The sequence below is a fragment of the Lactuca sativa genome, chromosome 6, assembly GCF_002870075.4.
Source record: "Lactuca sativa cultivar Salinas chromosome 6, Lsat_Salinas_v11, whole genome shotgun sequence".
Lineage (NCBI taxonomy): Eukaryota > Viridiplantae > Streptophyta > Magnoliopsida > Asterales > Asteraceae > Lactuca > Lactuca sativa.
Genome location: NC_056628.2, coordinates 179541786 through 179613874, shown reverse-complemented (window position 1 = coordinate 179613874; position 72089 = coordinate 179541786). Strand labels below are relative to the sequence as shown.

Below are 72089 nucleotides of genomic sequence, written 5' to 3'. Positions count from 1 at the left end.
AGAGCATACCACATGTCTATCTATTAGGTCAACATTAGCAAATTTTCAAGATTGTCTGAAATAGTCCTTTAGTTTTTATATTGTAGTCATATTTGACCAACAAATTGATTTGACCAAGAAACTAAGTCCAACATTTATTTTCAATACAAAATGTACCCATGAAAGTACAATCCTTATTATTAAACTTGAAACTAAGACCTAAGATAACTAACTTGTATCTATTCAAATATTTCGAGTATATCAAGACGTTCTCGCCAAACCAAAACACCTAGAAATATACCTAATTTATCCTTGATTTATACCAAAACTTTTCACCATTCACAACACACATATCAAGCTTCGTACGTACCCATGTTTACCCAAATGCTTAAAACCGTACGCTAACCAACAATGTTGAGACTCTTTCCCTTACCTACAAGTCTCTTTCCACTAAGTGAAAAATACATTACTCATTGCACATCCCAACATTTCATATAAAACTCAACAATTTTTCCTACAGATGCATGCATGTCGTGTGTGATGAAGAATAGTCTCTATAGTCATAACAAACCGATAATATTATTATAAATAGCAATGTCCTTTTGGCTTAAACGCAAGAACAAACTAAAGCATAACTGAAAAAATAGGTATATGAATGACTTATTTTGTTAATTAATTAATAGTAAAAAAATTGGAATATTCCATGATGATTTGCAATACCTAGATAATTATTATTATATTTCGTAATTATCTTCAAGGTTTCAAATCACCTCTATATATAAAGAGGGCTCCAAACCCAGTTTGGTGTGTGAGAAAATACCTTTCTACTACAAATTTTCGAAACCCTTGAGTAAACCCTAGAAAAACCCGAAGTCTCGATACGAAGTCATGGCACCTCTTTTCTCACGTCGTGGCAATGAACAGATTAATCGATTTGATTTAGTTTCGTGTTGGTTCATGGTGGTGCTTTCAAATCTGTTGTTTATTTGTGTCTAGGGTGAGGTTACAAGAGATGAACTCTATGTTGGGTTCTCTAGTCCAAACCACTAGCTCGCCAGAAGAAGAAACCTATGAAGAAATCAAATATATGTTTTTCGATCTATTGAGTTCTAATAAGTTGTATATCTTATTTGAGTTTAGATCCGTATATTTCGAGTTTAGACTAAATTGTTTGTTATTTCCGTTGCCTTGTGTTTGATCTAATAAGGCTCGAAACTCATCAATGGTATCGGAGTGTGGTTAACTCAAGTATATTGCACTTAGACTTTGTCCTTTGAGTATGCTAGGGTCTGTATGTGTAGGGTTTCTATTTTAAATGGTTTTAATAGTCTAGAAATTTACCTCGATTAAAACTGATTTTATTTACACTTAAAAAAATGATGTTTTCGATTGTTTTGCCTCTTTGCCACGACATGACTGGTCCTCCACCACGTCGTAGTATCTAGTGGATGCCAAACTTGGATCGTGATTGTCTTCGTCGCCATGTCATGGTTCGCTACTGAGAACTTAAAATCATAATCTAATAAATTGCGTGCTTTATATGTGCCAAGATGTGGTTGCTCTTTCCCTACGTCGTGGAAACCTGAAGTTCCAGAATTTTCTAAATTCGTCTTTGCTTTTGGTTACTCATCTCTTTCGACTTTAATAACATAAAAACAAGTCTTTATACTAACAGATAAATTCATTTTGATTTAATTATAAGATTAATTAAAAGATTAAAGATTTGGACTCTTAAAAAATTAATTGTTGACTTTTAGTCAATAAAATTAAAAGACATATAATCCAGAATGTGTGTGTGTATATATATATATATATATATGTGTGTGTGTGTGTGTGTGTCTATATATATATATATATATATATATATATATATATATATATATATATATATATATTAAAATAGTATTTATGTGTATAACACTAAAAACATTGTGTTCTCGCATGTTTCTTAAATGTGCATTGTTAGTCTCACCACGACTAGGCTCATCTGCTTTATTTGCTATAAGGGAGGTTTAAGGTGGATCCCTTTGATTCTTAACGAGGTTGACTTTTAAGTGACATTTATTGATTGCCACCCTTGTCGCCTTCTTGCATTATGAAGTAGAGTTAGCGAAAGGGTTTGATAGGACAATTAGGTAAAGTTAAAAGTATTAAATTAAAAACTAATAAAAAAAAATCCCATCTTACAATAATGTGAATCTTATGCTTCCCATGGAAACTACGCCTTGCCGTATATCCTTCTTGGTGTTATGCGTGGGTGGCTTACCTACACGTCAAACAAGAATACTATCGAAGTAAGGTATATGGTAATCGTGATTCTCAAGCGTTACTTGATCCGAATATCATGTAGCTTTGCGTGGTCGATTCACCATTTGGATTCATGATCCTCGACTAATCCAGTGATGAATGCTAAATGAGCATAATAAGAGATTAACATGTTATTGACATAGTGTCAATGAATCTCGAAACATCTAGGAATCTCATAAATATTGAGATTGACAATTGTTTGTCTACCTGAATAGCTTTTTGGTGTGATTTTTAGCTAATCCACTTCACATCATGGAGTGAAATATGGATCCTAGCTGAGATTGCTCTATTTATTCATATAATTCATGCAGTATCTTGATATTTTTAGCTACACTTGGTCTTAATTATTGATAAAGGTGCTTATAATGTTTAAAATATGTTTTGTAGCAATGAAGACATGCTTGGGAGAAAAAGGAATGAAAATGCGGAGCTGGAGCGGGATTACAAGATTCAGTCAACAAAAGTCAAAGGATGAGGATTCTGAAGATCCCACAACGTGGACATATATGTCCCACGGTGTTGTGGATGGAATTTTCCCGTCTAAAACTTTTTATAGGGATCACGATTAAAGAATTGGAAGGCACGTGTATAAGGCTTTTCCATGGCATGGACATTTATTTTCCACGACATAGAAGTTGTTTTGGAAACTATATAAATATTGTTTTTGCCTCTTAGCCTAACTTATGCAACAAGTCTCTCTCGACCATAGACGACCAAAGAACCCTTTTTGGAGCTTTGGAGATCAAAATTCTTTTGAGAAGCTAGTTTTAAGAGATCGAAGGCACAATCACGTTTAATTACTTGGTTTTCTTTGTTTCAATCATGAAGTTCAAAGTTCACTTTGTTTTATTTGTTTTTCTGCAATAATTATGGGCTAAAAACCTTAACTCTCGTTTAGGTTAAAGAAGCTTTGAACCTATGTGTTGATTCTATGATTTTGGATTTTAATCTAGTTGATTATTTGTTATGTTAACTTGTTAGAAGATCCTTATGTCCTGAAGTTTCAATCACTTATATTTATTGTTGAGTGTTATTAGGATTAGATGATCATTCTATCTTGATGTGCTTGAATTATATGAACCTACGATCATTAGGTTTGTATGACTGACACTTTGATCATAAGACTAAGGTTAAATATAAAAGTTGGTAGCTTTAATATGTAAACTTATATGTGATGACCATTCATGTATATAATTGGTGTTATGATCATTATTGTGAGTTTATAATTAAAGTCTTGCATAATTCGAACTTAATACTGATTTATATGATTATTCGTTCAACTGATCACTGAGTTAATGGTTCTGTTAAATCAAAGGATTTGTAATATGAACATTATTACTTGTCATAATAGGAATCAGTAATCAAAAAATTAGATCCATTGCACTATCATTAGAATCAACCATATGGAATTAGCTAATCGAACCTAAATGTAAGTTCTCTTTAACACTTGTCTTTGAAATTGTTTTTCTGCTTGTCTTTAGTTTGAGCTACTTTTTGTCTTAAGAAAGTTGAATGTAATTAAGTTTTCTGAACTTGAAAAATAAGAACCAACCCCCAATTTGCTTATTTAATTAGTTTACTTTTAGCATATATTTTAATCTATAATCATTCTTGTTCCCCAAGTGTTCGACAAACCGTAATTACCATATCTATATTGTTAAACAAATAGGCACACTTGCCTAATTGTGTAACAATTTTAGTGGATAATAAGTGCAATTTATAAATATAAAACAAGTATCTTTCTACACATCATTAGCCTTGTTTGAAATAATTTAGTAATTGGGTAGTTATTCATTAAGTATCAATAAAACAAACTAGGTCTAATCATTAATTGAATGATGTCTTAAAACTATCTAATAAAAATTAACTGCTCTAATGTGACAACCCAAAGTTATTCTGTTACATTACCCCATTACCCTTAACGAAATATTCCACTGTATAAAAGTTCCGTTAATAAGAGGTCGTCAAATAAATAAATGTTTTATTTATTTATGTTTCATGTCAGTATAGTCGTAATAAAGTAAATGAAAACACTTAAATTACATTTCCATAATAATTTAGAAAAAGTTAGTTTTTATTATTACGACCACTAAATCGGGTGCGACCAAAAGCCCCGTATAACGGCAGTATCGGGTAGAATCCCACTGAGCCCCAACTCCAACCCCTATATAAGGGTGAGTGGTGTCCATTGGAGACTTTTTACACTCTCCCCACTCTCTCTCTCTCTCTCTACAACTTAAATTCGAGCCAAAAATCGTCCGTTTCGAGCCCCAAACGAGTAGGTAAACTATCCTAACTTGTTTTATAACTTATCTAGCCTGCAAATTCGAGTTTAAAACATAAAATAGGGACAAAATCATGAGTTTACGGCCCAAGAACACTCTTGGGCCATGAACATCATTTAATGGGGTTTTTAAGCCCCAAAACCTCTCTAAATTGTCCCTAAGGCTTAGATATGACTTGTAGGCTTATTGAATCGGACTTAGGACACCTTGAACTAGCATTTTGAGGAGTAAACATGAGTTTACTGCCCAAGAACATGCTTGGGCCGTAAAATCCTCTTCATGGGGAGTAAACTCATATTTGTGTGTTAAAAATACCCTTAAACACACCAATGGCCTTGGATTAAGTTCTAGAAACGACCAACAACAAGCTAGGGACCTTAAATGCAATTAAAACAACTCCATAAGGAGTTCACGGCCGTAAACCCCTCATGGAAGGGTACATGGGCCGTAAACTCCTACAAAGGGGTTAATTGGTGCCCTAAAACCCCCATTTGACTTGGAAAAAATGCTTAGGAATTTACCCTCTACCACTTAAGCCCTTAAAACACCAAAAGAAAGAGTGTATAGAAACAAGGTATTATAGTACAAACCGAATAGATACCTCGGATACAGATAAACTTATCAACATATTCTCTAGCCTCTCTTTTTCCATTTCAATTTCAATATTTATGTTCGTTTTCATTATAGGATAACAAGATGATTAGAAATCCTTTACTTTTTTTTCAACCCAATCGCTCTTTTGATTTTGGAAATTTTTTATCAATATACTGTTTCTTATACACACACATCTCCATTATGGAATGGAGAATGGTAATATTTAGGATTCATTAAAAAATCAAGAATACATTCCTGGGAGAAAGCCTTCCCGTATTGGGCACTAATATTTTTTTTAACGTCTAATTAGATCGGGTAATCATTCAAATTAAGAACGGAAGTTCGTTGCTTTTTCTTTCCCTATAATCAAAATGAAATTAATTGAAGCCGCGGGGCCCTATCCATTTATTAATTCGACCCAACTTGAAATTGACTTCGGTTTGCTCTCTTTCACTAATTTAAAGAAGGTTTTGTACCGAGCCGGAATAAATTAGTCTCAGAACTCTTAATTGATACGACATGCTATTTTTTCCGCTCCCTTGCTTAGGGCCGTAAACTCCTCAAAGGGTCCATTTGATGCTTTAAACCCATTCACACCTTTGATATTTGAGTCTAGCAAAATTCCACAATTGATATGAGACATCTTAGCACCCTAGAACACCCTCACCATGAGTTTACGGCCGTAAACTCATGGGGAGTTGTCCCTGGGCCGTAAACATCATATTAAGGGTTTACTCTTGGAGAGTAAACTCCATTCCTAAGCCATACACACCCTTAGACGCTACCCGGGACACCCCAAACACTTAACCAAAGTGTTTTCCGCTCCTTTGAGTGCGTATACTTGTTTAATTAGTATTAAATATACTAATTGTATGTGAACATATGTTATAATATGTTAAATAGGTCATTGAGTGTGTTCGAGTCCTTACGTGACACCGAACGCCCAAACGGCACCTTCGTCGGACCTACTTACACCACCAGGTTAGTTCATACCCCTGAATGAACCTTTTAAATGTTTTTACATGTTTTATAGGGGGGGGGAATACAAGTTAAACATGCCAGTTATCATATCAATCACATGTGATTGATAACCCGCATGCACAAGATTTTACCACATTGTATACTGTTTTACCAAGTAGGACACTATAATGGTTTTCAAAAAGGTTTTTCGTTTGTTTCTAGACTCTTATTTATACTGCTTTACTTAAAATTCACTTTAAACTGGTTTATAAAGGTTTTACAAGATTTTAATCAAAGTTCTCTTTCACAACGTATACTTTTACTTGTTAGTTACTGCTGTTTCGCTTATACTTATTTTATACTCCTACTTGGTAACGCTTTCACTTCTTGAAGCACTTATACCTGTTATTGTCTCTATTTCACTTATACTTGTAGTCGCTTATACCTGATAGACGCTCTTACTTCACTTATTGGCGTCTCTACTTCGTGATACGCTTATACTTGTTCGACACTCCTACTTCACTTGCGACCGCTCTTACTTCACTTGTTCGACACTCCTACTTCACTTGCGACCGCTCCTACTTCACTTGTTAGACACTCCTACTTCACAAGAATCACTTCTACTTGATACACACTTAGTCGTAGTTAGATGTATGTCTGTGCTTATATAGGTACATATAAGTAATGATTGAAAGACTTAGGAAGGCTCGTCCGCCCTATTTCCTTTTCTTCGTTGAGATGTGGTCTGGTGGGATCGGATGGCCGTCCGAAGGTCGTTTGATTCATTAGTTATATATTATGTATATGATTATGGGCATACAGGAATTCTCTAGTCAGTTCAGTTAAGAGTCTCTACCTCTAGTCTACACTTACATTAGAAACAAACTACCCACTATTTGGAAGTCTCTACCCACTATTTGGGATGCATCTTCAGGACACGGCCTTCTCCGTCGTCTAGATGGTAACCGGAATCTCCTGTAGAGAGAGCGGACATTGTGTGTATAGATCTATATGAGATTGACAACCCCGCACCCAGATTGCTAGCTACAGTCCCGACCTACCAAGCCAACGGGTGACAAATGTCATATTTTAGACGCTTGTAGGGCGTCTGGTACTCTAGTCAGTATGGTTACGAGTATCCCGGGTTACCTTATAATTCTTGGCCTTAAGGTAACGGTATTTCACCGGCAATTTACACTGTATGCTGGTAATTCATTTTCAGAGTCACACTGTTTTGACCTTACAAGGCGTATCTTTCATTTGATACTGTCTGGGGTCTATTTTCACTGTTTTGACCTTACAAGACGTATCTTTCATTTGATACTGTCTGGGGTCTGTTTTCTCTGTTTTGACCTTACAAGACGTATCTTTCATTTGATACTGTCTGGGGTCTGTTTTCTCTGTTTTGACCTTACAAGACATATCTTTCATTTGATAATGTCTGGGGTCTGTTTTCTCTGTTTTGACCTTGCAAGACGCATCTTTCATTTGATATTGTCTGCGGTCTGTATTCACTGTTTTAGACCTTACCAGCTGTGCCTTTCATTTGGTACCTTCTGGGGTCTGAGTCTCTAGTTGTTAGACTAAACCAGGCGTGTCGTTCGTTCGATACTCTCCTGGAGTCTATGATTCCTTTGCCTTAGTCAGCAGTCCTCACTGCTGAGGCATATGTTATTTCCCTGTTGTCTCTTGCTTTCTTTAATAATCAAATTCAGTATTTTGACAATGATAGCGATTAAGGGAAAACTACTTTTTACCACATAACACTGACCAGTCTTGGTAGAAGACCGCTTTGATAAAAGAAAATATAGGATTTTCTGGAAAGAACTCTAATACACAGTAAACACTTAAACTACTACTTTATAAAGTTATTTGAATAAATGCCACTAAATACTTATGAACTCACCAACATTTTGTAAAAATGTTGATACTCTCTTTTCAAATAACTTGTATTCTCAAGTTAGCATTAGACAGGTACATCCCTGGAGCTGTTGATGAAGATAGCTTAGTACCATGCTGTATTTATTGCTATTACTTGTATTACCTTGATGTACTGTAATGTAACCATGTAAAATTATTACTATTAATGCAATGTTTTGTTTTACTTTGATTACTATAATGCATGTGTTGTGATACTTGACATGACGTCATCCACCCCAGAACGTTTCCACCGTTACGGTTTTGGGGTGTGACATCTAAAAGGATAAGCTAGAAGGAATGGTCGATCTTGTTCGTGGGTTGAGAATATCCTAGTTGTTGTAATTCTTTTGGGTGGTTGTGATGATCCTTGAGAAAAATACGGGTAAGTGTGGAAGGTAGTATGAGTTCGTACTATTGAAAGCACAGGACCCGTACACGTAGCAAGGAAGACACAAACCCTAAGGGTTTCATATCGTCTTGTGATTGTAACAATATGTATTGTGGTTTTTCTAATGTGTCTTGGTTTAATTTCAGAATGGTTGAGACGAGAGGATCAGGATATGGAACGGGTGGCCATGATAGGCCATGATTGACCGATGATCAGATTCAGGAGATCATCGCCAATGAGGTGGCTGTTGATGTTCGAAGGTCTATGCAGAGATGTTTGGGTCTATCAAGACCGTTATGATTGAGCTCTTGATGATCAATATGCTGCTCTTTCTGAGGCTTTTGTTGCTACAGCTACCACAACCGTTTCTGCGACGGATATTCGAGGGGAGAGATCCTTCCAGTACTGGGACTTCGACAATACGAATCCCCCGTAGTTTGATGGGGGTCAGGGACCTAATTAGGGCGATGAGGTGGCTGTCTAATGTGGAGGGTTGTTTCTTCACATGTTCTTGGCCTGCTGACCAGAGGGTCAAGTATGCCTTGAACCTTCTGTGGTTGGGGGCGAAGGATTGGTGGAGATTAGCGACTGTTACTTACACTTTTGAGTAGAGAGCTGATGTTACTTAGGAGCAGTTCTCGGAGATGTTCCGTACGAGATACGTGCCCCTGGTAGAGAGGGAGAGGTTGGATCAGGAGTACTTGGATCTGAGATAGACGACTGAGACGGTGACGAAGATCACACATATGTTTACTGGGATGGCTATTTTTTGCCCTAGGTTTGTTGCTTCGGAGCAGGCTCATATGACTCGGTGATTGAGCATGCTCAATATGGATATTCGGCAATTCGTGTCCATCCAACGTTATGCTACCCTCGCTAAGCTTTAGGATGTCGTGAGGAGGCGGGAGATTGATATATAGATTCAGAGAAAGGAGTTGAGGTAGGCTCATGTTTAGTCACAACCTGTAGGGAAGCGGTTAAAGTCCGCTGATTCGAGATCTGGGGGACAGAGGGGTCGCACTTGTGGCAAGTACAACAAGGTTCATTATGGGGCTTGCCGATCTTCATTTAGATGCCACAAATGTGCCAAGGAAAGGCATTATGCCAAGGATTGTCGTTAGCAGGCCCCAATACCGAGTGCAAGGATTTGTTATCACTGTGATCAGGTGGGCCATGTGAAGGCCCAATGTCCATTGCTCGCAGCCAAGCCGACGCAGGCTCCAGTGCCAGATACTCTGAGGATCACATATGTACGCCAGGGTAGGGTGGAGCCCCCAAGGGCTTGAGGTTGTGCTTTCCAGCTCACAATAGAGGAAGTCAGGGCGGCGTTGGATGTCGTTACTGGTATGTTTCTATTTATTATTTTGTCAGTTATTTTATGGTATGCTTATGTTATGGTTATGCTAGGTACCTTCTTAGTGATTTTTTCGTCTTCTCTTGTGATTTTTGACTCGAGTGCGAGTTGGTCCTTTGTATCTCAGTCTTTTAGTAGATATTTTGATATGACTCTTGGAGAGGTGGAGTGTATCTTGTAGGTTTCTATCACTAACAAACACATGGTTTCTGCATCAAGCGTTTATCAGGGTTGCGTCTTGGAGATTTTTGGGGCGCCTTATCCGATTGATCTGATTCCCATCCTTATGGGGGATGTGTGCACGAGATTGTTGTTCGTAATGGTATTCCGGTATCCATTGTATGTGATCGATATTTTTAGTTCACATATTGTTTTTGGCAGAAGTTCCATCAGGAACTGGGTACGAGGTCGCATCTTAACACTACTTATCATCTTCAGACTGACGGTTAGAGTGAGCATACCATTCAGAAACTTGAGGACATGTTGAGAGCCTGTGTCATAGTCTTTGGTAGGCATTGGGACTACTACCTTCCCTTAACTGAGTTTTCTTACAACAACAATTATCACTTTAGTATCGGTGCGCAACCTTTCGAGCTCCTCTATGGGAGGAAGTGTCGTATCCCAATTTGTTGCGGAAAGATTAGTCATAGAGTCATGGGAAGGACTGAGGTAGTCCTTTAAATGATAGAGCTTATTCAACATATTAAGAAGATGCTACAAACAACTTAGAGCCGACATAAGAGTTGTGCCGACAAGCGTTGATCTAAGTTGGAATTCCAGGTTGGCGACATGGTTTCGCTGAACGTATCACCATGGAAAAGTGTAATACACTTCAGGAAGAGGGGCAAGTTGGGGCCCCGATATATTGGTCCATTTTGGGTGATTACTAGGGTTGGCAAGGTAGCTTACAAGTTGGATTTACGTGAGGAGCTCAGTCAAATTCACAACACCTTCCATGTTTTTAGCTCTAGAAGTGTGTGGCTGATGACTCAATGATTGTTCCCTTGGAGGATATCCAGGTTGATGATCGACTGAATTATGTGGAGAGACCAATGATGATTTTGGATCAGAAGACGAAGGCCTTGTGTAACAAGGTGGTGTCTTTGGTCAAGGTCTAGTGGCAACATCAGAAGGGTTCCGAATGGACGTGGAAACCCGAGTCAGAGACGCGGGAGCATTACCCTGAGGTGTTCACAATAGCAGACTTCGAGGATGAAGTCTAGTTCAAGTGGAGGAGAACTGTAATATCTTAATATTAAGGTATTTCCATTTTTAACCCTAATTATGAGAATTAATTTCATTTTATCCTTGGATATGAGAATTGTGGAAAATTGGACCAAAATAACATAATTGTAATTTTTGGGGCATCCCCACGTATGTTGGACGTAATACCAGGTACGTTGGGCATACATGATGAAATCCTAAACCCTAATATTTAGGGTTTGGACCCTATTTAAGCAACCTTAAGTCCCAAGTCCTATTTCTTTCATTAGCCTCCAGCCCCAACTTTGACCCTTGCAAAGCCTAATTCATTTTGTAGCATTCTTGAGCTATTTGTGGTTGTTTTGGTGTTCATAGAGGAAGAAGAAGAAAGAGAGAACAACTTGGAAGCTTGGAGCAACCTCAATGTTGTTCTTTAGTATGTCGTGCTCTAGATCCATACAAGTTATCCTTTCAGACGCTTTGGAGTGTCTAAGGTCATAAAAATGTAATATTGATTGTTAGTTCCCTTCCATGCACGAGTTAGAGTGTCTTAATGAGTAAAGAAGTTAGGGTTTTTATTATTGGGCACTTATTAGCCATGCAAGGCCATAAAGTTGGAAACTTTATGGTTAAGGAAGTTAGTTTAGGATTGGATATGGAATTTGGACAAAAGAGCTAAAAGAATAAGCTCTTAATAGAAGGAAATGGACTTCGTTGTGTACTCTAGTTGTACTAGGTTAACCCAACACGTTTTTGGTCAAGTCTCGTGTACACCGAGCATACAAGCTGAGTACGTTGGACGTATTAAGTCGTGTTAACAAAGTTTGGTTTTTTGACTTTGACCTGTTTTGACCAAGTTTGACCTAAGGGTATTTTAGGTATTTTGAGTTGTATTTGATATTGGTCACTATTTGATGAATAAGTGATGGGTAGAGCTGAGATTCGGAGCAAAGACCTGTTAAGCTATTTGTTCAGACTGAGAGGTGAGTTTCCTCACTGTTCTTGTGGGTCGAAGACACCAATGCCAACCCATTAGTTTATGTATCCTGGTATAGAGGGTGTTACTATACTGTAGTGATCTGTTAGATCTGTGTCCTGGTTTATAGGATGTTGATATGCGGTAGTGATCTGTAGATATGCATGTTTGTCTATTGACTGGTTATATGATTATGGTGTTGGATATATGTTATTTTTTTATCTGTATGTCGACATGATATGGTGGGGTTGAGATTGTACTGCTTTGTGCTGTCAGTCAACAAACTAAGGCATTCCAACCAGGAGGTTGTGGGCCAGGGGTAATCCAACTAGGAGATTGTGGACCCGTTATCTTTTTGATTATATGTTTGTATGGTGGTACTTTGGGGGAAATCATAAAGATTTGGCTTACAATTTAATTTTATTGTTTCAGGTACTTCAAATGACCGTGACAAGGTGAATGGATGATCGTGCACATCCTTCAGATTTATATTATTTAGATTTTGGGATACTATGATTATTCAAACACTTTTGAAATAATGGTTTTGTAAACAATTATGGTTATTAGGTTGTTTTTGAAAAGTTCAAATTTACTGTGATTTTTGGGATGTTTCACTTTTTGGTCATTTTACATTGATAAGCCAAGCCAAACACTTAAAAAATAACTTGTTGACTTTTGCCACTAATCCAAACACTTTTTAAAAACTCATTTTTCGATCTTCATAAGTCAATAAGTTCTTTTGCATAAAAGTCATTTTGGCGTTCAAAATGAAATCTCAAACACCTTCTTAATGTGGGTCATAGATTTCATATGTAAGCCCGACATTAACAACATTTGCTACCCTAAAATGACAAAAACATACACAGTGATCAGTGACATGCCCCTTCATGACATGTTAGTCCACACATAGAAACGAATATTCACATCATTAAAATTTGGCAATAATTTAAAAATAAAAAAACAAAAAGTAAATGCATGATGAACAAAAATATATACCAATACGCTCTTATATATACGTTAAACATGATTGTAATAATATTCATAGGCAAAACGTATTTATGTTTATAAATACATATTTTTGCATCTTAAACCGTATAAATAGGCAAAAAAACCCATATATAAATGAAAAGACATTTAAAAAAATGTTTTTCCTGCATTAAGATGTATAATAAATATAAAAAACATACTTAAAGTAAAAACATAAAAGATTTATAAACATAAGGGTTTTCTGTGAATTTTATTTTATGGGAACTGCAAACCTCTATAAAAACAAGTAACAAAGACAAATGTAAAAAAATAACTTACAAAATTATAAGAATGGTTCCTATGTTATGTCACAACTCGTAATTTTGGTCCAAAAAGGTTTGGACTAGCACAGGATGTCAAAATTTTTCATTTTGTTGCAAGTTTGGTCCAAAATTTTAGAAACTTTTTATAATGACGGATTTGCCCATTATTATTATATTTTCCAATTTTCTTTTATTATAACAATTAAAAATAAAACAAACATAAAATCTCTCTCACTCTCTCTCACACACACTCTCTCTCTCTCTCTCTCCGATCATCTTCAAGAAAACGACACACACAAACACTCATCTTGCACCTTTTTATCACCTAAGATGAAAATTCCAACTGAAGTTGCACCTATCAAGTACAACCAAATACCCACATTCCTATCAATCTTTGTTAGATGCAGTCAATCATGGAAATCTCACTGGTACTCTTTCCTCCGAAGTTGCACCTTCCAGTCTGTTCTTGAATCACCAGTTGACGAGGACGCCATGTTATCAATCTCGACATCTCCAACTGCAATCTCACCGGCACTCTCTCCTTCGACATTGGTCCCCTTCACAAGCGGAGATCGAACCACAAACTATCTCAAGCTGCAAACGAAGATGTTGATGATGTTGTTCCATATTTGAAACGAGGGTTTGCAAGCTTAAAGAAGAAGGACGACTGCAGAAAGAGGATGACGGATCTGGTGGTCGTTCGACGACAGCTCAAGCCGAAGAAGGACGACCATCGCTTTTTCATATTCGTCTTTCAGATCAACCACAAACGTCGTTGTCTTCGATAGTTTTCAGATTTGGAGAGTTGTAGCCTTGAGGCGAAGGATAACTACAAAAACTTGTACTAAATTTTAAATGAATCTACAAAAACTATGTTTGGGAGAAGACAATTGATTGAAACTTCAGATCTTGGTTATGGATTTTGAGGGAATGGAACGTTAACTCGTCGTGAGAGAGAGAGAGAGAGAGAGAGAGAGAGATTGCATTTTTTTCTGTTATAAAAGATAATAAAAGTAAAATAGAAAAGACAAATTTTCTTTTTTTATTTTTCTTTTAATTAGAAAAGTATTTAAATAAATAAAAGAAACTGAAAAACAAAAAAGTAAGGGCAAAATCGTTATTATGAAAATTTTAATAACAAATTAGACCAAACTTACAACAAAATGAAAAGTTTAGATGTCTGGTTCTAGTCCAAACTTTTTTGGACCAAACTTACGAGTTGCAATTTTGTCTTTAATATACCAAAATTCGAAATTTAAGCCATGGCTTTTAAAAAAGAATTTTATATAAATATCCCATCGTTATACATTTTTTTTTGTAACTTAAACAAACATTCAAAATGTTTAATATTTAAAGTACAAGTAATGATATTATCCATATCGTCAGATATTTAAATATTAGATCATCATCATCAAGAAAATAGGATTTTCATCATAAAAAATGTATCATCTTTTTATTTAATAAGTTTCCAATAAAAATTTATCTATTTTCTGGTTAACAACTTAACATAACATTAATTGCATGATATTATAAGAATGATATTAGTTCATAACTTTATAATTGCAAGATATTTGTTGGTTAACAACTTAATATTAATTTCATTCGCTTTATAACATGTTTAAACATTAGTCAAATATGGGCATTAAAAGAATATTTATTGGTGATTGGTGAAATTATATATGTTCGGGTCGGATCCTCTTATCAAAACCCCCCCAAAATCTACCCGTTCCAACGTCTTTGCCCTATAAAACCTAATTCAGGGCTCTCCCCAATTCATCAGATTCACAGACAGAATTTCAGTCTGGATTCCCAAATACACATTTCTTTCTCCCTCACTAGTATTATTGATCTACGGACTTTGAATCAGCAATTTCGTACGTACAACAGGTGCGTATATCTTTCCATAATCATATATAGAATTTGTGTATTACTTAGTTGATTAATCAGCTTGACATTCACAAGAATTGTGCTTTAATCACTTAATCCTTCTTCGATTACGCCTCCCCCTCGCTAAGATGATTAGGATTTTAGAACTCAGATCTAAATATTTTTAATTGTTTCTGTCTCTGTTCCAATTTTAGGTTTTTCCTTTATGGCGGGGGTACAACTGAAATGAATTTACCCTATTTATTAGAAGTAGGTGCTATCATTATTGTCTTTATGCATCTAATTCAATTGTTCAATAATGTGATAATTTAGTGTGCTAGGGTTGTTTACGCTGTGATATGCATATACTGTGTACTCCAATTGAATGTGATAGGGGCATAGGGCTTAGGAGTTCAAACTTGTTTTGATTTGGGGTTTTATAAATCAAGCTAGGCATTGATTTCACTTATATAAATTTGTTCATATGGTCATCCGTCTAGGGTTATGGCATTTACAATGCTCTATTGCTAATAAAATTCTATGGTACTTTTATTACTGTCATGCTGTTGTATGCGTCTGTATTACTTTTTGAGGGTGTAAAGTTTTATAGTACTCTGCTTGCAGAGTTTTTGGTTTGCGTGCTAACCTGTTTATGAGTACATCTGTACATGCCTCGTATTCTTGCATAAATTTATGTTTTCCTTACCTTAATCTCATTGAAGGTTCTTTTTTTTTCCCCTTTAATTTGCTTGCAGAACCTATTTTGTTTGCGTTTATTTGAAAGATTCAAAGGTTTGAGGTGTTTTTCCATTAGTGAAAGGTGGATCTGTTTGTGTATATGAGAAATGGGTTCTAGAGAAAAGCCATTGTTTGATCTTAATGAACCTGCTGTTGAGGATGAGAGTGACACAGTCCCCTCTACTATCAACACTTGTAAATTATCAACATCAGCATCAAGTAGTTCTCATAAAACAGTAAATACCCGTGCTTTTTCTCATGTTTCCTCTGTTTCGAGCTTTCAGCCTTTCATTCAGTCAAAAAGAGAACAACCATCTGAAGTAGGTGAAGACCTTAAAAAGGAAGCTGCTAAAAACATTTTAGAAAAGGAAGAAGGTGAATGGTCTGATGTAGAAGACCCCTCCATTAAAACCAACAGAACAAGTAGTAGTATCCCTGAAATGTCAACTTCTGGCTATGATGAGAAATCACAAACAAAAGCAACCACTGAATCTGAATCCACAGATCAAAATGATTGTAATCTAACTACAGTATCATCAAGCACATCTTCCAAGAATGAAAATAACAACCATACTTCAAAGCTTCCAATTCCAACTAACCCTGGAAAACGCCCTAAACTTGATCAACAAAAGGAAGCAATGCTAGGTAAAAAGCGTAGTAGGCAAACCATGTTTCTAAACATGGAAGATGTTAAACAAGCGGGACCCATTAAAATCTTGACCCCTAAAAAACACAACTTTCAACCACCCATTGTAACACGTATTGTGAAAGAGTCACGTCCTGTTCTTGACTCAATTAAAGAAGCAAAACCGATTGATCAATCATGCAATGAGGGTAATAACAATCATGTGGAGTCTAGTGATACAAAATCTGATTGTAATGAAAGTGATTTGAGTTCAGGACCTGTAACTCGTTCTAGAAGGACAAATAGTGGGACAGATCTTGCTGGAGAAGATAAAGATAAATTATTTTCAGATCATATTCATAGGCAGAGTTCATTCAAGCAACCTAATGATTCAAGACAGATGAAGAATCCACATATTCCTATAAAAAAACCTCCTTTAAATTTAATCACTCAAAACGATTCCAAATCACTAGTTAAAAAGCTTCCTTCAAGAAAACCAACAACTGTCACTACACTTTATCAGGATACATCAGTGGAGCGTCTTCTAAGGGAGGTGACTAATGACAAGTTCTGGCAGCATCCAGGTGTGTTTGTGTGTGTGTGTGTGTGTGTGTTTTTTTTTCTCTTCACTTTTTACCTTATGTAAAAGTTACGGATTTGGTCCTTGACTTTAATTTTTTTTCTTTGCAGTCCCTTAAAGAATTATTTGTACCCTTTTTTTGTCCCTTAAAGAATATTCTGTAGTGAATCTTACAATACGATTTGCCATTCAGGATTTGATAAAATACAATTCACAATATAAAAAAAAGTGGTTGTATTAGTTATTGAATGAATGGTAATGTTTGTATTGCCCAGGCCCACGCATAGCAAAAGGGGATCCCTGCAGCTTCATGTGATTGGGCGTTCACTTTTCACCAGAGCCTCTTCAATCGAAGAAATAAAAAAAAAAATTCGTACTTTTTATAATTAGTAGTAATGTATAACATTTTGTCACCATTATAACAATTAGATTCCCATTTTGTTTGTGGACATATTGTTTATTCGTTTTACATGAAAATAAAAATCTCAAAATCTTTTTGGACATTCAGAGGATGCGGATCTACAACGGGTCCCAGGAAGCTTTGAATCAGTAGAAGAATATATTCGAGTTTTTGAGCCTTTACTCTTTGAAGAATGTCGTGCACAACTCTACAGCACTTGGGAAGAATCAACCGAAACTTCATCTAGAGATTCACATACAATGGTTCGCATCAAAAATGTCGAAAGGCGAGAAAGAGGTAATTATTAATTATTTTCATTTCATTATATATAAATAATTAAATACACATCATATATTTAACAAATTATAAGTTTTATCAACTTTATATGATGTTACAGGATGGTATGATGTTATTCTCCTACCAACAAACGAATGCAGATGGAATTTCAAAGAGGGCGATGTTGCAGTTCTTTCAACTCCAAAACCCGGAACAGGTTTGCTTAATTTCATTAATCTATAAAAATAAAAATTATTTCACAAACCTACTAAATAAAAAAAAACCCATTTTTTTAAGCAGTTAGATTGAAGAGAAACAACGCTCCAACAAACGTGGAAGAGTCCGAGGTTATCGGACGTGTAGCCGGCACTGTCAGGCGTCATATACCAATCGATACTCGCGACCCCACTGGGGCCACCCTTCATTTTTATGTCGGCGATTCTTTCGATTCCAACAGGTTTGGTTTTCCTTTTTTTAATTCATATTTTTAAAAAGTACTTTACTCATATTTTTTTTTTTTTTTAAATTACAGTGACGATGACCATATATTAAAGAAACTACACCCTAAAGGAGTCTGGTTTTTAACCATTCTTGGTGCTCTTGCTACAACCCAAAGAGAATATATCGCGTTACATGCTTTTCGTAGACTAAATTCACAGGTTGGTTTTAGACTTTTAGTTACAATTTTTAATTTTTCCTTATACAAACTTATGATTAATTATTTTAATACAGATGCAAACTGCGATTCTTCAACCAAGCCCAGAGCAATTCCCAAAATATGAAGAACAAGCACCATCAATGCCCGAGTGTTTCACAACAAACTTTGTTGACTATCTTCATCACACATTCAACCAGCCTCAATTATCAGCAATCCATTGGGCAGCAATGCACACAGCAGCAGGAACAACAAACACTTCAACAAAAAGACAAGACCCATGGCCCTTCACCCTAGTCCAGGGCCCACCAGGAACCGGTAAAACCCACACTGTATGGGGCATGCTAAACGTCATCCACCTCGTCCAATACCAACACTACTACACCGCTCTCCTAAAAAAACTCGCCCCCGAAAGCTACAAACAAGCCACCGAATCTTTATCTTCCGAAAACGCCCCTACCGGATCCATCGACCAAGTCCTTCAAAACATGGACCAAAACCTATTTCGGACACTTCACAAAATCTGCCCTAAACCACGCATGTTAGTCTGCGCCCCTTCCAATGCCGCAACCGATGAGCTCCTCACACGTGTCCTCGAACGCGGCTTCATCGACGGCGAAATGAAAATGTATCGCCCCGACGTCGCCCGCGTCGGGGTAGATTCAAATACACGCGCGGCGCAGGCGGTTTCCGTGGAACGTCGGACCGAACAACTTTTAATGAAAAGTAGAGACGAAGTCTACGGTTGGATCAACCAACTGCGGGCCCGCGAAGCGCAGTTGTCGCAACAAATCGCGTCGTTGCAACGCCAGTTGAATCTCCAAGCGTACACGGGCCGCGCCGAAGGATCCGTGGGCGTCGACCCGGATATCCTCACCGCCCGTGACCAAACCCGCGATTCGTTTTTACAAAACCTCGCTGCGGTTGTCGAAAACCGCGATAAAGTTTTGGTTGAAATGTCGCGGTTGTTGATTCTCGAACCGCGGTTTCATTCCGGGAACTTTAACCTCGAAGAAGCGCGTGCAAGCTTGGAAGCAAGTTTCGCCAACGAGGCGGAGATTGTGTTCACAACGGTTTCAAGTAGCGGGAGGAAACTGTTCTCTAGGTTGACGCACGGGTTTGATATGGTGGTGATTGACGAGGCGGCTCAGGCGAGTGAAGTCGGGGTGTTGCCGCCGCTTTCGCTCGGTGCCGCTAGGTGTGTTCTCGTCGGAGACCCGCAGCAGCTTCCGGCGACGGTGATAAGTAAGGCGGCGGGGACGTTGTTGTATTCGCGGAGTCTTTTCGAGCGGTTTCAACAAGCAGGGTGTCCGACGATTCTCTTGTCGGTTCAATACCGTATGCATCCGCAAATACGCGATTTCCCATCGCGGTATTTTTACCAAGGGCGGTTGACCGATAGCGAGAGTGTAAAAAGTCAACCGGATGAAAATTACTATAACGACCCTTTGTTGAGGCCGTATGTGTTTTACGATGTTACCCATGGGCGGGAATCGCATAGGGGAGGGTCGGTTTCGTATCAGAATGTTCATGAGGCGAAGTTTTGCGTGAGGTTGTATGAGCGGTTGATGAAGGTGGTTGGTGGTGGTGGTGGGGGTGGGGGTGTAGGGAAGGTTACGGTGGGGGTGATTACGCCGTATAAGTTGCAGTTGAAGTGTATACAAAGGGAGTTTGAGGAGGTGTTGAGGAGTGATGAAGGGAAGGATATTTATATAAATACGGTGGACGCGTTTCAAGGGCAAGAACGCGATGTTATTATTATGTCATGTGTGAGAGCTTCGAGTTATGGTGTTGGATTTGTTGCGGATATTAGAAGGATGAATGTGGCACTTACTCGCGCCAAAAGGGCACTTTGGGTATAAATTTTGTTTCTTACCCTTTTGGAATTAAACATTTTTTTTCTTCGAATAAATAAATAATCTAGTTTTTTTTTTTTTTTTTTTAGGTGATGGGGAATGCGAGTGCTCTTGTTCAATCAGAAGATTGGGCGGCTTTAATTGCAGATGCCAAGGCGAGAAAGTGTTACATGGACATGGACTCGCTTCCGAAAGACTTCCTGGCGGCACCACCACTACCACCACCGCCACCGGCCTATGGTCCACCGCCACCTAAGTTTTCTAATTCGAGAGGCTTCATGAGGCCTAATTTTAGAAACAGACCATATGAGCATATGGGAACACCATCAGGAGATGAAAGTAAAACAAACTCAAACTCAAATTCATCAAGAAATGGTAATAGTTATCGGCCTTTTAATAAACCACCATTGGAGGACAACCATGATTGGTCTCGAGATTCATGGCAGCAATATGGGGCCCACAAGAGACCGAATCAAGCTGGGGTATTGGGAAAAAGAGACCAATGATATGATGATGTTTGTCCAAGGTTTTTTTTCAGATACTTACTGTGGGACCCAACCCAAAACCCTAAACCCAAAATTGTCATTGTACAAAGATATTGTTTAGCGGGAGGTACTTTGGTTAACAAGGAAAGGTAAAAAAAAATATACCTTGAAATTGGTTAAAAGGGCAAAAACGTCAATTTGACATAGGTGTATCTGATTTGGCGCCACTTGATCCACCAAGGGGAGTCATGGTTGGAAAAATTGTGTTAGTTGAAAGATTTTGAAAGGGGACACGTTTTTATGTTTTGTTGGGGTATTTGATGGTAGTTTTTTTGTTTATTTATTTTTTTCTTTTGGGGTTTTATAGAAAATACAAAAGATGTAGTTGAATTAGCATCTTGGGGAATTGTGGTATAAAGATTTTGTATAGAAATGGTGGTGTTGATCTTGATCAAGTGAAAGTTATTTACAAACTTGTTTTTATTTCATTGGTTTAGTTACATAGATGAATTATATGCTTTAAAAGACACTCATTTAAGGTGTTTTAATGAGTGAATGTATTTTTTGGAATAAGAGGAATGAAAGTTTAAAAGAGCTGAACAAACAAGTTCATGAAATGAGGTATTTTATATTTGTTTGTGTAATATTTGGTCGGTTTGGAAGAATTGAAAATTATTATGAATTGTTTAATATATCTCATATAAACATATTTTATCTCGTTATAAAAATGTTTATTTCTAATAGTCAAAAATATTTATTTATCATTTGGACGGTTGTTTATAAATATAAAAATTAATATACCGTTAAATTTTAAAATATGAATGCATTTAAAATATATTTAGTTATATTTAGAAAATAGAATAATAATTTAATTTTAAGTTTTAAAAAAACATTAATGTTTATGAATATTATGTAGATAGAAGTATTTCATTTCATCTAAAAAAAACATATCTTTCCCGTGTAATGAAAATTAATTTTGGAGAAGGAATCACATTTCACGATGTTTAAAAAATAAAAAATCCCCTCCTGTTTAGTTTAATCTTTTTTCGATTATGGGTTTTGATTAAATGTTATTTCAATTTCAACTATGGAACTGGTTTCCATCAAGTAAATTGAGTTTATTCTATAAAAACCTTATATTTTATATATATATATTTTTCTATTTAGACCTAATATTTGTTTTTCAAAATAATCCCAACTTTAATCTATTCTTTGTTATTTCACTAATGGATTCAGTTACTGACAGGTTATCTTATACCCTATAACTCACGAGTATCCTAAGCATCAATCACCTAAAAGAATAACTGATTTCAAAACCTTAAGTCATATTTTTGTTTTTTTTTTCTTCTTCTACACCAGATTGGATCCCTTAAAATGACTTTTTCTTCGAGCCTTAGAAACATAAACTTAGTTTAGAATAATGGAACTTTGCTATAGTGAGCAAGATTCCTCTATTTATCTGCCTTCCAAGGTTTTTTTTTCTTCACAAGATTAAGTCTATTTTCAAAGGTTATCTCGAGGCTATTTTTACAAGGTTTAATTGTATGTTTGTTTTAACATTGTACTAAGATAATTTTGCAAATAAATTACTATTTTTACCTCAAAGCTCATTTTGTCTTAAGTATTTATCAACGTTTCATAAAGTGGCTAGATAAATTTGTTTTCATGTTTTTTTCATTCCATATCAATGTTTACAGTGAGTACTAAATTTAACCACAATTACCACGAGGCCTAAGAGACCACCAAAGACACTGTTAGCACCGTAAGACAATCATGGACATTGGTTGTTCCCTATGCTTGAATGAATATGTTTATGAGAATTTTTTAATTAGACATTCCAATCACTATCAGAGATCTCCTCGTAGTTTATGTGAAGCTAATGTGACAACCCAAAAATTTCCGTTAGTTTTAACGTCGAAGTTAACGTCAAAAAGTAACGTCGAAATTAGTTACGTCAAAAATTAGTCAAATTCATCCCGAAAATATTTTTGACCGGAATTAAACCCGTTGGAATATTTTAAATAATATTCGTCAAGCGAACAAAAATTAAGGCGGTATAATTTTAAAATTTGTCGTGATTAAGGAAGTGGTGAAAAACCCGTTCGCGGTTGGTGTCAGGAGAACCTCAGCCAGGCCATAAGCTCCATCCTTTATAAGGGAGGAGTGGGATTCACTCCCACCTTTTTGCCACCTTAGACTCTCTCTCTACTTTCTCTCTCTACAAACGGGTTTTGGTCAAAAATCAACCATTCAAGCCTCAAATCGGTAAGTAAACCTCCCTAGCTTGTTGTTTAACCCTTCTATCTTGCAAATTCAGGACTTAATCTTCCGGAAACCTCAAGAACATGAGTTTACGGCCCATGAACACCTTCATGGACCGTAAACACTCATAATGGGGTTTTAATGCTCAAAAACCCTTCCAAACCACTTCCCATGCTTAGCAATGGCTTAGATGCTTACCCGAAAGGACTTAGAGCACCAAAATTGGACCAAATGGGGAGTAAACTTGAGTTTATGGTCTAAGAATGTTCTTAGACCGTAAACCCATGTGCATGGACCATAAACACTTGTTTAAGTGTCAAACTACCCCTCAAACACTTCCAAGGGCTTCCATGAACTTCCTAGGGTGCATAGAACCTTATTTTCCTTCATTTTATGCACAAAGCATACAATAATCATACCACACTTGAGTTTATGGTCCAAGAAGGTTCTTGGACCGTAAACACCCATTCATAGACCATAAACACCCCCAAAGGGTGTTAAAGTGCCCCTAGCACTTTGTATGGCTTGGATTTGGACCTAGAACTTCACATGCTTAGCTTACAACCACAAAAACGCATGATTTGGGGACTAACATGAGTTTACTGCCGTAAACTCATGAGTTTAAGGTAGTAAAATCCCCATGTGTATCTCCTTAGACCGTAAACACCTTTCCAAGGTGTTTAAGTGCCCTAAACACCTTCCTATGCCTCTAAAAGCCACTAGAACCTTACCTACATGAGTTAGAGCCACCAAACAACCAAAGGAATGGGCCAACATGAGTTTACGACTGTAAACTCATGTGTGTACGGCCGTAAACTTCTCAAGGAGTAAACCATGGACCGTAAACTCCATTTAGTGCCCATTTTGAGGAGTAAACTCCAATGTGAGTCCATACACACCTCCTATGCAACTCGGGACACTTTTAGCACTTGTAGCAAAGTGTTTTTATGTCGTAAGACATCCTTACTTGCTTAAATTAGTTATTGAATGACTAATTAGATACTTAAATGTATCATTACATGTTAAATAGGATTCGCGTGAGCGGTCAAGTCCTCACTTGACACTTAACATCCTATACCGGCACCTCCGTCGGATCCTCTTACACCAAGTGAGTTCATACCCCTGAATGAACCTTTTAAATGTTTTTACATGTTTTATAGGGGGGGAATACAAGTTAAACATGCCAGTTATCATATCAATCACATGTGATTGATAACCCGCATGCACAAAGATTTACCACACTGTAAACTGTTTTACCAAGTAGGATACTATAAATGGCTTTCTAAAAGGTTTTCACTTGTTCAAACTCTTACTTATACTGCTCTATCAAAGTTCATTTTAAACTGGTTTATGAAAAGTTTTCAAGGGATTTCTAAAGGTTTTCGAACTCATTTTACCAAAGAACACCAAGTTGTGATTTTCTCAAGAATAAAGGTTTTTCTTCCATGTTTTGATACTCTTCCTTAGTTAAAATCCTACTTGATAACGTTTTCACTTCATGATGCGTTTATACTCGTATTTTGCCTCTATTTCGCTTATACTTGTAGTCGCTCATACTTGTTAGACACTCTTACTTCACTTGTTGTCGCTTCAACTCCGTGATACACTTATATTTGATACACTTATACTTCACATTTCGGTTATTCCACGCTGTACGTTTATACATACGATTCGGTTATTCCACAATGTACGTTTATACATACGATTCAGTTATTCCACACTGTACGTTTATACATACGATTTGATTATTCCACACTGTACGTTTCCACTTGTTACACACTCAGTCGTAGTTAGATGTATGTCTGTGCTTGTATAGGTGCATATAAACAATGATTGAAGGATTTAGGAAGGCTTGTCCGCCCTATTTCCTTTTCTTCGTTTAGATGTGGTCTGGTGGGATCGGATGTTCGTCCGAAGGTCGTTTGATTCATTAGTTGTATGTTATGTATACGAGCATAGACATATAAGTTTACTCTAGTCAGTTCAGTTATGAGTCTCTATCTCTAGTTCAGTACTTACATATGAAACCCACTACCCACTATTTGGGATGCATCTTCGGGACGCGGCCTTCTCTGTCGTCTAGTTGGTAACCAGAGTCTCCTGTAGGGAGAGCGGACATTGTGTGTATAGATCTATACGGGATTGACACCCCCGCACCCTGACTGCTAGCTACAGTCCACGGCCCACCAAGCCAAGGGGTGACAAATGTCATATTTTATAGACGCTTGTAGGGCGTCTGGTACTCTAGTGTCGATTAGTATGGTTACGAGTATCCCAGGTTACCTTATAATTCATGGCTTTAAGGTAACGGTATGTTACCAGCAATTTACACTGTATGCTGGGAACCCACTCACAGAGTCACACTGTTTTTATGACCTCTCTAGCTGTATCTTTCATTTGATACGGTCTGGGGTCTGTATTCTCTGTTTTAGACCTTACTAGTTGTACCTTTCATTTGGTACCGTTTGGGGTCTGTGTCTCTCTTTGTTAGACTGAGCCAGGCGTGTCGTTTGTTTGATACTCTCCTGGAGTCTATGATTCCTTTGCCTTAGTCGACAGTCCTCACTGCTGAGGCATATGTTATTTCCCTGATTTCTCTTGCTTTCTTTAATAATCAAATTTTGTATTTTGATAATGATAGCGATGAAGGGAAAACTACTTTTTACCACCTAACTCCGTCCAATCTTGGTAGAAGACTGCTTTTATTAAAGAAAATATAGGATTTTCTGGAAAATACACTAATGTAATGGATACTCTAAAATTACCACTTTTATTAAAGTTATTTGAATTAAAATGACACTAAATACTTATGAACTCACCAGCATTTGTAAAAATGCTGATACTCGCTTTTCAAATAAGTTGAATTCTCAGGTCAGCATTAGACATGTACATCCCCGGAGCTGTTGATGAAGATAGCTTAGTACCATGCTGTACTTATTATATTTACTTGTATTACTTTGATGTATTGTAATGTAAACCATGTAAAACAATTACTATTAATGCAATGGTTGTTGTACTTTGATTACTATAATGCATGTGTTGTGATACTTGACATGACGTCATCCACCCCAGAACATTTCCGTCGTTCCGGTTTTGGGGTGTGACAGCTAATATATGAGACCCTCAATCCATATAGTGCCAAAGAGATGTTATTTCATGTTGGATGTTACAAAGGTAAAAAAAATAGCTTATGTATGAGACACTTCATCAATAGAGTGCCAAACAAATCTAGTACTCTTGTAAAACATTGATAAGTACTTGAGACAAAATGGGCTTAAAGGTAAATAAAGGGGATTCATCCTCACAATATCATAATTCCATTTTAACATTCCAAACTATGTTTATGTTCTTAATGCTTGAAGAAGAAAACCATTTTAGGGGCAGTATGACGTACTAGAAGAATAAGCAAAAACATGACCTAGAGTTTTAAAATCACTTATTCTTTTAGGTGATCTATACTTAGGAAACTTGTGAGTTAGGGGTATAGGGTTATTTGTTGGTAACCAACACTATTAATAAAATAACAAGGAATATGTTAAAGCTGAGTTTATTTTGAAAAAAAAATATGAGTTTTAAGTCTAAAATGAAAAAAAAAATACAAAATGTAAGATATTTTATGGAATAAACCCAATTTACCTGGTAACCGATTCCATGGCTGAAATAACAAGTAATAGATAAAAATTGATGTTTTTTTAGAAAAATAAAAGTTTGGGTTTAAAACGGATTAACAATCAAAATATAAGGTCTTCTAGGGTATGAAATCCTAAAGTAAAAACTAGAAGCCGTATAAATTTTTTTATTTAATTCCATCTTTTTCTTAAAGGTTAGAAACTAAAAACACCTAAAAGTTTTCAAAAGGAAGCACCTAAAAATTTTCAAACTCTTGTTTTGCTATTCAAAAAAACTAACAAAATATATTTAATAGGACCCTTAATAAATTAATAAATTAATAGATAGTGGGTAATAGAGATGGTTTATTTAAACAGAATAAAATCTTTCAATTTAATTTTTATAAACATAGTCAAAGATTTCCTCCCTATTTATTGCAACTTACTCTATTTGTTAAGCTGACTACTAATCCTTATCTCCTCATTTGTCATTCCTCAAGGACCTCCACTCATGAATCACCGATTCCCTTTCCCATAAGTAGTTGGGATGGACCGATCACTAACCTGCTCCCATCTTTTTGTTTTTGTTCTTTCTTTTTTTCAAATTTAATATATAAATATAATGTAGCCATATTTCAATTCATCCAACAAAATGGGATAAACAGAACCCGCTTTTTTAACAATGTTATACATGTATGCAATAAAATGTCAGTTTTATCAATTTAAATGACAAACTAGTTGAGTCACCCCACTTCGTGGAGTCAGATATGTTTGTTTTAATATTTGAAGCGCGTGTAATGTTAGTAGAACGTAACTGAAACATATGAAATATTAAACATTAATTTACTGTTGTACATATGTTTAACGTATGAAACATTAAACATTACATTAAACACTAATTTACCGTTGAACATATGTTTAGTAACATATGAAAATTGAACATTACATATTATTTTGGTTTTCGTCTCACGGATCTTGGTTCGCGCTTTATGGCAAGAAGATTTTCCGGGTGAACAATGAGATGACATGTGAATTCCGAACCTGTCTTTCTCATCCCATTCAATGGAGGACTTTTCAATTCTTGCGATTCCCAGCCCCCTTAGCTTATTTTATATATATATATATATATATATATATATATATATATATATATATATATATATATATATATATATATATATATATATATATATAGGAGTAGGATCAAATGAGAACACCTAAAAGGTTGAGAACGCGAGAATAGATCTTGACCATCTAAATATTCAAATCTAAGACTATTATCAGACGGACCATTGATGTAAATTCTAAAATTTATTGGTATTAAAGTGTAACTTTAAATGGTGAAAAGGGTATAATAGTAATTGAATGTTTATTTAATTTCTATAACTTCTCACACATTGATATCTTTCCTTTTAATTTGCCGTCTCTCTCTCTCTATACCTAGGGCATGCTTCGTCGCCTCCCTCATCTATACACCACTAGAGACGACTTTCGTTCTTCATCGTCTCGATGCAGGTATGTGAGCAAGAAATGGTTAAGGGCTTTTTAATTCCCCGTCTCTTGTTTTGATCGGGCAAATAAAGGAATGAACGAAAGATTCCAGTACATGGAACGAAGGCGACAAAGCAGATGAATGAAGGGAGTCGAATCAAGAACGGCGAGAAGGAAACGGGAAGTCTCGCAGGCAAGAGTTCGTCAGTTGATTCGCAAAGAGGAGAAGTGCCAGAGGTTCAACCGGTAGGAAAGAGGGGTTCCGATGGGACAAAGAAATCAGCGAAGTGAGCAGCAACAGTGGAGATAGCGAGCCCTTGGCGGTGTTTTGCTCCGGTTGGTGGTAGGTAAGTGGATGGGTTAAGAGGATGGTGGGGCTGCTTCAGCAGTTCCTTTACTCCTTTTTTTTTGCAGAGTTCCAACGATAGGCTTAAGTGGGTGCTTGGGTTTGATCTTTGATTGCAGGAAACGAAGATAGATTAGCACAATGATCTCAGGGGTGTTTGTTTGCTATTGATTGACATTCACATGACTTTCGTTCTTCATCTATACACCACCAAGCCCTTTTTCTTCATAATCAAGTTTTTGTTTTTCATTCCCGTCTCTCACCTCGTCTGTTATTTATTTTATTTTATGCACCAAAGCTTAGCAATTCTTTTTCTTGAATATGTTTCTTAGGTATGGTACTTTACTCATTTAAATTGGCTAATAGGGGAATAAAATAAGTTATGCACATAAGGTGCTCGATGAAATGCCCGAACTCAGAAAAATAAAACTTGAATGCTTGCAGTTGTAATCTTATATGAATATAATATTAGATGTCTCATTTTGCAGTTAATCATCAAAGAATACTCCATGAGGCTGGTCCGAGAGGAGCAAGGCAAGCAACCACAACCAGTATATTTATGTGTGAATTTATGTTTGAATGACTATATTTATTTATGAATAACTGGGTATTCATTTGTAAATATAAGTGTATTTATGTGTGAATGACTATATAATTATACATAATTGTTTCATTAAAAATTTTGCAGATACAATGAATAAACATGCATATATTGGGAGGTGAGAGATTTACCAGAGGAAACACCGACACCAATACCTCTTTTGGAAGGATAAAAAATGTGTTTTATTCATCTATGATTGTAATTGTAGCACTAGTTTCAGTGTCAAAAAAAATATATATTGTAACTTATTCATTTACTATTATAATTATATTCTTATATGAATAGAAATGTGTTTTATTTATTTATATATGAGTACCATTTTAGTTGATTTTATAATCTTTTTTTTTTCGGGTTTTATTCATTTATGATTTTACAAGTGTATTCATAAATACAACCGAGTTAAGTCATTTATAATTTACAATTTTATTCATTTTTAAATGTAATGTATAAATCATTATTTATGAAGATATTTTTTTTAAAAAATAAATGAGGTAAACCGATAAATTATTCATTATCAAATGTTGTTAGTAAAAATAACAATATAAAACAAATAAACGTTTTCTTAATTCATGTTAAATGATATTTTTATTAATTTATTAATTAAAAGGAAGATTTTAAGTATTCTTAGTAATTAGGAAAAAAATTCCCATGATTTTCGGAATTGATTAATTACTTTCCATTTATCCATATTTAATTAAATTGTAAAATGCCTCTAATGCCCTTATAAAATAATTGGTCCACAACTGTTCTCGCGTTTTCAACCTCATTTGATCATTTCCCTATATATATATATATATATATATATATATATATATATATATATATATATATATATATATATATATATATATATATATATATATATATATATATATATTATTTGAAAAGGGTTCCGCTCGGCTAAATAGGCTCAATGGGGACAACCCAAATTAGAGTGAACAACAATATCATACCACACAGAATTTGTATCATCATCGGTAACAATACAACCCAAAGACCCAGGTAAAGGCAAAGCATACCTACGGTCAGAGACATCATTAAACAAACGAACAGAATACGATGGTATATTCATTTGATCAGCTAAGTCTTTAGCACTCTTAAATGTGCGCACATATTCGTTATTGTCCTTCAAAACGTGATCAGAAACGTAACTATATTGACATCCAAATGATTTCTTATACGATCCAGAAAAGCAGTTAACCTGTTGGTCACTTCATTATCGACATCAAAGAGATACAACTGAAGAAATCTAGGCCCCTTAGTAGGATCGGGACAGAACGAACCAATTTTATGACTACTAATCTGTCCTGAAACCTTAAACACATACGGACCACGACCATCATTTGTTTCCTCATCAACATTAGCCCCAAAAGACGTCATAGCAAACATACTATTATAAGCCTTAATATCCCTCAAAAAACGATCGCTATGAAAAAGTGCAACATATTCAACCGGAAAAGAAGAAGGATAAGGGAGAATAACATCACCAGACTTGCAACAATGACCATATCTAGGATGATGAGCTGTTGACAGCTTTAGACTCCTTTCGACAAACCAAAAATACGCTCCACAATATTCATAGACGCTATCACAATCACCAAAATCAACATAATTTGGAAGAACACCGGTTGAACGCATCCGTGAAGAGAATCTAGGCCGCCGAAAAACCGGTGCAACAGCAAGAGCTGAAGAAGCAAGTGCAGCTCCAGAAGAGGACGACCCAACAACACCATACCCCAATTTACGTTTACCATACATAAAGAAAAAATATATACAATACAAAAGAAAGACACAAAAAAAGGGTAAATCCAAAAGAACGAAACGTAGAAGAGAAACATGAAATCTTACCTCGACCTCACAGAAAGAAACAGAAGAGAAGAAAGAGTAGGTAAAAAACGGAGAACAAAAACAGGGATAAGAAACAATAAAGGGAAAAAAATCAATTAAAACAAAAACAGAGATAAGAAACAATAAAGGGAAAAAAATCAATTAAAAAAACCACCGGTAAAAGCGTAATTGGATAGCGAAACAGCAAAGCAACCCAAAATGAAAGACGTGGGACAAACGGAAAAAAAAGTTTAAATAAACTGTCAAACAGCACCCAAAATATATTCCACCCAAAATATATTCAATACAAAAAGCCCAAAATACATTCAATACAAAAAACGAAGGACCATTTGTGAAAAATAAAACTTACGCAAAGCAACCCAAAATGAAACACTTATATTGAATACAATACAAAAAACCAAGGACCATTTGTGAAAAAAAAACCTGCCCAAATTAGCATCACCACACTATTTCTAAAGATTGTTGCCCTACTTATTTGATTATTGGTTCCAGTAGATGTTGCCCTACTTATTTGTTTTCCATAGAACTCATTCCCTCGTTCATATATATATATATATATATATATATATATATATATATATATATATATATATATATATATATATATATATATATATATATATATAATGTTACAACCATATTTCATAAATTAAGTATTTACCGTTAGTTATATTGTTTTTTTATGAAAAATAATTTCACATAGTATTGCAACTTTATATTTTGAAAAAAAATTACTTTATTAATGTTAATTTTCACTCATTTATCTAAAAAATAGGTTGTTTGCCTATATCTTGTTCTTGTCGAAAGTGGTCAAAGGACTAATAAAAAATTTTGAAAAAATAAAATGAAAATGGGTTTATGCAGTTGTTTCACACTTTTAGAAATATATACAATATAGTAAAAAAATAAAAAAAAGAATTATACAATCATATTATAATCGCGTGAACATGTAAACAACACTTACATGTTTTGGTCATAGACTAAAACATGGTTGTGTATTTGGTTTATAAAGACGTTCGTTAACAACATAAACAATCATATATATCTCAATATAATTAGAAAAACTATTACTAAAGTAATGATCCACTTCTTCCAACATCTTTAATATAAGAATCTACAATACACTAGAATGCTATTGTTCACAATCTTTTATTCTAACAACATCATGTCAAAACAAAATCCACTTCTTATTTTTTTTTCTTATTTTTTTATCGGGTCTTTAACCAGACTAATGTAATCCCTACACATAATACTTAACGTGTTAGCTACAACACCACATAGATTGATACACTAAACATGTTAATTAACTACAACATTGCATATTTTGGTTATAGAATGAAACTTTATGTAACAAATTCCAATTCTTGCAAAAATGTCATTGAGATAATGATTTGTTGTGGATACAAAGTTCCAATTGTTTAATTTTTTTGATAATATCTCTTTTAAAAAGAATGATGCTTTGTGCAAAAACAAATAATTCATTACATATGTATGATATTAAAACAATTTGAAAAACCAGATAAAAATTTCTTGTAATGAAAATTGATTATCAAGAATTTGCTATACAATATAACCATTACACACACAAAAGGCCAAGTTTGTCCATTTGCATTTTATGAAATTGATTCGAATCATTAAAAAAAAACAACAAATTTATATGCAATTTTAGTTAATTAAAAAAAATTGCAGCACATTTGAAAATCGATTACTATAATAAGAAAACTTTGCTACTAAAAAATACCATAAATAAAAAGAAATTATTGATCAATAGGGCCCAAAGATTTCTCATTTCTGACATTTCACAATAGACTATTTGGATGTATTGTTTATCTTTGTCGGATTCAACACCATTACGTGTTTCCAAATGTGTGGAAGTTTTCTACTTCTAAACTCATCAAATCATGATCATCACCCAATTGTTCTTCTTCAACCACTCCCACCACATTGGATCCTCCAATAATCCCCAAGAAGAAACATATAATAACACTATAACACATCGATTTCTCCCTTTAATTGTTTTTAATTTGTTGGGTCTCCAGATCCCTGCAAACTTCCTGTTCATATCGTCTTCACAACCCCAGATTCCAGATCAACAAGGTAAACGCTTTTACCTTCGATTCAATTGTAATCGAGTCTGTATTTGATCGACTTTACTGAAGTGGGTGTTTGAATTTGTGTAAAAATCTGTTGAATTGGCTAATTTGGTGTTTGAAATTTTAACTGTAAACGACATGAATGAAGTTGACTTTTTGTATTTAATCTTATCTTGATTTCTGATCACCCCAAATTTCTTCAATTTGAATTATCGGTAAACGTTTGATCGTTGATTGAAGTTTTGATAAAAAAAAATGCAGGATCTCCAATCGAGCTATGAATCTGCAACCAAAGAAATCAAACTCAAATGTCGCGTTGACGCCAGAAGATGAACAGAAAATGGTTCGTATTAAAAACTTTCAAATTTGTTTAACATAATCAAAATTAACACAAATCGCATTTATTTTAATTTCCAGATCATTGAGGTCCGTGACACGATCAAGAAACAGAAATCACTCGAGAAGATCAAACAGCATCGTCCAGATGAGTTTTCTCGTTTTTGTTCTGATGAATCAATATCAAGATATCTAAGAGCACGAAATTGGAACGTTAAAAAGGCTGTAAAAATGCTCGAAAGTTCCTTGATTTGGCGAATGAATTATAAACCCGAAGAGATTCGTTGGGTAAGTTTTCACAAAAAATAAATAAATAAATTAAATTAAAAAATTCCACCTTTTTATACACCATATACTCAAATGACACATGATGCCACATTAGGGTCACGTTTAATAGGTCACAAGTCACAATAAAAATTACAATAGTCACATGTCAAGTTAACATCATAGTCACATGTCACGTTAACAAAATACTAGGTTCATAAAATACAATAACAGTAACAGCAACAGTCAGAAGTCACATGTTATGGTAACAGTTACAGTAACAACAACAGTTACCGAAGTCACATGTTACTGTAACTTATACAGTTAGAGTAACAACAACAGGTACAGTAACAACAACAGTCGGAAGTCACATGTTACGGTAACATTCACACTTACAGACATTTTTACATTTGATTCGATTCAGGAACATGTTGCTGCCGAGGCTGAAACCGGGAAAATTTACAGGTCGAGTTTTACAGACAAAAAAGGGAGGGTAGTTCTTGTTATGAGGCCTAAATTCCAGGTAAAAAAAGATATATTTTAACTTTAGAGGTCAAATCAATACTTTTTAGAAACCTTGAGGTAATATAGTAAAAGTGTTTTTTCTTTTGAAGTCGAGTTTTATTTTATTCTAAAGTGTTTATACACGAACTTGTTTTGTTGACTTTTTAACCACAGAATTCCAAGTCAACAAAATCGCAAATAAAGTATTTGGTGTATTGCATGGAGAACGCGATACAAAATTTGCCTTCCGATCAAGAACAAATGATTTGGTTGATTGATTTTCATGGATTTAATTTGTCAAACATATCAATAAATTCAACAAAGGAAACCGCAAATATCTTACAAAATCAATATCCAGAAAGACTCGGGTTAGCAATTCTATATAATCCACCCAAATTCTTTGAACCTTTTTATAAGGTATGCATGAATATAATTTATCATCTATTCTATTTCTACTACACCTTTTTTTGAATAAAAGAAATGAAAAAGATACATAATTAATAATACTTTCAAAATGTGGAATTGCAGATGGTAAAACCTTTCCTAGAGCCGAAGACAGCAAACAAAGTGAAATTCGTTTATGCAGATGATCCAAATACGAAGGGCATTATGGACAATTTGTTTTGCATGGATGAACTTGAGTCAGCATTTGGTGGAAAAGATGAAGAATATTTTGATATTAAGAAATATGCGGAGAAGATGATAGAAGATGATGCAAAAAGGATTGCCTTTCATAGTGGAGAAAAATGCTCAGAGCCCAATGTCGATTCGAATTCCAATAGCAAGAAAGGAACGTCTTGAATGGAATTGGATTTGGTTTGACTTTCTGACTTGAATGGAATTGGATTTGGTTTGACTTTTTAATGGGTTAAGTATTTTAGAGATTTTAGTTTTTTAGGTTTTTGACCTTTTCAAGAAAGAAGAAGAAAGTCTTGAAGAATCATGTTAAATCTATGCAATGCTTTTTATATGTGTTTAGAGCAACTTGTTCTTATTTACAAATGATCAACGGAATTTGAATTTTAGAATAATGAAAATGATAAGAAAATAACGAGTTTTGAACTTTGTGATGTATTTTGATGATATATATAACCAAGTCAAAAGCTTTATTCAATATATATCAAAAAAGTTCGAACTTTTATTCGATATATATCAAAAGTTTCAATCTTTTATTTTATTTGATATACATAAATAACAATAACAATAACAATTACTCATATCATCTTAAGAATGGGAAAAAGGGGAGATAGGAAATAAACTCTCTCTATCTAAGGGTAGGAAGACTGCTTCCAAAAAGTTCAAAGCTTTATTGGATACACATAATAAACATAAAAACTTTATTCAATATACATCACAACAAATATAAAAGTTGTATTCAATATACATCACAAAGCTAAATGTTTTATTCGATATGCATCATAAAGTTCAAAACTTCATTAAAATATACAAAGTTCAAAGCATTTTCCGATATCCTTTTTGTGTGTATTTAATGCAACTTGTTTATCGATACAAAAACTATCAACAAAATACATTTTGTATATAATTAGTGCAATTTGTTTAACGTCGACATTTGATTTTCAAAATATTGAAAATTAAATAAATGAGTCTTTGCTTAATCAAATTTTGATTTAAGAGGATAATGAAGGTATTATTTTATGATCTTGTTTGCATTCATGTAGCACAAACAAAGAAACTATCTTGAAAATCTTGTCCAATCATCTTGCTTTATAAAACGTTGGCAAATGTGGATTTACCCTCATTATATATATATAAAAAAAACAATTAGCTTAGAGACAATAAACCTCCGTTTAAGTTCATTGGTTTAAAGGGATACATTTCCTTTTTAAAGTAGAAAAAAGAAAGTCTTAGACAAGATACAAAGACACAAAAAAGCAAAATAGAAGCATAGATATTGGAGCCCATACATTATTTTCCACTTTCTACCACATACTATACAATCTTGCATCCTAAAAAAGACAAAAAAAAAGTACACTGAAAATCTAGAACACTGAACATATAACTATGATGGGTCCCACAAAATGAAGATGAGAAATAGATATAAAAATGGAGATAGTTTCATGAACATGACTGTATAACATGCTGAATCATCAATGAACCATCTCATCTAACTTCTGTCTGTATCGAGCCAAATTCTACAATAAAGACCCAAACCCATGTTAAATAAATGCCCAAAATATTAATCGATTTAGCAACTTAAATGTTTTCTGAAGTAAATAATCAATTATTCTTTTTTTGAACGTTTAAAAAAATCATTATTTTGTATTACTTGGTTTTGTATCAAGGAACAATACATAAAACCATAAAACCATATCTTACTTATATCATTTTACCTTTTTGCGTTAATTATCAAATGCTTTTCTTGCGTAACAAGTTATATTATAAAAATTCATTATTAAAATAAGTTGTTTGACAAAAAAGTCAAAGTAATATAATTCATTAATTCACCTTGGTATAAGCATAAACGCTTGCCTCACTTGGTGCAGCTGGACTTCCTCTTCTAATATATTTTTCCTCTTTAACAATATAAAGCATTGGTATACCCGTAGAAAGTTCTAAACTTATAACCTACAAACAATATGCGATTATTATTTAATTATTCAATCTTTTTATAGATCAAGAAACCAGATATTAAACTTAATAACAAGAACGACACAAAACCATGTAACAAAAAAAAAAAAAAATCAAAAACTCACCTCTTGAGAAGTTAATTTGTCAAGATACATTATGATGGATCTCAAAGAATTCCCATGTGCAGCAATCATTACATTCTTTCCAGCTTGTAGTTGTGGTTCAATCTAAAAAATTCCCCATTTGGAATTAATTTTTTTACAATATTATGTGTGTATGATTATCGATCAATGACTAATTTATAATAAATGTTTGAGCTTTTATGGTTTGATTGGAAAAGATTAGAGTATTAGTGGTTAAACGACAAAACTTGTAAAAGTATAATGTTTTTTCTTTTTGTAACTTGTTACAATAAAAGATTTTATTTTAAAGAATACAAAGTATGAAATAAAATTATATAATCTTTTTACGTGTTCTTTGAAGTATGCAACGGCTCTTTCTGCACACATTTCTAAACTTTCACCATTTGGTGGAGGGATGTCAAAACTTCTTCTCCATTCATGAACTTGTTCTTTTCCATATTTATCAGCAGTTTCTTGCTTATTTAGTCCTTGTAATTCCCCATACCTAAACACCAAGAAAATAAAAAGCCGCTTAAAAAATTTAAAATTTTGAAATCCGGGTATTCTTGCAACATAACACATGTAAATTATTCAAAAAAAAAAAAAGTAAAATAATTCTTACATTCGTTCGTTAAGTTGCCAAGCGGTAACAACCGGGATACATTGCTTTTTGGTTTCTTCACTAAAAATTTGACTCCAAGATTTTGCTTGTTCGCTTTCGTTATGCAAGACAATAGGTACCTACAAAGCGGTCAAGAAAGTAGATCTTTTATTAAATCAGATGACACAAATAGAGACAATGACAGTGACAACGACAATATATGTTTTATGAAATCAGATGACAGTAATAGTGACAGACTGACAGTGATAGTGACAGGACTGATAGTGGCTACCTTTTTGCGGCGATGTTGAGTCATGGCAAGCATGGCGGTCATTTGTGCACGAATAAGTGCGGATGTATAAATCATGTCGACGGGTATATTGCTTATTCTTTTACCGGCTTCAACCGCTTCTTCCACTCCTTTTTTTGTCAATGGCACATCAACACAACCCGTGAATAAATTCTTTTCGTTCCATAGAGACTCGCCATGTCTAATCAATATCAATGCCGCTTCACCTAAAAAAATCTTTCATCCTTCAATTAATTGTTTTTTTGGTATTTTCACAAAAATATATATAATCTTTTTGCAACGAATAGTGTTGTCGAATGACGGATGTTATGTGGGTAAATAATGTTTAAAAATATCTAGAAAATGATGCAAACTTTGGGAAAATGGAAGGATAAAACAAAAAAAAAAAAAAGGGAAAACTACAATAAAGTCCCTACATATTGGCCCCATAATCGATTTAGTCCCTATATATTTTTTTTATTCAATTTAGTTCCAAAAACCGGTAATCGTATTCAATTTAACCCCTTGACCCGGTCAACAGGTCATCAAACTTTCGAAAATTACATTTTTGGCCCATATTTCAAAATTTATTACAAATTTGGTCCAAAATTTACACTTTTGGCCTAGATTTTTTTTTTCACAAATTTGGTCCACAATATACCCTTTTGGCCCAAATTTTAGAATTTTGTTATGAATTCATCATAATTTTAGTTATTTTTACAACTTTTTTTCTTCAAAAAAAATTTGAATGTTTTTTCTTTATGAATTTGAATGTTTATCGTTTGGAAGCATAGTAATTAATAAAAATAAAAATAAAAATTGTAATCTTTTTAGTTATATTTAACATTAAAAATAGATGTTCAGTATTTTCAAACTTATACCAATGAGTTTTATTAATATTTTCTTTTTTAACTTGTTTAATATGTTAAACAATATATATTTTTTGTTCTATATAAAAACATATGATAAATAAAGAAAGAGTTAAATGCAAGAAATAATAGTGTGCTTAATTTCATTGATTTTTATTATAGCATTGTATTTTGAACAATCTACCTAACCATAAACCAAATACAAAGATTTTTTTTTAAGTACAACGAAGATATTAAAGCACAACATCATTAGGTAGACTTTTTAAAATACGTTGTCTTAGTTAATAGCTCAATAAATAAAAGTGGGACATATTTATAAACGTTTCAAAGTTTATCAATAGTGTTGCTAGGTTTACAAAATGGCAGAGTTTTATGTATTGTTGACATGGTACATTTTGACGGTTTCTAGAGCATTTCCAATAACATAAGATTTTAAGTATGTTTCTTTTTGTCTGTAAAAACAATGCTTTTTGTGTGTTATAGTGCTACGATGACATTGTTATACTGCTACATTGACATAAATGGCTTATTGTCAACAACAATGTGCTTATTAGTCCTTTTTGGCTCTTAAACTTAGTAGTATACTTCAAAAAAAAAATAATGATACTAAAAGTTGTTTTTCACTAATTTAAGTCTCTTTATTGTGTGAAAATAAGGTTTATTTGTGTGATAACAATGCCACAACATGAATGACCTATTGTTAGCACTATGTAACTGTCGTTTTAATGTAAATTATTATATTTTCTACCTAAATTCATAGTACACTTCAAAAATAATATAAGATAAAGGCGAGTACATTTTTTTTGAAGAAAAAAAGTTGTAAAAATAACTAAAACTATGATGAATTCATAACAAAATTCTAAAATTTGGGCCAAAAGGGTATATTTTGGACCAAATTTGTAAAAAAAATTAAAATCTGGGCCAAAAGTGTAAATTTTAGACCAAATTTGTAATAAATTTTGAAATCTGGGCCAAAAATGTAATTTTCAAAAGTTGGATGACATGTTGACCGGGTCAAGGGGTTAAATTGAATACGATTACCGGTTTTTGGGACTTAATTGAATAAAAAAAATATATAGGGACTAAATCGATTATGAGGTCAATATGTAGGGACTATATTGTAGTTTTCCCAAAAAAAAAAAAAAGTTTAGGACTTTATAGGGAAAGTCTACTTTCCCTCTTTTTTTTTTTAAGTCTTACTTCATGTATCAACTTAAGTAAGCAAGAAACACTCATATACAACTTATAGATTAAGGGCATGTTTCTTTTTTCTGTATGGTTAAATGATGTTTGTATGAACAAAAATTGTTTCTTTTTTTGAACCGGAATGAAAGTAAATTACCATTTTACCCCTCTGTCAAAAGTAAATTATATATTCCCAACATATTCAACAAATTAAGTCTAGGATGTGATGTATGAACAGAAAATGTTTCTTTTTTGAACTGAATGAAATTAAATGACTGTTTTACCCCTCTGTCAAAGTAAATCAAATTTTCTCAACATATTCAACAGATTATAAGTCTATTAAGTCAATAAGAAACATAAGTAAAGGAAATACCGTACTTGATTTCTTAGGGGTGTCCACTTTGTTGTTTAATGGGGTCGAAACTTGGTCTAATACTGTAGTTTGAGAAGAAGAAGATGCTTGAATTACAGAAAAGCCCCTCTTTCTAAAGCAGTAACGTTCTTTTCCAGATACTTCAAGATTGATCTTAAAACCTTTTGAGGTCAAACGAAGAGAACTATTTCGACATTCTTGATCAAGAGCGAAATTACTCTTATGCCCATGAGACTTGATAGTACTAATACATCCGTTAAATGCTGTTGCAGCCATTCTGAAAATTAAATAAGAACACGTATGAATTTCAAGTGGTAAGCTATCAAGTTAACATATTCAAATTAAAAATGTAAATGATATCATGATTAAGCTTATATATGCAATTTATAACAGCTTATTTAAAGTGGACTAAATAATCAAAATCACTTTTTGCATAAAGGTTGTGACTTCATTAGTCGGTTTTAACTTATATCATTGCTTCCAGAAATGTTCGAGATTTGTACAAATATGAATCAAGAAACGACCTGTTTGACATCAGATTTTGAAAACCGTAATTCTGATTCCAATTTTTTTTGGAAATTAAGTCAAAGTGATCACAATAAATAGAATTTGAACACTGTCGCTCTAAAAATCGCAATAATATACATATGAACAATTGAAATTGATAAATGTCGAGTTGGAGATGTAAAGTCAATACGCGAACAACTGAGTAATTGAAATAAGAAGTCTATGTTCAGATCTAATTACAAGTTCGCATAGACAAATGTACATGCATTAATGTAATCATCAAAACCAAATACTAGCAAATGGGTATGCACACAAACTGAACTACTGAAGTCAAATTAAACTCAAACGATTCAAATCGTATACCAAATAAAGCAGAAAAAGGGCAGAGAAATCAAATAACTGGTTTAAAACGCGGGTATTTTAAAAAGAGAGATCTTACATTATTTATACCCCGAAGCGATGGATTCTTTAGTGGAAATGACGATAAAACCTAGGCAGATCAAAGGGTTTATTACAAGGAAAAAGTGAAGGTTGACGGAGATGAAGATGCAATGGGAGACCAGTTAAGCACGCAAGTTTACATGTCGTTGATTAAGAGTGCGAATTTCTGGTTTGTGTGTGTTTCTGTGATTGATTGTTTTGTTTGCATAGATAAAATCAAGGGGGTGATTGGGTGTTCTAAAGGGATTCAGAATTCTTCGGCTTCGCAGATGAAAATGGAAGAAGACGAAAAATGAAATATTGAAAGTTGAGACGCCCTTTTTATGCTTGCTTAGTTTTTGCACCTTCCACGTTTTCAAAAGGCAACATACATCATACATGTGTTGTGTTATATAATAAGTTTTTGGACAAAATTACACAAATGGTCCTTGTGTTGTAGGTAGAAAATACAATTTCAAAATTTTTTTCAAATTTTTTTAATATCGTTGGTCATTTTAAGGTTTAAAACGCATAGATGAGTCATTTTGGTTGGCAGAAAAAGTAAAAGACTCGTTATGTGAGTTAAAAAGCTAAAAATAACAAATCATTTTTAAATCTTATTAAAAGAGAAACCTTATGACATCATTTTAAACAATCTGGACCCTCGATTGTATTTCAATCTTATGTTTTCTACCCTTAGATCAAATCGACGACATCATCTTCTCCAAATGAAATGTATTTCATTCCAATGAAAGCTTTCTAATTTTCAAAAAAAAAAAAAAAATTAACTTACATCCGTTAAAATGGAATGTATATAATTCCAATAAATTTTTTCCATATTTTAAATCTTGAATTTCCGGTTATGAAAGTTTTAATATCGTCAACTTTAAAAACATATTAGTAGCAAATCATTTCAATTAAGGCATTAATATCATCCATTAATATAAATTTCTTTATACTAGTAAACCATTAATATAAAATCTATTTTTATTAGGAAACCATTAATACCAAACAATTAGATTCAAATTATTACATACTTATACGATTTATCATTGAATTTGCGGCTCACATTTATTTTCAATCGTTGATTTTCTTCAAATCTTCTCCTACAACATCATTCTTATTGTTTATAACTTTCATCATCATTCTCAACTTCAAACATTCACTGTTGTGCAGTAGAAGGTTAGTACCTTCTTTCGTTTTTTATATTTTTTTCGATTATTTTTTTGTTCCTATATCAAATATATGTATTCATATATTTCAATTTTCTTTCACAAATTACATGCAATCGGTTAACTACTTTTCTGAAACTTTTCAAATAAACAGAAAAATATATTATGTACCTTTAACAAAACAAAAATTAACTATATTTGGAATTAACACTAATTAGGAAAATGTTATTTTTATATATTAGAGATGATTATGATTTTTTTTAATTATTATGCCATAAGAATCCAGTTATTTTTGTTATGATTTTAAAATATTTTGGTATGATCCTATTACACATTTAGTTTTTTTAATTGGATATAATATATAATCTATTTATGCATCATTTGAAATTAAATATGGAAACAATTTGTTATCAATTATAATAGCTTTCATATCTCTTTATGAATCATACCCCTTTATAGATAAATACATTGTATATGCCCTTTTTATTTCATATAAAAGTTCTTTCTAATTCTAATTGTTTATTTCTCTTTCATTTTACACCCATGGTACAAAACAATCACAATGAGATCGTCTTTGATAAGGTTGCTGACATCGATGCATCCAAGTAAACCTGAAACATTAGTGTTCACGTACTCTTGCTTTGGAAGCAAACTTAAAATACAACCCAAACGTGTTGAGCAATTTGGACATGATTTTAATTTACGAGTAGGTACATTTTTTTTTCTTTTTATTATTATGTTGCTTTTAATTTATAAAATTTTAAACTTAACCATTTTTTCCACTTACATGTCACTATAATACAAACAACAATAAAAAAATCTCATTAGTTCGTTTGAAACCCTCTTTGTTGAAGGATCTATAAGGGAAATTAGTAGTCTTCGTAGGACCATAAATGAAGGAGATTACATGTTGGTTGATCATAAGCATAAAAATAATTTCTACAAAACAACCAAAGTTCATATATCAAATGATTTTGCTATTATGGTGAATCCTTATAATTTTGTGACTTTCTGGGATTTGATAGCCATGAATCTGAACACTCATGTTGCATTTGGTAAGATTTTATTTTAACATTCTATCACGTAAATATTTATTGTATTACACATTTATAATACAACAACCGTTTATTTTTTTGTTCCGGATTTTCTTGGTCAAGTTGTGTCGACTAATCTCATGAAAGTGATTATTGAAAATTTAAGGGAGAAACGGTTCATGAACCTGGTAGATCAGGATCTAAGTTAAGTATATATGTTTAAAACATTTTATTTTCTAAAGTATTTTTCTACATGATACCATAAAACATGTCGTTTGCATGAAAATGACATGTTCATCTACACTTCAATATACATGTGTATTTTATAATTACTTAAAACAATTCGAATCCATTGATTATAAAATTCACCTTTTGTCATACATGAAATAATTTGTTGAACGTATTGAAATTCACCTTTCTCATTAACAAATTAGTCAAATGTGGTTAAAGCTCTTTCACACTTTTTTTTTATCACATGTCTTCATACTTTTAAGTTTTAAATTTCATTTTCAAATTCCGTTTTTTAGTTACATACGTTCATTGAAATTATTTTTTTGTTTAACTTACCAACCTACTTTGTTTTACTTTTATATAGTAACAATAAAATTTATAAATTTACACAACAATATACATATTTCAAATTTTGTCATAGTATTATACTTTACAAAATACAATTCCCTCCAAAATAATTTTCTTCAGAAATTCATCCATAATTTCACCCCATTATAATTATTACTTTCCAAAATATATCCGTTTAATGAGGAATCAAACAAGATATATATACCATAAATATTACACAAGTTTATTAAAAAAACATCAAGATGCAAACATTAAGCCTTTTTAAAATGAAATTTCATAAGACATACAAACGATAATGTTGTGCAATGAAATATAAAATTGAGTAGATTGAGAAAAAAACCCTAACTGTTAAGACAGTCAATCTTGTAAATAATATAGTTATGAAAAATTATAAAGTAAGATAAAAATTATAAAAAATTAGGAGATTTGTAAGTACGATTAGTAGAAGCGTTATGGTTATTAAAAAAAAATAAGATCGTTAAGATTAGTAAAAATGCAATATATAAACTAAATTATCACAATAGTAATGAAATGTCATTATTTGATATTTCATATGATTGAAAGATATACCAAATTACATTGATGATATATTAAAAATATTCAAAGTTGCATCAAAACTAATGTAAAGTCCTTGCGAACACCAAATAATTAAGAACAAACATAAAAGCTAGCACTTATATTCATAATCAATTTAAAATAAACTAATCATGATTTAGAAAAAAATTTCATTGATGATATACTAAAATTAAATCCATATAACATTTAACATTCCATAAATTATACTTTATGACTTTATTTGAATAAATAAAATAGTTGTCAAAATTTAATGCAATGAAAAAAAATATATATTGGTTGTTAATATAAACTTAAATTAAATAATCTTATTATGGAAGGAACGTCTAATTAGAATACTTATGCTTATATACCAATATAATAACCATATGTGACGACGAAAACCATTCAACTAATAAAACAAAAAATGTTGTATGCAAAAAGGCCCTTCAACGATTATTGATATTTATCGATTTCAATGTATTTTCTACACATGTCAATAATACCAATAACCATAACTTTTTTTATAATTATTATGCAATATCTGTAGACATTTGTATTTTTTTATGTGTTCCCCGCGTTTAACGCGAGTTATAACCTAGTTTTCTTAAAAAGACTTGTAGTGATATTTTCTGCCAACCACATGACTATTTGTGTAAATTTTCTAAGTTTTTTAATTAATAAACTAGTTTTTAGTTTTAAATTAATAATATTATAGTTATCTAAAAAATACAAAGCATTGGTTTTTGAATTGTTTCAATAAAACGCATTGTGTGATTTGTGTCTAATTAGAATACTGTTGGCTTAATGAAGTGTCGAAGGAATATGAACATGATGAGATATTTATAGATACTAGATTAGGATTTCAAGTAATTGGATAATCATATAATCTACTGAGAGAGAGCTAAATGGTATGAGAAGAAGACTATGTCTTCTTGTTTCATGATTTAAAATTTATGATAAGACCTCGATTCTGATTATGCTTGTTTTCAAAAAATGAACCTTGGTTGCAACTAATAGTTGAGATCTTAATTTAGAGTATATTTATGTGTTATGATGCTCTATGAGATTGATTCGGTTCCATTATCATCCATACGGAAGAAACCATGAGAAATACATTTTTAGGTAAAAATGAACAAAGCGTTAACTTATAAACGAAAAAAGGACTCCACAAATAATATTATCATGGGATCAACCAGGCAAAACCCAAAGTTTGATTGGTCGACTTTAAAACTTAAGTTGAACGATTTATTAAGTTGGCCAATCGACTTAGTAACATTAAAAACGTTTGCATCATTGCATATGGTGTTTGACTCAGTTATGTTTAACTTTTTCCCAATAGCATGTAAAACATTTTTAAGCCTAATTTTAATTATGAAAAGATGGTTAGGACCTAATTAAATGTTTAATAATATTTAGGTGTTGTGGTAAGTGGTAACGACTAGTGACACTAAAAACATTGGTTTGTGGATTTTTCTCGAAAATCAAATGTTACTTGAGTTTCTTGAGTATGCATCCCAACAAAATAAAATGATTGAAGTTTATCTACATGCATGTCTTGTGTGTGCATCTTTTATATATATATATATATATATATATATATATATATATATATATATATATATATATATATATATATATATATATATATATATATATATATATATATATATATATATATATATATATATATATATATATATATATATATGTGTGTGTGTGTGTGTGTGTGTGTGTGTGTGTGTGTGTGAGAGAGAGAGAGAGAGAGAGAGAGAGAGAGAGAGAGAGAGAGAGAGAGAGAGATCATGCTGATTTGTTTTGCATGATTAGATGATATTTCAATTTTAACATTGCATGTTAAATGGTGTTAAAGATGTTAAGAAATCATGTACACGTTCCATATGAAACATTGGGATCATGGATGAGATGTATTTGTGTAGATACATTATGTGATATGCACAAAAGCCTTAATTTAATTAACTTATGTTTATGTTTTTCCCAATAACATGTAAAATATTTTGTTTAAGCCTAATCTTAATTACGAAAAGATGATTAGTAACTAACAAAATGTTTAATAATACTTAGGTATTGTGGTAACGACTAGCGAGTCTTAAAACGTTGATTTGTGGATTTTTTTCTCGCAAAGCAATTGTGAGTAGTTAAGTTCCTCGAGCACACGTCCCAACAAAGTATTAACCACATAACCGCATAAAATAACTATATTCATTTTTAAACATGATGTTTGTTCATAACTGAACATCGTTCATACATGAACATTGGTTATATTGATGTGGTTGTATGGTTTTGTGATGAATATTTGGTTTTATGTTGATCTTGACTATATATATATATATATATATATATATATATATATATATATATATATATATATATATATATATATATATATATATATATATATATATATATATATATATATATATATATATATATATATATATGTGTGTGTGTGTGTGTGTTGTTTTTTTTAACATGTTTAGACTATATTTTAATTTTTAAGTAATTTGTAACAAGATGTTTCTAATTTCGGGATAACAAAATGTACTTTAAAAAAGTAAACGTCTTAGGCTTCAAGGTAATAAAGTTTAAACCTTATTAGATGTTGATAATGTTGGTTAAGTGATTTAAGTCCATGAATTGTGCTTTGGGGCCAAAAAAGATAAAATGAAAAAAGTGATATTTTGTGACTTTTTGCATGAATTAGTGGATTTAGTTCGGTATGTATTAAGCCAAAAGTAATTAGAAATGATTGTGGGGTTTGTTAATACTTTAGAGTTCATATAAAGATCACTAAAAATGGATTTGAAACGAAGAAATTATGATTGCTTAAAGTAGGAAGAAATCAGCCAAAGCTCCTCACCACGACATGGTGGGAAAACCACCATGGCATGGTGGTTGTGCAGCCCAAACCCATAAATTTAGAGTTTTCTTCGTATTTAAAGGAATGGTTCCACATTTTAGGTCATTTTCTAAACCTCCATCACATGTGGAGCCCTTGGGAGCAAACCCTAGCCTCACTCTTCATAGTTTGAGTTTCTTCTCTCTCCTTTAATCTATTTTGGAGTCTTTTTGGTGGTTTTGGAGTGATACATTCATACAAGATTGATCCTTGAAACTTGGCAACTGAAGATCTCAAATTTTATCTACCTTTTGGACATTTTTAAGTCATAAAGTTCCAAGATTTATTGTATTTCATCTTTAGATTTATGAGATATTGATGTTTTGGTCCATACTTTGGTGCTTTGGTCCCTTTAATGGTTTGATCTTGGGAGTTTAAACAACTCCATGATCTTAGTTTCATAACGCTCTTCAGATCTAACCTTTTGGTCAAGTTTAGAAAGCATACACGAGCTCTCTTTACTCCATGCTTTAAGAGAAGTGAGTTTTTAGGACATTTATGGAGTTAGGGTTTTAGATATTGGATTATAATGATGTCCTAATAGATAAATTTGGAAACTTTATCCATTACGATCTTTAGAAGAATCAGACCTGAGCTTTTGAGCTCTAGAGGTCAAGAGTTAAGTGCTTAATCCATTAAGCTATTTTGGACATTCAGCATTGCATGGTGGGTGGTTGGCCACGGTGCAACGACGGGTTCCAGACACGTCTATTTTTTCGCCTTGTTGCCATATCGCATTCATGGGGTTGGGCACGATGTAGTGGTTCAACCACTAACTTTGACTGTTGATTGTTGACTTTTGACCAGTTTGACCTTGGATCAAACTTGGAGGTTTTGAGGTATAGATTATGGTTTAGCTTTTTTTTGGTTTAGGTAGTTCGTATAGTTGATTCATTAGGGCTTTGAGTAGTCGGATTCAACTCTTGATTTAGGTTAATCTTCTTACTATATTATGTAGAATGCTAGACTGTCTTTGTGAATCTTGCATGTATGTTAGGTGGGGGTCATATTGGTATGTGGTATCCTCGGGAACTCACTAAGCTTTTTTCTTACGATGTTAAGTTTAAATGTTGCAGGTCTTTTTGGTAGTGCGGAAAGAGTACGACGTTATTGCATCGCAATACTCAAGGGTGATGAGGGAGGCGGAAATGAGGGCTTAAGGCCCTTTAAATATGACACAAACCCGGAGATTTAGGGTTTCTTCGTACAACGCCAACTCGGCGAGTCGGATCTCTGACTCGTCGAGTTGGTCATTAAACCCACGTGGCCAATCCGACTTTACTCGAAGAGTCGGGCATACAACTCGCCGAGTCGCTCCTTCAATCCCAAAAATAAATATATAAATACTATATACCTGAGAGTCGGGATGTTACAATAACAACTCAAATACAACATATAAATCAAGTATGGATATTTTGGGAGACCATTTCCTCGAGATCCGACCGACTATACACATCGCATCTTCTCTTGAAATGAATCCTTTCCAAAAATTCTTAGTAAAACTCTCACATCCATAATTTGAGTCTAGAATCATACGAGTGTTCATTCAAATCCCTCAAACTAGGGCTATTATACCAACTTGTAACGTCTCAAATTCCAGAGTAAAATTTTCATTTTTAAAATAGAATAAGCATCCTTCATTATAAAAGTTACATTCAAGTCAAACCAATTTTTCATAAACCATTATACAAAACTCAGAGTTATAAGGAAGACAATGCGGAATCTCAAATCATAAAACTGTTGATATGTGCGTACAGTCCCTCCTTCGAGAAATGATAAGTACTTGAAAAACATTTAATCCACAACTGTAAACACAAAGCATAGAGATTTCCCTAAAATATCACATACAACACAACATAAATGAACAACTACGGGTTATCAGCAACCCTAGGGATTAACAGCACACCCAGTGGACTAACAACACGTCCGGTGGACTAACAGCACATCCAATGGACTAACAGCATGCCCTATAGGTTATAAACAACCTTGGGTACTATCATCATGTAGCACCTGGTTCTTGGTACGTAAAAATTTATCTAAGAATTTGTCTTTTTAGCCTTGGACTCGGCGAGTTGTAGGTCCGACTCGCCGAGTAGGGGCGGGGTCCGGGGGCACGTTTAAGTTGGCGACTCGGCGAGTCCATATTCTGTACTCAGTGAGTCACCGCTGTTTGATGAAACCCTAAATTTCAAGGGTTTGCACCCTATTTAAACCCTCATTTCCGCCCCAAGCTCGCCCCCATTCACCCTCGGAGCTCCCAATGTCGTTTTACCCTTATTCCTTGTGAGATTAAAGTGTTTTTGTGTGTTCTTGAAGTTTTTGAGGAGAAAGAAGAGTAGATCAAGAAGAGGAGAAGGAGGCCAAGCATCTTTGTGACATCTCAACGTTTTCCTTGAGGTATAGCTCGTTTCCCCTCTATTTTCAAGCTTGTAGTCTCTAATAGCTTCATGAAAGTCCCTCTTGAGCCATTCCCCAAGCTTGTTTGTGCATTGTGGGTTGTATTATGTTGTTAGCCTTTAGACTATTCAGTCCCTGGAGCTTGGATCTATTGCCTTTATGGAGTCATATTGCATGAAAGTCCTAGATCTACCCCTTTTGTTGCACTTTGAGCCCTAAAACCTTCATTGGTGATTATCTACACGTAAAGTTGGAAACTTTACATGTAAACCAGGCCCCAGGAACCCAGATCTATGAACGACATGGACTGGATTCGAGCAAAATCGTGTGTATAGTTTTTGCATGAGGCAGACTCGGCGAGTTGTTCATCTGACTCGGCGAGTCGAGTCGCGAGTCCCCGAGTTTCCCCCCTTTTCGTATTTTCGGGTTGGAGTAGTGAGTCATTGGGTGTGACTCAGTGGGTCGGAAGCCAGACTCACTCATGAAGTAACTCGGCGATTCAATGCCATGACTTGGCGAGTTCGTGGCAATATTCTTGTCTCAAGAACAACTCGGCGAGTTGTTCATACAACTCGGCGAGTCACAGCTTAGAGTGTTCTTCGGATGAAGGTGAACTCGGCGAGTTGTTCATACAACTCGGCAAGTAGGATGAAGGACTATTGGACTTGGGTATAGAGAAAGGGACTCGGCGAGTTGGCAAGCCAACTCGGCGAGTCTGGTCAACTGGCAGTTGATTGTGACTTGACTCTTGATTTGTAAGGGTAAATGGTCAATTTACCCTGAAATCGGTTAGCAGTATTTGACTAACGGTTTTGTGGGAATTATAGTCGGAAGATCTCCGGAGCAGCAGTAGCAGCAGACAGTCAGTCCCCATGCAGATCGACAGTTACCTTGAGGTGAGTTTCCTCCCAGTAGGAACGGGTCTAAGGCACCAAGGTCAGCCCGTATAGACGAGATGTTAGTACTAGAGTGTGGGCCGAGCCGGTATCTCTTGGTTGAGTTGATTATGATATATGCCAGTATGATAGAGTTGTCTATACTTGTTTTCTGTGTGATACTTGTATATTATGGGTTAGCGGCTGAGTGTGGGCAAGGCCCGTATCTCTCCAAGAGTGGAGTGTGGGCGAGGCCCGTACCTCCCAGATAGTGGAGTGTGGGCGAGGCCCGTATCTCTCGGCTAGCGGAGTGTGGGCAAGGCCCGTATCTTCATGAGTGTGGGTAAGGCCCGTATCTCCTAGCTGTATGTTGTATGCTTGCATGGTATGAGGTATTATGGGGGAACTCACTAAGCTTCGTGCTTACAGTTTTCAGTTTTGGTTTCAGGTACCTCTTCGTCGAAGGGGAAGGAGCTGGCGCGGTAGCGGTACATCACACACACACACACACCTGCTTGTATTCCGCATTATGACATCTAACTGAGAAATTGTACTCTGACATTTTTATGATTATGACAATGTTTTCTGACCTGCAACATCTTTTGTGAAATGAAATGGTTGTTGAATGATTTATTTCTAAATGTTTTGCTAAGTACATGTTTCAAAAACGAAATTTTTGGCTCGTATTTTTGGGATGTTACACGTTGGTATCAGAGCCCTGGTTTGAGGGATTCGGACACGCCTTTGGGGGTGTTTGAACTCAAATCAAGGGATTAAAAGATTTTTAAAAAAATGTTTTCTAAAAGGCTAGTAAAGGGTTTTAAGAAAGAACGAAGTGTGTGATGTGCATGACCGGCCAAGCTCAAGTAAGTATTCCCCAAAGTACCCATACAAGTTTATGTTATGCTTATCAGTTTCAGTAGAACAGCAGCCTAGAATAGGACTAAGGATCTAGGAGTGATGCCTTATGTGCCTGCTTTATGTGCTTCAGTGTGTGAAAAGTTGCATGCTAGAATTGAGTAGACAGCATTAGGATGGCCTGTTTAGGTTATGCTTGATAGTGCGAGTTTAGCATTGTATGCTAGTTCAGTTTCTCTCTAAGAGGATAAAGTTGCTTGAGATTGTTTCCTTTATGTCCAAATGCTGTTTGCTTTGTGCTATGTGGGCTTTGAAGTGATGGGAGTTAGCTGTTAGGTGAATACGATAAAGTCACATGTGATCAGGGTTAAATAATCTCAGAGTGTTGGATTTGACCCTATTGCGTAGCTCTTGTTTGGGTCCTAACCGTGGTAGGGATGAGTCCCTTACTCGAAGGATTATCCGAGCCTCGTCACATGTGATTTTATTCAGGTAATGGCTAATTGGCATCACCAAGAGGCCTTCAACAGCTGAGGACTAGGTTGGGTGAAGTCAGAGGTTTCCTAGGGTACACATAGGATAGGAATAGCAGAGATCAGCGGTAGTGAAAGGGACCTGGTGGAGTCAAGGCAGTCCTTGGAGAAGGTACGGATAGATGTGGAATGTAGTATGGGCCCGTACTACTGAAAGCAGAGGATCCGTACCCGAATTCGAGGAATGCCAAGATAAGACCAGGGAACTTGTAGTAGTTGTGATCCCTCCAGAGGTATCAGTATCGCTAACAGTTGTCATTTCTTTTGTATTTCAGAATGGTGGTACTACGTTCGATGCCAGCAGTTGGCAGTGCAGGAGAGGGATCAGGTTCGGGATCAGGTTCCGAGCCAGTGGATGAGGGGCTACGCGAGTTCATCATGTCTGAAATCACCAGAGGCATCCTTGAGTCGACCCCCATCATCTTCGGGCCGATCAAGGAAGGGATATTGGAGTTGATGGAGGATCGCCTCCGGGCATTCAGGAGCGACATGGCATCTGGCCAGTCGGGATCTCACACGCTGTCCTTCAAGGACTTTCGGGGAAGTGGTGCGTCGGATTTTCACGAGGCGAAGGACCCCATAGCTGCCAGACGATGGATTGCCGACATTGAGTCTGCACAGATGATTAGCTTCTGCCCTGAGGGGTCGAAGGTGAGGTTCGCAGCAGGGTGTTTACGAGATCGAGCTAGGGATTGGTGGGAGTCCGTGGGGGACTCATTGGGAGCCTCGGCTGTCGAGGCTATGACTTGGTCGGACTTTGCGACCCGGTTCAGGGCGGAGTTCGCGCCAGCTGTCGAGCTTCAGCAACTGGCCAGGGAGTTCTTGGATATGAGGCAGACGACGGAGACTGTGGCGGAGATCACCGCCAAGTTCCGGGAGAGGGCACTGTCGGTGCCCCAGTATGCGGGTGATGAGGATATGAGGAAGACCCGTTATCATGACATGCTACGGGCTGAGATCCGGAAGCATGTTAGCTTTTCAGCTTGTCCTACCCTGGAGTCCATGATTGCCAGGGCGAGGGAAAGGGAGATTGATGTAGAGCACATTCGGAAGAGGAAAGTAGAGGCGGGGCAGGTGGCTGGGGCTTCGGGGAAGAAGCCCAGGGGAGCAGATGGGAGGCCGAAAGGCCAAGGAGGTCCGGGCCGCTGCGGGAAATGCGGCAGGACGCATGAGGGAGCATGTAGGATGGGATCAGCAGGCTGCTATAAGTGCGGCAAGGCAGGGCACTTTAGCAGGGATTGTACTACTTCTGCTTCGGCTATACAAACATCGGAGTTGCTGTGTTTTCATTGCAACCAGAGGGGCCACAAGAAGGCCAATTGTCCCCAGTTGACAGCATCAGCGCCGGTTAGGGCGCCGACTCCAGCTACCCTGCGGATTACGGATGGCCGACAGGCCAAGGCAGAGGCTCCAATGGTGAGGAGCCGGGCGTTTCAGTTGACGGCAGAGGAAGCACGTGCCGCACCCGATGTGGTGACGAGTATGATGTTTGTCCCTCTATTGTATTTTTATGATGATATGTTATTGATATGTGCTCTGTGTATATGTATTAGGATCATTCCATGTGAACGGTATTCCTGTCCAGGTGTTGTTTGACTCGGGTGCCACCTGATCATTTGTTTCCCTTGCGCTTAGCAAGAGGTTTACTGAGTCTTCGGGCATGTTGGATTGCCCTTTAGAGGTAGAGATCGCCGACGATCGATCGGTGCAAGCGTCATCAGTATTCAGGGATTGTGTCCTGAGGCTTTTCGAGGAGCGCTATTTGGTGGATTTAGTTCCCATCCCGTTGCGGGGGAACAAGGTAATTATAGGCATGGATTGGTTGAGCCCTAATGGGGCGATGATAGATTGCGCACAACAGCTAGTGCGGATCAGGACCCCGAGTGGGGGAGAGTTGGTGATCCATGGCGAGAGGCCATAGCGTAGACCTATAGTGTGTTCAGCAGCGAGAGCTAGGTGCTACCTTCAGCATGGATGCGCGGGGTATGTCGCGTATGTTATGGATACCCGGGAGACGGGTAAGGCGACGATGAGCGAGGTTCCAGTGGTGCGAGACTACGCTGATGTGTTCCCAGAGGAGCTTCCTGGAATACCTCCGGAGCGTCAGGTAGAGTTCAGGATCGACCTAGTTTCTGGTGCGGCTCCGATAGCCAAGGCACCCTATCGGTTGGCTCCTCCCGAGATGCAGGAGTTGTCTACGCAGCTGCAGGAGCTGCTAGACAAAGGATTTATTCGCCCGAGCAGTTCACCCTGGGGAACCCCGATCCTGTTTGTGAGGAAGAAGGATGAGTCACACCGGATGTGTATAGATTACCGGGAGATGAATAAGGTAACGGTGAAGAACCGTTACCCACTCCCGAGGATTGATGATCTCTTTGATCAGTTGCAGGGAGCATCTTGGTTCTCCAAGATCGATTTGCGTTCAGGCTATCATCAGATGAGGGTTAGGGAGGAGGATATACAGAAGACCGCATTTCGGACGCGTTATGGCCATTATGAGTTCGTGGTGATGCCGTTTGGGCTCACCAATGCTCCTGCCGCGTTCATGGACCTCATGAACCGCGTGTGTAGACCGATGTTGGATCGGTCTGTGATAGTTTTCATTGATGACATCATGGTTTATTCCAAGACTCAGTAGGAGCATGAGGAGCATCTGAGAGAGGTTTTGGAGACCCTGAGGAGGGAGAGCTTGTACGCTAAGTTCTCCAAATGTGAGTTTTGGTTGCGCGGGGTGCAGTTTTTTGGGCACCTCGTCAACCAGAGCGGGATTTTAGTAGACTCGGCCAAGGTGGAGGCCATGATGAGGTGGGAGGTTCCGAAGTCTCCATCTGAGATTCGGAGTTTCCTAGGATTAGCAGGCTACTATCGGAGGTTCATTCAGGATTTCTCCCAGATAGCCGTACCCCTGGTACGGTTGACTAGGAAAGCCGTGGTCTTTCGATGGGGGCCTGAGCAGCAGGCAGCGTTCGAGACTCTGAGGCAGAGATTATGCGAGGCGCCAATCTTAGCCCTGCCTGAGGGCGTAGAGGATTTTGTGGTATATTGTGATGTGTCGATCTCAGTCCTAGGTGCAGTATTGATGCAGAGGGGGCATGCCATTGCTTATGCCTCGAGGCAGCTGAAGCCTCACGAGGCGAACTACCCGACGCATGATTTGGAGTTGGGGGCGGTGGTTTTCGCTCTCAAGATTTGGCGGCATTACCTCTACGGGGTTCGATGTACCATTTACACGGACCACAAGAGCTTGATGTACCTCATGGATCAGCCGAATCTGAACATGAGGCAACATCGGTGGTTGGACGTGGTGAAGGATTATGATTGTGAAATCCTTTACCACCCAGGGAAGGCCAATGTGGTGGCCGATGCGCTTAGCCGCAAGGCGGCGCCGATCAGGGATGTTTGCATGAGGATGACTATGGTGACTCCCCTGTTGGAGCATATTCGGGAGGCTCAACAGGAGGCTATGAAGGAAGAGCATCGGAAGAGTGAGAGAATAGTGGGTCAAGTAATCTCTTTCGATTATGATAGCCGGGGGTTATTGACACTACATCGTAGGGTGTGGGTGCCGTATCATGGAGGCGTGCGCCAGATCTTGATGGAGGAGGCGCACAAATCCCGATTCTCTATTCATTCAGGGAAGACGAAGATGTATCGGGATCTTCGCCTAGACTATTGGTGGCCCTGCATGAAGCGGGATGTGGTGTGGTACGTCGAGCGGTGTTTGACCTGCAGAAAGGTCAAGGCCGAGCATCAGAGACCGCACGGCAAGATGCAACCGTTGGATATCGTGTTGTGGAAATGGGAGGATATTACGATGGATTTTATCACTAAGCTTCCACGAACGACGCGAGGAGTATATTCGATTTGGGTCATCGTGGATCGGTTGACCAAGAGCGCCCATTTTATTCCGATTCAGGAGAGTATCTCGGCCGAAAAGTTGGCCCATATCTATATCAGGGAGATAGTGGCGCGACACGAGGTGCAGTGTCAGTGATATCAGATCGAGATGTGCGGTTCATTTCCAGGTTTTGGAAGAGGTTTCATGATGAGTTGGGCACTCGTCTGCATTTTAGCACCGCCTTTCACTCGCAGACGGATGGTCAGAGTGAGTGGACCATCCAGACTTTGGAGGATATGTTGCGGGCATGCGTGTTAGATTTCGGTGGTAGCTGGGATACCTATCTTCCCTTGGCTGAGTTCTCGTACAACAACAGCTACCACGCGAGTATTGATCGTCCCCCATTTGAGATGTTGTACGGTCGGAGGTGCAGGACCCCGATATGCTGGAGTGAAGTTGGCCAGAGGGTCATGGGGAGCACCGAGGTGGTGCTCAAGACGACCGAGAGAATCCAGCAGGTTCGGAGCAGGCTTCAGACTGCACAGAGTCAGCAGAAAAGTTACGCCGACAAGCGTCGATCCAACCTGGAGTTCCAGGTCGGGGATATGGTTCTCCTGAAGGTGTCGCCTTGGAAAGGCGTCATTCGATTCAGGAAGCGGGGCAAGTTGGGCCCGAGATTCATCGGACCGTTCAGGGTGGTAGCCCGGGTGGGCAAGGTGGCTTATAGGATGGATCTGCCAGCCGAGCTCAGCCAGATCCACAACACATTCCATGTCTCCTAGCTGCGGAAGTGTCTCGTGGATGATTCAGCGGTGGTGCCATTAGAGGATATGCAGGTTGATGACAGCCTGAATTACATTGAGCGCCCAGTCGCAATCCTCGACCGGAAGTCGAAGGATCTAAGGAACAAGAGGGTGGAGCTAGTGAAAGTTCAATGGCAACACCGCAAGGGTTCGGAATGGACTTGGGAGCCGGCAGAAGAAATGATGGAGCATTACCCCGAGCTGTTTCAGGATCGAACGGCAGACTTCGAGGACGAAGTCTAAAACAAGTGGGGGAGATTTGTAGCACCTGGTTCCTGGTACGTAAAAATTTATCTAAGAATTTGTCTTTTTAGCCTTGGACTCGGCGAGTTGTAGGTCCGACTCGCCGAGTAGGGGCGAGGTCCGGGGGCATGTTTAAGTTGGCGACTCGGCGAGTCACCGCTGTTTGATGAAACCCTAAATTTCAAGGGTTTGCACCCTATTTAAACCCTCATTTCCGCCCCAAGCTCGCCCCCATTCACCCTCAGAGCTCCCAACGTCGTTTTACCCTTATTCCTTGTGATATTAAAGTGTTTTTGTGTGTTCTTGAAGTTTTTGAGGAGAAAGAAGAGTAGATCAAGAAGAGGAGAAGGAGGCCAAGCATCTTTGTGACATCTCAACGTTTTCCTTGAGGTATAGCTCGTTTCCCCTCTGTTTTCAAGCTTGTAGTCTCTAATAGCTTCATGAAAGTCCCTCTTGAGCCATTCCCCAAGCTTGTTTGTGCATTGTGGGTTGTATTAAGCTGTTAGCCTTTAGATCTAGGCACTATTCAGTCCATGGAGCTTGGATCTACTGCCTTTATGGAGTCATATTGCATGAAAGTCCTAGATCTACCCTTTTTGGTGCACTTTGAGCCCTAAAACCTTCATTGGTGATTATCTACACGTAAAGTTGGAAACTTTACGTGTAAACCAGACCCTAGGAACCCAAATCTATGAATGGCATGGACTGGATTCGAGCAAAATCGTGTGTATAGTTTTTGCATGAGGCAGACTCGGCGAGTCGAGTCGCGAGTCCCCGAGTTTTCCCCCTTTTCGTATTTATGGTTTGGAGTAGTGAGTCATTGGGTGTGACTCAGTGGGTCGGAAGCCAGACTCACTCATGAAGTAACTCGGCGAGTCAATCCCATGACTCGACGAGTTCGTGGCAATCTTCTTGTCTCAAGAACAACTCGGCGAGTCACAGCTTAGAGTGTTCTTCGGATGAAGGCGAACTCGGCGAGTTTTTCATACAACTCGGCGAGTAGGATGAAGGACTATTGGACTTGGGTATAGAGAAAGGGACTTGGCGAGTTGGCAAGCCAACTCGGCGAGTCTGGTCAACTGGCAGTTGACTGTGACTTGACTCTTGATTTGTAAGGGTAAATGGTCAATTTACCCTGAAATCGGTTAGCAGTATTTGACTAAGGGTTTTGTGGGAATTATAGCCGGAAGATCTCCGGAGCGGCAGTAGCAGCAGACAGTCAGTCCCCACGCAGATCGATAGTTACCTTGAGGTGAGTTTCCTCCCAGTAGGAACGGGTCTAAGGCACCAAGGCTGGCCCGTATAGACGAGATGTTAGTACTAGAGTGTGGGCCGAGCCCGTATCTCTTGGTTGAGTTGATTATGATATATGCCAGTATGATAGAGCTGTCTATACTTGTTTTCTGTGTGATACTTGTATATTATGGGTTAGCGGCTGAGTGTGGGCAAGGCCCGTATCTCTCCGAGAGTGGAGTGTGGGCGAGGCCCGTACCTCCCAGATAGTGGAGTGTGGGTGAGGCCCGTATCTCTCGGCTAGCGGAGTGTGGGCAAGGCCCGTATCTTCATGAGTGTGGGCAAGGCCCGTATCTCCTAGTTGTATGTTGTATGCTTGCATGGTATGAGGCATTATGGGGGAACTCACTAAGCTTCATGCTTACAGTTTTCAGTTTTGGTTTCAGGTACCTCTTCGTCGAAGGGGAAGGAGCTGGCGCGGTAGCGGTACATCACACACACACACACACACACACACCTGCTTGTATTCCGCATTATGACATCTACCTGGGAGATTGTACTCTGACATTTTTATGATTATGACAATGTTTTCTGACCTGCAACATCTTTTGTGAAATGAAATGGTTGTTGAATGATTTATTTCTAAATGTTTTTCTAAGTACATGTTTCAAAAACGAAATTTTTGGCTCGTATTTTTGGGATGTTACACATCATTTTTAGTGGACTAACAACACGCCCTGTGGGTTATCAGTTACCTTGGGGACTATCAGCAGTCCAAATGGACTAATAGCACGCCCTGGAGTTATCGACACCTCCGTCACATATATAACAACAAACAACATATAAGACCCAACTGATCAACACATATATACTACTACACATTTAAGTATATCGAAGAGACTCACCTGAATGAAGAGCTAAAATCCATTACTCAAAGTCTCGTAGAATCAACTACACGAACCTCCTAAACCAACCACAAGCTAAATCTCATACCTCAACACTTCTCTAAATTTGACCAAAAGTCAACCATAGTCAAAAGTCAATGGTCAACAGTCAAAATCCACTTTAGCAGGTAGCTACGTCGTGGAAGAAAAACGAAAAAAATAATCGGGCACCCCCCAATCACCACGTCGTAGCAGCCAAAATGCCACGTCGTGGGAAATGGGTCTCAACAACTTAATAAATTAAGTTGTTTTACTTCCACCACAAGAGCTCCAAAGCTCATATCTAATACCCTCCAAGGTATTAATGGTAAAATTTCAAACTTTATCCATTAAGACATCTCAATAAAACCAAACCTCTAAACCTAAGTTCTTAATGACCATATAAAGCATAAATTATCCATTAAGCTCTTACTCTCCAAAGTCATTCATCCATATTTTCGAGAAGGCTTTCCTACACCTAATGGATCATAAAAATTGGTGCTTTATGGACATGCATGTCTCTTCCATTTTAGGTGATAAGTGTGGGAGAAAGAAACTTAAACTTATTCATAAGACCAAAAACTCCAAGAAACTCTAGATATACAACATATAACACCAAAAAGGACCTCAAGGATCCATAAAGTTGCCAACTTTATGGATCCAATCCTCCAAACTTCCACCACACGAAGCGGATGATGATGAGGTTTCATTTCTGGATCAACACACTATAACATCTTTTTCTTCTTCTTCTTCTTCTTCTTCTTCTTCTTCTTCAAGCTACTGGAAGCACCAAAATGAGCCAAGAATCACCAAGTGGGATTAGGGTTAGGGTTTCTCAGGTTTGAAAGTGACGGAGGCTGAAAAATAAACCTAAATCTGAATAGGAGTTTAAATACGAAGGAAAACCCTAAAAGATCATGAGCTTGGGTTGCATCCCTTGCCACGTTATGGCCATACTCAGGTCATGTTGTGACATTCTTTTGGGTAGGCGTTCTCATTTTGGCTTGTCAGGTCGTGACCACCCTATGGTCACGTCATGACACATGATTTTTCCCAAAAATCATGCCTTTGACTCCTTTATGGCTTACACCGATCCAATCTGGAAAATAGGTGTTACAATTTTCTTAGGATGAGAAAACAAAATACAAACACATTTTCCTAACTGACAATCATAACAAAGCTTGCAAACATTTTTCTTGTAACCAAAAAGTAAATCACATGAAAAAAGTATGTGAAAAACATGATCACCAAGATAAGCCAGAAGTTAATGCTACATAAGTCGACTAACACAAAAGCAACGAGAGCATAAGATGTAGTAGGAAAAGATTGCTAAATCTATTAAAGTATATAAGTAGTTTGCAAGTCAGGAGACCTTTCAGATATAACCAAGTTCACCAAACTCAACAATGCATTTATATTTTAAGTGTAGGGATTTGAAGTCTAGACCTCATGTGTGGAATTCCACTCCTCAACCACTAGGCTCCCATCACGTGGAGGTAAATTAACAAACAATAATGAGAGGTTGTATATTATAGGGAACGACAACGATATTGTAAAGAAAATGTAATAGTCAATATGTGTTGGGAATGAATTAATGATCCATTATTAAGTTACCAACCATGGATAGTGAAGCAATATTGTTAATAAAACAATAGTTGGAGTTAGGGATGAGCATCAGTCCAGACCCGAAGCAAATAGGATCGAGCTCTTGTAGGTTAAAGTATGACTTTGGCTAATTATTGGTGACATGACATAATAATTAGTGACATGTCAGTAGTTGATACATGCCTCCTTTAAAAATCGATTTAAGATTTCTTCATGAACGACTGACTGGAATTTATGAAAACAAGCGGATAAATATCCATAAGTCGCTCAAGGAACAGGATTTGTGAAAAATCGAAAGATGCATAATAGTTTGCAATCAATTGTAGCTTAGTCATGACCTATAACTAGGAGAGATGCAAACAACAAGTAGATTCCACCACACTACAAATTGACATAAATATTAATCAAGACACTATTATAGTCACATTAAAAATTGGCATACATATTCAAAAAAGTGTATTGCTCAAGATTGTTATACTACCCATAGCAAAAGATCACACACACATACACACACACACACACACATATATATATATATATATATATATATATATATATATATATATATATATATATATATATATATATTCAAAAAAGTGAATCACATAGACAAGCAAATATATAGGAAAAAGACATAATAAAGATTTCGGTTAAAGTTACCACCCGGTTGGGACAAACCCCGAAGTTTTTGATATTATTATTGTTTGTGGTTGATGTCCAAATTCAATAAGGATGCCCACAACCACAAGGGTTTGTATCATCAAATGTCTTGTGTGTCTTTAAAATGCGTGAGATTGAGTTAGAGATCATCAATTTAGAAGAAGAGCAATCAGAGAAGAAGTCATTCGTTCATGAATAAGCCCTATATCGATTTATAAATGAGGAATATATCAATTAATGTATTGTCACTAATTATTATACAATGTCATAATAGTTAGGTCAAGTCATCCTTACCTATAAGAGTCGGTTACCATTGGGTAATATTTGAACGAAACATATAGTTTTCTTGGTGTTTTTTGTATAAAAACCTTACTTTGATGATGTTTTTTTGAATAGACCAAACTTGGATTATGTTTTTTGAACGATTTTGAAACATAGTTAACCTTTTGAGTAATTTCCTCTTGTTTTTTCCTTTAATTATTTTTTACCGGTAATTATCGGTTACCATAAGGTGAAATTTGAACAAATTATGTAGTTTGTTGGTGTTTTTTTGTACAAATGCATTACTTTGATTTCTTTGAACATACCAAACTTATAAATGATGTTTTTTAAACGATTTTAAAACATAGTTACCCTTATAAATCATTTTTCCCTTTCAGATTTTTGACTTTATTTTCTTACTTAACTTATACTACAATGGTTATATTTTTACCCCATTTAACTCTTCACCCTTTGTACTTTTCATCTTTATCTGAAAAAAGAACCCTCAAGAACTCCATCTACTTTATAACTCTTAAGAACTCACCATTAATTTATTGCTTTCTTCGTGTTGTCGCCATCCCGGAGCCTGGAGGGATCACCGGCTATTGTCACCGGAAGGGACACTGTTATTCTTTATATGGTGGATCGTGGTTGATTTTTATCCTAGATCCCATGGGCGTAGCCACCATATACTTAGGTAGGTCATAGGACCTACCTAAGTTCTCAATTTTATTTACAATGTAGATAGTAGAAAAATTAGGAACTATCTTAGAAAAAAGAGAGGACCTACCTTGAGTTTGTTTTTTAAAAAAATTTCTTAAAAAATTATTTTAAAAAGAGAAAAATATAAGTTATTAACGACAATTTGTTATTTTAAATTATGAGATTGATAACAAAAAGTTAAACTTTCTTACTTGGCACTCTCAAAATATTAATAAATAAATAAGTTGTTCTAATAAAATGAAGGGTAAATGTCACTATAGCCCATTCAACTATCGTCATTTATCCTATTTGGTCACTAAAGTATTTTTTTTGCCCAATAGGTCATTAAACTTACAACTTACAGGTCTATTAAGTCATTTTCGTTAGTTTTTAACAAATCTTCCGTTAACTAGTAATTATAATATACAAGAATGGTCCCTATGATTTCAATTTCTTTCGTGGTTGGTCCTTTACTAGCATCGTTCGTCACTTGCACCACTACCGTTCTTGAACATGTTGTAAAGTTGCTTGTTCTTGAATATTAGAGCTACCTGACCCGTTTTTTGTCTTCCAGTCGATGTAAAGTTGCTTGTCTGAACCCATGGATATCTGAAAGCTCACAATGTCACCATCTTTTAAGTTCTTTTCCTTCACAAATCGGCTCCAACCTTTGCTTAAAACGTAGCTCTGGCTACTATTCAAGTATGAGTAATGAAATCACGAAATCTCCATACATTCATCCCGATGTCTTCAAAATGTAAAAGAACTCCTTTGGAAGTGCTTCCACTTTGCAACGGTAAGTGCTTCTCTGCATGCTGCTTTGGTATAACTAACCGATTCAGTTTTCCGACATCGTTGGGGGTGACTGTCTTCTCAAAAAGTTGTTCCTGGGCGTTGACCAAGTTTTCGCTGGGGGTGATTGTCCTCTCTTACTTTGTTCTAGCTCATCATTATATGTGTGTTTCCTCAACAAAGCGACAATATCAACTTTTGAATGAGAATTAAAGAAACTAGCTTCCAACCCCGCTTCATCGGTGTCAAGAACCATGCTGCCCCCACTGCCGATCAGTGGAAGCGTAGTCACCGGTGCTGCAACTGTTGAAGTTGTTTCTGTAGTTGTGCTTTGATTATCAGTGGAACTTCCTTCCATTGTAATTAGTGTTATTGAAGGAGATAGAAGCTGGAAGAAGAATGAGGTTCTATATATAGAGAGAGAAATATGATGTATATGAAGTGGGTGTAAGAGAAAGGTTGAGTATAATAGTTGACGGGGTTGCCCGAGGTAAAGGGTGGTGGTTGTCGGAATTGAACGGTGGTGACGTCGGTGATGAACTATGTTGGTATAAGACCAACCACGAAAGAAACTGAAATCATAGGGACTATTCTTGTAAATTATAGTTACTAGTTAACGGAAGATCTGTTAAAAACTAACGAAAATGACTTAATAGACATGCAAGTTGTAAGTTTAATGACCTATTGAGTAAAAAAAATACTTTAGTGACCAAATAGAATAAATGACGATAGTTGAATGGACTATAGTGACATTTACCCTAAAATGAAAGCCCCACATGTCAAAGACTCTCCGTCTTCGTTCGCCGCTTTATCAATGGACTAATAATCAACTAGTTTTTCGTTAAATCGTACGCATTTTTCAGTTATAAATCAATCGGTTTTTTAAAATTTTTAATTGGTGGCACAAGGTACATGAGCCGATTGAACTGGTTCAGTTCTTTTAAGGCGCATGACCCGACCCGACCCGAAAAGCGTTGTTGATTTTTTTTTTATTGACCTCACTTAATTTAAGAACCATGTGATTTTTTTTCTAGATTCACCACTGCTAGATCCACCACTTTGTATGTACATGTATGGTTCAGTTCTTTTAAGGTGTATGAGCCGACCCGACCCGACCCGAACCGAAAAGTGTTGTTGATTCTTTTTTATTGACCTCACTTAATTTAAGAACCATGTGATTTTTTTTTCTAGATTCGCCACTGCTAAATCCACCACTTTATATATACATGTATGTCTAATTATTCGTCGAATACAAAATTAACCCTCCTTGTCATTATTAGATGAGCATATCATGACCCCATAGACTATAATCATATTTTTGCATAATGATATGTAAATGCATATTTGAAATAATTTAATATGGATGCAAATATAATTGTGTCGGGTTTGTTTAGATGACCGATTTTTTTCGTTGATCGTTTACCTATCTTCTTTATGCTCGGTTTCATTAGGTGATTGGTAAAATGAACAAGGTGTTAAAACTATATTAAAACTAAATATATTCACTTAAACGTCCGGAAAAAAATTAATTCATCCGATAATTAAAATCGAATATATCGTTTTTATACTTAGAGCATGTTTGGAATATATTTAGTTTGGATAATACAAAAGATCTTTTAAAATAAATTTTTGTGTAGGAGGAAAAGTTAGCGCTTCAAAAGTCATAAAATCCTACATTTTTTTGACATTTGGGACTTTTTAACATGAAAAGTTATCTTAAAAACAAATACAAACACATTTTAAAGATTATCTTTTGAAAAAAATTACTAGCCAAAAAGTCTTTTTACAAAAAGGACTTTAACACCAAAAAATCATCCCAAACACCTCCTATGTGCGACACTCAAATGATTGATACAACAAATGTGAGCATATTTGGGTATGTAGTTCGGCGACTTGTTATTTTTATTTTATTGTCTCGTATACTTGTGAATTTCTTTTAAATCTCTATGTAAAGAAAATATCAATATAATAATTTATTTATTTCACTAAGTTACAAAGGAAGTTAAATAACAACAAAGACAATATACTAAATGTCTCAAAGCTGACAAGTTCAAATACAATTAAACATCTCAAATTTGATATTCCTTATTGATGATTGATGATTTTAATTAAGTATATGATTAAGAAGACAGCCTTTTCGATCAAAAATATAAGACAACCCTTCAAGAAGCAAAAGGGCCAAACTTTAGATATAATAAAGTAGTCCAGATCGATGCCCATGATCCATTCCCAAAAGCCATATGGCTCTTCTATGGAGCCCACCAAGCAAAGACGATGATTCATCAATTCTTTTATTGAATCTAGCATTATTAAATAGACAAATAGTTAGTTAAATGTCACATACTCAAGAGTTCGACACCTTCCTTCCCGAGCCGGCGAACTCCCTCATCACTCGAAATCAATCTTATATAGTTATATTATCGTATTTCTTTCGTGACTTGCAACTTTATATCTTGCCTTGATAACTCTTCTTTTGACCAATTGCATAATTATATTTTGTAATCAAACTACTTTTTTCATTTTAGTCCACTCATTCAAACTAAACTCTGATACCATTTGTCACAAAGTGTAGACTTTGACACCTTTCTTATGCCCATGCATGGGCATCTCAAGTCCACCATATGATCCGATATCATCCTTCTCACATACGTATGCCTACTAGATTCTTCATGACATATGCTTATTTCAGACAGATTGTGTCTAACTCACTATGGTCTCTTTAACTCACACGTCCTTTAAAATATACAAGTTGTCCATGGCCAGGCATGCAATGCATTATGGCTAATGCAGCTGCGTTTAAAATCAAATGGCATGCTAACACGATGAAACGACCTTCGTGCTCTTGTTTCCACATGGTCACAACATATTTTGTCGTGACAAATGTCGGATGTCATGGTCATCAAAGGGGCTCACATGTGGAAATTTTTGGCTTTTGCAGTTTATTTAGTTTAAGGTAATAGGGTTAAACATTTGACCAAATTTATATAATTTTATAGTTTATTTGGTTTAAACATACTATATCTTACTTAGAATCAATCCGACTGAAATATATATATATATATATATATATATATATATATATATATATATATATATATATATATATATATATATATATATATATATATATATATATATAATTTTGTATATGTATTTATTAAATATCAAAATATCATATTTATTCAACTTAGTTTTTAAATATCATATTATCTTTCATATACTTTAACAGGGTCGGCTCAACCAATTTAGAGGCTCTAAGCAAATAAAAAAGTTAGGGCCCTTCAAGTAAGCAAACAATTTCGATCTTGAGACCTTTAGTTTTATAAATCAGTTCTTTTACCACCAAGCCAATCTTCAATTTGTCTTTGTATCCCAAGCAATACGTATATATACATATATAACACAATAAGATTTAAAATCGGGGGCCATTTAGAATTGGGGGTCCTAAGCTTTAAAGATATGCGTCGATCCGACCTGGAGTTACAGGTCGGAGATTTTGTTCTCCTAAAAGTGTCGCCTTGGAAAGACGTCATTCAATTCAGGAAGCGAGGCAAGTTGGGCCCAAGGTATATTGGACCGTTCAGGGTTATAGCCCGGGTGGGCAAGGTGACATATAGGCTGGATTTGCCAGCCGAACTCAGTCAGATACACAACACTTTCCATGTTTCTCAGCTGTGAAAGTTTCTGGTGGACGACTCAGCAGTGGTACCCTTGGAGGACATTCAGGTTGATAGCAGCCTGAATTATATTGAGCGGCCTGTAGCGATCCTTGACTGAAAGTCGAAGGATCTGAGGAACAAAAGAGTAGAGCTCGTGAAGGTGCAATGGCAGCACCGGAAGGGGTCGGAGTGGACTTGGGAGCCGGTGGATAAGATGATGGAGCACTACCCCGAGCTGTTTTAGGATCGAGCAGCAGACTTCGAGGACGAAGTATAAAATAAGTGGGGAAGATTTGTAGCACCTGGTTCTTGGTACGTGTTCTTTTATTTAAATCTTTTAATATTTTGCCTTTGGCCTTGGACTCGGCGAGTTGAAGGACCAAATCGCCAAGTAGAAGCAGGATGAGGCGCGGAGTTAAGTTGTGGACTCGGCGAGTAGACCCTGTTTGGGCAAAAACCCTAATCCGAGGGTTTGCACCCTATTTAAACACCTTAACTCGGCCTCTTAGTCCCATTTGCTCCCAGAAGACCCCCATAGCAAACCCTAGTCGTTATTGAAGCAATCTAAAACTTTTGGAGTGATTTTGGTGCTTTTGTGATCCAAGGAAGGAAGGAAAAGCTTGAAGGATCAAGAGGAGGCTAGAAGGATTCAGTTTTGAGCATCATTTGTTGACTTTAGAAGGTATAAAGTCTATACCTTGCTTGCCCTTTTGATAGATCCCATTTTGTGGAGTTTTAGGGCTTTTCTAATCCATTTTGGTCACCAACCATGATTACAAGCATGGTTTGAGGTTGATGTTTCGGATCTAGGTCCTTTGAGGGGTTACAAGGCAGAAAGGAGTGGCTTTTGCACTCAAGGAAGGCCCCATGTATTGTGAGAGCTTGTTTTAGGACCTTTTGTGCTTAAAGTCCCATGCAAGCACGTAAAGGTTGTAACTTTACGTGCTAGATCGATTGTAGAAGCATAGATCTACATTTTGATCAAGTGTTGTACATCAGAAAGCGAAGATTCAGTGAGTGGTTGTGACCAACTCGGCGAGTCCGTTCTTGGACTCGGCGAGTCCAAGGTTCTGTCCCATATCAATTGAGGGTCATAAGGACCCAGTTGAGTGTGGAAAGGTTTTAAGGGGGTCCTAAGGAGTGACCCAACATTCTGGACTAAGCCATTGTTTTGGAAATTCATGGGACTCGGTGAGTGCATGAACAGACTTGGCGAGTCCAAGGCAATCTTCTTAAGGATGAAGATGGACTCGACGAGTAGTTTATACAACTCGGCGAGTCAAGCACAGGACTTGAGTATCATTTGATGATGAACTTGACGAGTTGTTCATACAACTCGGCGAGTCGGATGAGGATTCAGTCGATGTTCATTTAGAAGGAAAACTCGTCGAGTCATCGCCTAACTCGACGAGTAGAGACGGGTTTGAGGTCTAATGGAAGGATAGGGACTCGGCGAGTTGGCGAGCCAACTCGGCGAGTCAGGTCAACTAGAAGTTGACTTTGACTTTGACTTGGTCGGGGGGGGGGGGGGGTAAAATGGTCATTTTACCCTAAGAGTAGATGTCAGTTTCTGACTAAGTGTTTTGTGGTAATTTTAGCCGGAGGATTTCCGGAGCAGCAGCAGCAGTAGTCAGAGGATTCCCGCATAGTTCAGCAGCTACTACGAGTTGAGTTACCTTCCAGTAGCGGTGGGTATACGGCCACAATGCCGGCCCACCAGTAGGGATCGTATGCTAGATGTTTGTCTTTGTGATATTCATCTGTGTTGTTACTACCTGATATGTTATATGCTAGCGTGACATGGTATGTGATAGTGATAGAGTTGAGTTGTTAGGACCGAAGGGTAGGTTAGGCACCCCAGATATGCCTAACAGTATGTTATGACATGTTTAGCTGCTAGCATGATATGTTACATGAGATAGAGGTAGTAGGAGGGGGAAGAGTCCCCGAGATTCGGTTGTTAGGACCGAAGGGTAGGTCGGACACCCCAGATATGTCTGACAATAGATTATACTATTATATATGTGATAGTAATAGTAGGGGGTGAAATAGTCCCCGAGGTTCGGTTGTTAGGACCGAAGGGTAGTCAGCACCCCATAATGGCTCGACATGGGTAGGTCAGCGCCCCAGAATGGCTTGACACGGGTAGGACGGCACCCCAGAATGGCCGTATGGGTAGGTCGGCACCCCAGAATGGCCGTATCGGGTAGGTCGGGCACCCCAGAAATGCCTGGCAGTATGTATGTGATATGATTGTACGGTATGTGGTACGATGGGGGAACTCACTAAGCTTCGTGCTTACAGTTTTCAGTTTTGGTTTCAGGTACCTCTTCAGCGAAGGGGAAGGAACTGGCGCGGTAGTGGCACATCATACACACACATATTGATTTTCCGCATTATGAGATGTTCTGTGATTGTACTCTGACATTAGTATTATTTTCATGTTTTGGGATTTCAGACACGAGATATGTTTTATGAAATGATATGATCAGATGATGTTTTACTACAAATGTCTTACAAACCACTTACTTTAAACGAAGTTTTTGGGCATGAAAATTGGGTCGTTACACCCATAAAGGCCCAGAAGCTAAGAAGTCCAAAGATTGGCCCAAATGACGTGAAGCCTAAGACAGTGAGTACGTAGGACGTACTCCTCTGTACGCTAAGCATACAGGCTGCATGGCTTGTACGTTGTGCATACTGGCTTGTATGCCCAACGTACTACCATGTTAAGCCATATTCCTCAAAAGTGTTTAATCCCTTAATACCTTAAGCCTAAAATATAGATCTGAGTCCATTAGCATGTCTTAACTCATAAAGTCGATTACTTGGTGGCTTGCAACCCACAAAATGGACCCAAACTTGGAATATAGCAACTAACTTCCATGGAAATGACTTGAACTCATGCATGGTCACAAAAGGACCTTAAAGATCGAAACTATACTATTATTGGGACACATTTAGTACTAAGGGTGGCAACCCTAAGCCTAGAAACGGATTGTACTAAAAATCCATTATTGGGACCTAAAAAGGTCCAAAACTCCATTAACATAAATCTATGCATTCATGAGGTAAGTTGAAAGATTTTTACCTCAAATGAGTGCCAAAAGGTGATGTTATCTCGGATCCTTGAGCTCATGCTACTCAAGTTCTTCTTCTTCAACTCTTTCCTTCTCCTTTCAATCTTCTAACACCATAATGAACTTCACAAGGCCAAAAACACACAAGAATGGGGAATGAGAGGCTATCTAGGATTTCTGAGATTGAGAGGATGCTAAGGAGGCTAGCGTTTGAGTCATAATGTTGTTTTTATATGGCTTAAACCCTAAAAATTAGGGTTTTGAGTCTGCTTGCATACGCTGCGTACACCTTGGTACGCTGCATGTACGCACCTCCGCCCCCGCATCCAATGTTGCACTATGCCTTGCGTACACCAAGCTTATGCCCATCATACATCTTTGGGTAGCCTAATCCTATCGGCCCACTTGCTAAAGCCAACTCAATAATCCATTTATTTATTTCGTAGCCAACAATTAGTTACAAATATTTTAAATAATTATTACCTCAAGTGACGGATGTTACACAACAACCCCAAAATTATAAGTTAGACATAAGGTCAAACTTGTCAAAAGGTCAACAGGTCAACGACCAACACATCATGGCAAACTCTTGGTCATGTCGTGGCCAATTAAGGAGAAACCAATCGAGATGTTGCACATCACAACTTCGTGGTAATTCCTTGGCGATGTCGTGGTTTATAACAACATGTCATAATCTTCATTAAGTGCTTGATCCTTACAGATCTAAACCCATGACTTCAGATCTGGTCCTTTTCAATGGCTTAATGGATAAGGTTTCTAACTTTATCCATTAGGACTTCACCATAAGGCCATATCTACAACCCTAAGTCCATTAAGTCCTTAATAAGACCAGAAATTGTTCATGGACATAAGGTAGCTCCAAACATGACTCCTTTCTCATTTCTCAGAAACCTTAATGACCATTAGTGGGACTTAAGTGTGTAGAATTCTATGCTTAGATATGGTCAAAAGCTGGTCCTTAACCAGGCAATTATAAAAGTTATTTTCAGGTATGATATGAAGTATGCAAGAGGCTTATGTAGTCAAGATGAGATTTTTTTTCCCTCTTATGTGTTGAGAGTTAGACATTTAAGGCGTCTTACCAAAAGTTGAACACCATAAGAGATTAATGGCGGTCCATGTCTCATGTTCAACATGATGTCTGTGAGAAAGGGATAACTGATAAATTTACCTAACACCAATTGTAGCTTGGATTTTTTTAGGAATTGGGTGTTGATAGAATGGCACAAATTTGTATGTTGATGGGGGAAGTGAAATGTTGTTGGACGTTCACCATTGTCTATATTAGTCTAATATGAATCTTGCACAAGTGGGAGATTAAAAGATCTAGTATGTTCAAGAATCATATTAAAGTGATATTGATAATTAACATATGATATTAATGGGTCTCACTAACAACAACTTGATATAATTGATTATTTATAAGAAATTAATTTTAATAAATATTCAATAAGCTCTTATAATTAAATTGGAAATTATTTATGTCTATGGAATAATAATTTTAATTTGCAAGTAACATTATTTAATTCATATTGTATGAATTAATAATTCATGCACAACATTTTGGACTAGATAAATTCTTTTGTCTTTTACCAAAAAGTTAAAGTTTATATTTTATAAACTTGGTTTATAAAATATAAAAGTTTTTGTCTTCTTTTGCCTTCATAATTTCGAAATTTGGTAAGATGAAAGAGAGTATGGGCTTTTCTAGTTGTTTAATCAAAATTAATGGCTTCTTGAATTGTTTATTCAAAATCCTTAAGTCTATGTATGCATGCATTAAGACTTAGAGGCATGCTTGTCTAAAGTGGAAGTATCTATTGGATAATGAATTCACTTATGCATTAAGAGAAATGATGCTTTCATTATTGTTTTTCTACACTTAATGAAAACCTTAACATGCTCTCTAGCATGGGTTTTCTCTCTTTTCCTCTCAAGTCTTGAAGATTACTTTCTTATCTTATGCTCTCTTGAAGTTCATATTAGTTATGAACTTCAAACTTAAGAGATTAAGAGTTTTATACAAAAGAATTAGCATTTTACATCAAGTTGAGTCATTGTAGGTGTCTCTTAAGTTCACCATTATTCATCAACTTCCAAGACTCTCAAGAGGATGAAAAGAACTACAAAGTTTGTTATTTGTGCTTTTTATTCTTTGGTTGTGTTTAAATCTATCTATAGCTTGCAAGACAATCCTTGGTGGGTTTAACTTATTTATGTTATTCAAAATATTATAAGTCTTCCGTTGCTAAAAATCATGTTTTTGAAACTAAATTTTGAATAAAAACCCAACATTGACTAAGAT

The 72089-nt window shown here is 36.2% G+C and overlaps 3 protein-coding genes and 1 pseudogene across 5 annotated transcripts; 2 read left to right on the top strand and 2 right to left on the bottom strand.

Moving 5' to 3' along the window:
- The first annotated feature begins 14985 nt into the window (after positions 1 to 14985).
- Positions 14986 to 21209, top strand: LOC111891400 (uncharacterized ATP-dependent helicase C29A10.10c). Of its 3 annotated transcripts, none has more exons than XM_023887446.3 (8): positions 14986 to 15142; positions 15877 to 17068; positions 17573 to 17761; positions 17862 to 17957; positions 18041 to 18197; positions 18273 to 18399; positions 18473 to 20251; positions 20341 to 21209. In XM_023887446.3, the coding sequence occupies exons 2-8, from the start codon at positions 15967 to 15969 to the stop codon at positions 20755 to 20757; spliced, it is 3867 nt and encodes a 1288-aa protein (XP_023743214.1). In that variant the 5' UTR covers positions 14986 to 15142; positions 15877 to 15966; the 3' UTR covers positions 20758 to 21209. The 3 variants fall into 3 exon arrangements, with proteins under 3 accessions (XP_023743214.1, XP_023743213.1, XP_023743216.1); XM_023887445.3 differs by having other exon boundaries at positions 18038 to 18197; XM_023887448.3 differs by having other exon boundaries at positions 14990 to 15142; positions 16144 to 17068; positions 18038 to 18197.
- An 11510-nt stretch (positions 21210 to 32719) lies between these two features.
- Positions 32720 to 35067, top strand: LOC111891402 (CRAL-TRIO domain-containing protein C23B6.04c). The gene is made up of 6 exons (XM_023887454.3): positions 32720 to 32989; positions 33247 to 33328; positions 33403 to 33609; positions 34010 to 34108; positions 34264 to 34506; positions 34618 to 35067. The coding sequence occupies exons 2-6, from the start codon at positions 33263 to 33265 to the stop codon at positions 34888 to 34890; spliced, it is 888 nt and encodes a 295-aa protein (XP_023743222.1). The 5' UTR covers positions 32720 to 32989; positions 33247 to 33262; the 3' UTR covers positions 34891 to 35067.
- Positions 35068 to 35972: 905 nt separating this feature from the next.
- On the bottom strand, positions 35973 to 41424 carry LOC111891449 (2,3-bisphosphoglycerate-dependent phosphoglycerate mutase 1). The gene is made up of 8 exons (XM_023887503.3): positions 41064 to 41424; positions 40123 to 40394; positions 37694 to 37917; positions 37423 to 37541; positions 37149 to 37305; positions 36804 to 36905; positions 36556 to 36675; positions 35973 to 36242 (listed from the first exon to the last, which is right to left on the bottom strand). Exons 2-8 carry the CDS (start codon positions 40391 to 40393, stop codon positions 36198 to 36200), a joined length of 1038 nt encoding a protein of 345 aa, XP_023743271.1. The 5' UTR covers position 40394; positions 41064 to 41424; the 3' UTR covers positions 35973 to 36197.
- A 21306-nt stretch (positions 41425 to 62730) lies between these two features.
- Positions 62731 to 63382, bottom strand: LOC111891442 (AP2/ERF and B3 domain-containing transcription factor RAV1-like; annotated as a pseudogene).
- Positions 63383 to 72089: the final 8707 nt, after the last annotated feature.

Bases quoted from the DNA above. Each gene is read 5' to 3' on its own strand.
- LOC111891449 (XM_023887503.3), bottom strand. From the start codon at position 40,393: ATGGCTGCAACAGCATTTAACGGATGTATTAGTACTATCAAGTCTCAT. The intron at 36,906-37,148 runs GTAAAAAGATTA...GGAATTTTTTAG, and splicing joins TTGCATACTTCAAAGAACAC to ATTGAACCACAACTACAAGC. The intron at 36,243-36,555 runs GTGAATTAATGA...TCTTTATTGTAG, and splicing joins GCGTTTATGCTTATACCAAG to AATTTGGCTCGATACAGACA.
- LOC111891402 (XM_023887454.3), top strand. From the start codon at position 33,263: ATGAATCTGCAACCAAAGAAATCAAACTCAAATGTCGCGTTGACGCCA. The intron at 33,329-33,402 runs GTTCGTATTAAA...TTTAATTTCCAG, and splicing joins CAGAAGATGAACAGAAAATG to ATCATTGAGGTCCGTGACAC. The intron at 34,507-34,617 runs GTATGCATGAAT...GTGGAATTGCAG, and splicing joins TCTTTGAACCTTTTTATAAG to ATGGTAAAACCTTTCCTAGA.
- LOC111891400 (XM_023887445.3), top strand. From the start codon at position 15,967: ATGGGTTCTAGAGAAAAGCCATTGTTTGATCTTAATGAACCTGCTGTT. The intron at 17,069-17,572 runs GTGTGTTTGTGT...TTGGACATTCAG, and splicing joins CAAGTTCTGGCAGCATCCAG to AGGATGCGGATCTACAACGG. The intron at 18,400-18,472 runs GTTGGTTTTAGA...ATTTTAATACAG, and splicing joins TTCGTAGACTAAATTCACAG to ATGCAAACTGCGATTCTTCA.